General features: G+C 39.3%; 1 long non-coding RNA gene and 1 pseudogene across 2 annotated transcripts; both read right to left on the minus strand.

Annotated features, from left to right (window-relative positions):
* Positions 1-16,021: 16,021 nt before the first annotated feature.
* Positions 16,022-20,350, minus strand: LOC138405544 (tissue factor-like; annotated as a pseudogene).
* Positions 20,351-28,784: 8,434 nt separating this feature from the next.
* LOC138405545 (uncharacterized) lies at positions 28,785-57,030 on the minus strand. 2 transcript variants are annotated; one of them, XR_011239307.1, is made up of 13 exons: positions 56,863-57,030; positions 56,348-56,501; positions 52,933-53,045; positions 51,118-51,175; positions 50,786-50,844; positions 50,453-50,541; positions 48,738-48,868; positions 47,533-47,719; positions 46,004-46,190; positions 37,069-37,127; positions 35,728-35,773; positions 35,075-35,187; positions 28,785-29,413 (listed from the first exon to the last, which is right to left on the minus strand). It is a non-coding gene; the product is annotated as an uncharacterized lncRNA (long non-coding RNA). The 2 variants fall into 2 exon arrangements; XR_011239306.1 differs by lacking the exons at positions 46,004-46,190; positions 47,533-47,719 and having other exon boundaries at positions 28,948-29,413.
* Between the last annotated feature and the right edge of the window lie 15,059 nt (positions 57,031-72,089).

Consider the following 72,089-nt stretch of genomic DNA (forward strand, 5'->3'; position numbering starts at 1 on the left):
AAATAAATCCACTCAATTTACCAAAAATCTGATGAGCCATCAAATGCACTCATCAAACAGAATCAGAACAAGAGATTGATGTATACACAATGTATTTGTATCAGACAAACTGAAAGGACATTTTGTTACTTTCTAAATATTAAACTGTAAAACATTACACAGCCTTTTATCACTATACTTTGCTCTTAATTTCATATTGTTTCAAATAATTGTACATTTTATTTTCAGATATGTTGAACTGTTTTCTATTATTATTATTAACAACATTTTTTTTTTGTGCTAATTAAACTCATGGATCTTGTGAAAGATCATGCTGATTACAGATAACCCCCTTCTGATGTATGTAGCAAAGGGCCAGGAGTGATTAGGCAGCCAACTAGTGTGGGAAAAGCGGTGACTCACAGGTTATGCAACTGAAAATCACCTGAAGTAGTGGTTTGAATATGATTATATATGTTATCTAAATGAATGGGACCTTTAGTCTGAGTTATTCTTTGACCCTAAATAATAATAAACCAAGGGCATGGAAGTGCCTAATCAATGATTAACTTATTTTAATTTTACTTTTACTTTAAAATTGATCCTTGAACACAACTTTTGTTCCAGGTGAAGACTCAGGTACAGTTTAAGCTAATTAATTGATTTTTATAAGGACATAGATTTTTGTCTGTGAGCACTGGATGTGTGCTAATTGTTATCTTGGGTTTCAATGAAACCTTATTAAACAATTGGACAAATGAAGTCTTATATTTATGTAACCCAGATCTCCTAGGCCTGAGTTCGTAAACACAAAAAAAAATGAATATGATCTCAGAAGAATATTTGAAACGAATCTTATCTTTTGTTTAAATTCCTCTAATTAATATTAAAGACCACCACAACTGTATTTTAAAAGTCAAAACCTTCACAGGTGTTTATTTACAATAGGAAATAAATGAAAAGGCTGTGAATTCTTCTCAGGAAGTAAAATATTTACAAAACAAAATAAATGCACAAAATAAAATACAGGGTCTCTTTAAATTGTTTAAACTGTTCCTTTGACTTCTCAATTTACCCTTTAATTCACTGGTTAAATAAAATCTTTACCTTTCACAGGTCTCTGAATAAAAACAAACACAATTCCTATCAACTGTAAATTAACTCACAAACATCACATGTGGGCCCACTTCAGAAATGATCAACTTGAAACTTAGTTGCAGGCCTGTAGTGATGCTCGGGTGCGGTGAGGCCTGAAAACTGAGTGGCCACTTCACTCAATCAAGAGCATAAAATAAAAGCACGTGCATTGTCAATATTTCTTTTTTATTTCACAACATAAAAGCACTTAACACTACTTCAAAATTGTACTCTTGTTCATTTCAGAGAGAAATATTGTATGTTATACTGCATTGCATTTATTTGACAGCTTACTTTAAAATGAAGATTTCAAACAATATAACAAGCTGTTAAACACGTTGTTAAAGACTTTACGAGTGGTTTTGAACATTTTTTGTTTCTGAAAAATAATTCTCGTCGTTTAAAGCTTTTTTTTTTTTTTTTTTTCCATCTGAAGTTCTCAGAAGCTTAAATGATCCAGTAACTCACCACAAATCAAAGAGAAACAAGCTCCCACAATATATCTAACATTTCTGTTTATAAAACAGTTTATAATGTATTTTACTGTAGCTTCACTTGCTGCTTACTCAGCTACTTCAGTATAAATGGTCTAATGACATAATGTAGATTAATAAAATGATAGAATAATAGGTCAAACAAGTACTTTTATCTTAAACATTTAACAACAGTTAAGTAGCCTGTATCTGACTGGTACAAAAACGTTTATCATGACACCAGGCCAGTGTGAACAGGAAGTAGATTGTCTACTCCGCACTTGGTTGCTTATAATACTACGAACGACCAACAGAGATGGAGAAAAGTAGGAGGTGTTTTCACAAGACTGTCACTTAGAATGTGCAAAGACATTCCCCAGTTTGTTTTCCACATATAAACAACGTAGCAGGAGATTCTCTGCTCAGACACATTCACAAGAACAAAACGGCCTTCCCTGTAATCAGTTCATTATGGCCGGAGCCTAAGTAAGAGGGCTGTGACAGAAATGGTAATTGGTCTGTATTTATATAGAGCTTTTCTAGTCTTGATGACCATTCAGAGAGCTTTACAGTACAATTTATTGCCATTCACCCATTCACACATTCATACACTGCATCTAGGGGCAGCACTTTTTCTATGAGTGTGTAATTCTGGGTTCAGTATCTTGCCCAAGGACAGTATGGCATGCAGATAGAACCACCGACCTACTGGTTAGAGGTCCACCTCTCTACCCCTGCAGCCACAGCCGCAAATCACATATAAAATATGTATATAATAAAATGTATATAATCTGTGTATTTGTGAAAAGAGAAACTTATTCATGTGACCTAAATGTAATCATCTGTACACAAGTCTTGTGTTTTTGCTGGCAGCATGCTACAGGGCTAATGACCACCAATCATGCGTACAGATTTTCATTGATAGGAAACTGTCCATATAAAGTCATTTATTTTCTGTCATTGTCTTTGCAGCTATGGATACCCAGATCCTGATTACCTCAGCCGAGTTGAAGACGAACTGAAACTCAAGGGAATTGACTGAGTTTCTGTAGAGTTTGTTATCTATCACATGAATGGACTAGCTCATGTAATCTTTTAAGTTACACTATTATCTCTGCAAATTTATGTACAAACATCTCCCATCTTAAAACCCACATATAAAGCAAAACATAAGACTACATAGAAGGGATAATTAATGTCATTTTAATGCCATTTGATGATTCATAAATAATGACCATCTCACAGCTTCAGATTTCTATTTTCCTGTCCTGACAGCCAATGTCAATATGTTTTAGGTATTTTTTTCCCATTCTTGTCATATATGTCGAGAACGTCTTGAGAGAATTTCTACAAATTTGGCACAGATCATTCACTTGGACTTAAGTGTGACCTGATTAGATTTTGGTGGTCAACGGTCAATGTCACTGTAGCCTCACAAGCAAATTATTTTGTGAACATGACACAGTATCTCCGGAACACCTTGAGGGAATCATTTCACATTTAGTTGGACTCAAGAGTTAATTTATTTGATCCACTTTGATTCAAAGATGAATATGTTAGATTTCAGTGGCCAAAGGTCACAGTGACTGGAAAGAAAATATTTACATTTCTTTTGTCATTCCTTTATCATTCCTTAATGATTAATGATTAATGCTCTGCCTGCAGACAGATTTTGTATTACTGTTTTTTTTAATGATTTGTATGTAATCTACTATACTGTTTAATACCTTAAAATATTGTTGAAAATTAATGGCTAAAACTAATGGTCTGTTTAAGGTAAAACTTTATATATGTGTAAGCGGTGTAATGTGGTGCTATGACAAGGCTACCATTGTTTTCTTTTTATATAGTGTTTATTTTACATGGTAACTTGTGCATCTAATGTTTTTAAGTTCATAGTGTTACTTCGCAGTATGTGAAGTACTGGTTAAATGATTTGTTCCTAAGGTCAATTGGTCAATTCAAAAGAAATTGACCATTAGGCCTGTCAGCTGTATCCCACTGAAGCATATATACCTTGACTAAAACCCAGGTAAACTTGATTGGGTGAATGGCTGTGTTGCTGTGTGCAAGCAGTGCTGCCAGTAACCTTGGTGTTGGTTTCAGCTCATTTAGGTTGACAAATACACCCGGACAGAAATGAAACCACAGTACTTCAGTTGTAGGAGAGCCAATTCTAAAGGTTGAAATGTGTCTGTATATCTTAGCTTTAGCACTGTTGTTTTCAATGCTAAAACGGGCTAACGTTAAGTCAGTACGATTTAGCGTGATGATATTATGGCTCAATAGAGTTCATGTAATTAAAGGAGACGGACGTCTGTGAAGAGAGAGAGAAACTGAGATGGTTGCTGGTGGATGGACCCTGCTGTTTTATTCTTCCCTGGATTTTCGCCACTGTGTGTGCTGCCTGTGTTCGGATTGTGACTGCCATCACCCCTTTCTGTGACTGTCGTTGCCCCATTGCTCCTCGTTTTGGACCTGTGAGTATCGAACTGATATGACAATGCACATGCTTTTATTTTATGCTCTTGATTGAGTGAAGTGGCCACTCAGTTTTCAGGCCTCACCGCACCCGAGCATCACTACAGGCCTGCAACTAAGTTTCAAGTTGATCATTTCTGAAGTGGGCCCACATGTGATGTTTGTGAGTTAATTTACAGTTGATAGGAATTGTGTTTGTTTTTATTCAGAGACCTGTGAAAGGTAAAGATTTTATTTAACCAGTGAATTAAAGGGTAAATTGAGAAGTCAAAGGAACAGTTTAAACAATTTAAAGAGACCCTGTATTTTATTTTGTGCATTTATTTTGTTTTGTAAATATTTTACTTCCTGAGAGGAATTCACAGCCTTTTCATTTATTTCCTATTGTAAATAAACACCTGTGAAGGTTTTGACTTTTAAAATACAGTTGTGGTGGTCTTTAATATTAATTAGAGGAATTTAAACAAAAGATAAGATTCGTTTCAAATATTCTTCTGAGATCATATTCATTTTTTTTTGTGTTTACGAACTCAGGCCTAGGAGATCTGGGTTACATAAATATAAGACTTCATTTGTCCAATTGTTTAATAAGGTTTCATTGAAACCCAAGATAACAATTAGCACACATCCAGTGCTCACAGACAAAAATCTATGTCCTTATAAAAATCAATTAATTAGCTTAAACTGTACCTGAGTCTTCACCTGGAACAAAAGTTGTGTTCAAGGATCAATTTTAAAGTAAAAGTAAAATTAAAATAAGTTAATCATTGATTAGGCACTTCCATACCCTTGGTTTATTATTATTTAGGGTCAAAGAATAACTCAGACTAAAGGTCCCATTCATTTAGATAACATATATAATCATATTCAAACCACTACTTCAGGTGATTTTCAGTTGCATAACCTGTGAGTCACCGCTTTTCCCACACTAGTTGGCTGCCTAATCACTCCTGGCCCTTTGCTACATACATCAGAAGGGGGTTATCTGTAATCAGCATGATCTTTCACAAGATCCATGAGTTTAATTAGCACAAAAAAAAAATGTTGTTAATAATAATAATAGAAAACAGTTCAACATATCTGAAAATAAAATGTACAATTATTTGAAACAATATGAAATTAAGAGCAAAGTATAGTGATAAAAGGCTGTGTAATGTTTTACAGTTTAATATTTAGAAAGTAACAAAATGTCCTTTCAGTTTGTCTGATACAAATACATTGTGTATACATCAATCTCTTGTTCTGATTCTGTTTGATGAGTGCATTTGATGGCTCATCAGATTTTTGGTAAATTGAGTGGATTTATTTTGAGAATACTCGAAGTGCACAGTATGACACTGCACCCCACATTATCACGGACAGCTTTGGAAAAGTACTAGTTTGCAGCAACGTCACTCACATGAGAAGATACTGTAGCTCTGTGCATCAAACAGTGTCAGGTCTAGGATATGATAAGCTTTGATACCATAAAGACTGGAACTGCAAGCCTAGCTACATAGTGTAAATTTTTTTTTTTTTTTTAAACTCTAACACTGTCTGATTTACACATTACATACTGTGAGCTGGCTGGTAAACGAGCAGCCTGGAGGATTTAGTTTGTGGTAGTAGTTAGAGCTCTAGACTCTATTAAACGAACAGGACTTTTGAGCACACAGGAAGTGTTTGAGAATTTAGTTCAGTTTGTGATAGATAGATAGATAGATAGATAGATAGGGAACCTCCAGCCTTAAAATAAAAAGTCATAACATTTTTGATCTGTGATAACACACCCTGACAAGCTTGACCAAATCTGAGACAGTCAAAGCCATAGAAAGTCAACTTGGACCCTTGTTCCTGTTTTACCCATTTAGTTTTTTATTTTTCTGCATCATTTGGGCCTCTGTCTGTGAGAGAGAGGAGCCATACAATCACACCTGTTGTTATTCTTTGGATGTTTACATACTGAGTTCTCCTGCAGCTAAGTGCGCTCTCTGACCTCACCCCGTATCTGGTTTTTAATCCCCCTCACTTTTGTACATATATATATATATATATTATTTTTTTTATGACCCCCCACTTCCTAAACCCCCCTTCTCCTCCTCTTCTCTTCATCAAGGGGCAGGTGGTAGACTTTGTAAAGAACTACGGAACAAGTACCTTGGGATGATTATTAACTATGATCTCTCTGATGACTATGTCCCTGATGATGACTGTTTGCATTACAGATAGCAAGTGGCTGATCCCTTATTCAGTAGAACATGTAGTAACATGTCCATGTTCCATGCTGTTTGTTTAAAAATAATTTACTTGTCATCTTGTACAATGCTCAATGATATAGATATCCATTCCAGATTTCTGCAACATACTTTGTAATTTTATCCATAATTAATTATGTAAATAAATCCAGTTTATGATTTGTGATATATGACAATTTGATTGTGACTGATCATATTTCAAGGTCAGCTTTAATTTGCCTCAATTTGAGATACCTAAATTAAGTTTAAAGTGAGAATGTCATTGTGGAAATCCTGAACTTGAATAGTGACTAATGAAGCATTGTGTTAGTTCATGCAGGACACGGAGTCATGTGCTCAGCTACTGATAGGTTTATGGGTGCTCGTCAGTCACTCACCAATCACAGCCCATTCTCTCACCAAAGCGGTCCGTTTAAATACGACCTCATCCTCACTGATCCCTGCTCAGCTATAACACTTTTAGCACTGTAATGGAAATTTTGCATTTGTGTATGTATAATTGCATGAGCAGACATGTACTGTATGTGGAGGACTGACCAAATGGTTGACCAAATTGTTAATCTAAAAGGGCAACTTTAAGGTTTACGATGGTGGTTTAAGAGACTTGAGTTTTATGGCCTCCAGAAACCACAACTTTATGGTATCTCGTTGTATCTCTGATTGGGATCAAACAACTGGGATCTCGCAGGGGGGGGGGGGGGGGGTCATCCACAGAACATGTAAACAAAAGGACAGGACGTCTCCTCCACTGAGTGAAACTACAGAAGGGTAATATATACCAAACTATAATAGTTCAACTGAATTGTAGATATCTAATGTTATTTTAATGCTACCATTACCTGTCTTGACATGTACTGTAGATGTTTGAGAGAGTGTCTGAGCCAGGGACAGTAGACATCACTGAGGTTCCATCAATAAGGTGAGTATTGAAACACATGATATTTTACAATATACTGTGATGTAGATTCTCAGAAAGTTACAGAAATTTGTTGGGAAAAATTGTTTGCAGATGCTATGAATGTCATGTTAATTTCTGACACTCAGTTCACATTTATAGAGTTGGCTTGTTTTGTCAAGAAATCATCCATGTAAAATAAAAGAACATGGAACAAATTATTTATCATGTATTGCTATATTTATTTCTTTACCATTTTCACATTCAGTATGGCCAGAGGCATTATGTTTTCAGGTTGTCCATCCATCTGTTTTGCCCATTCATATGAATGCGATATCTCATGAACAACTACGTTATGTTAGTCAAAGGTCAAAAGGTCAAGCTCACATGACTTTGCATTGTTTTGAATACAATTTATCAGGATTGTCCAGGATATTATCACATGTGGCACAAACATTCATTTGGACTCAATGATGACTTGAATAGAATTCAGTTGTCAAAGATCAAATGGCAAGGTCACTAGGACCTCACAAAGCACACTACTTGCCTAATAAATGTGATATATCCCAAATGCCTTTCACATTCACATGAATTTGGGTTTCATTTTGGTAGCCAAATGTCACAGTGTTCTCACAAAGTATGTAAATATTTTTCCTTAAATTGATATCTAAAGATCAGCTCATGGGAATGTCGTCAAACTTGGTAAAAATATTAACTTCAATTCAAAGATGAAGGATTGTATTCCCTTTGAAGTTAAAGGTCAGAGTAACATCACTGTGAATGTGATATGTTAGGACTGTCAGTAGGGAATTTCATTATATCTGGTAACTTGGACTGCTTGAGGGAATTTCTTGAGATTATATCAAAGAATAAAGTGATTGAACAGAGTAAGGTATTGAGATGAATCGCATATGATTCAGACTTCACACCAAACACAGCAGATAGTAGATTCAGTAGATGGGACGCGGGACCAAAAATATTTTGGGAACTTTTTAAAAAGAAGACCATCAAAAGTTTTCAGGATCTAAAAAATCAGTATGGATTAAACAATCAAGATTTATACAGATATCTACAGATGCGGTATTATATGGAGAAAACTATAAAAAAGTTTAATTCAGATGAGCCTGAGTCAGGAATCATTAAGTTCTTTATCTCAGCATATGATTCAGACCAGGGAAAGAAACTAATCATAAAACTATATAAAGAAGTGGAAAGATTAAAGGGTAACAATATGACATATATAAAAGAAAAGTGGGGAAAAGAGGCTGGGTGGCAATTATCAGAGGAGGAATGGAACAAGGTAAATGAAGGACAGTGGAAAACAACATGCTCCCTCTCATGGAGAGAATATGGTTGGAAGAACATTGTAAGATACTTTATTACACCAACACAACAGAAATCTCAAGACACACGACGTTGGAGACTGTGTGGGGAAAATAAGGCCAACCATTTTCATATCTTTTGGGGATGCCCTTGTATTATACCTTTTTGGCAAGAGTTAAAGAAGAGTATGGAAACAATTCTGAAAGTGCAAATTCCACTTTCATTTGAAGTTTTATATTTGGGAAAAGAGTTGTTTACCCCAATCAGGAGACAAGGAACAATGCAGGAGAGGTGTGAAAATAAGGACAAGAGTGAAAAAGCGGTTCATTTTACTTCACATTTACTCTACTGTAACTTTACTTGAGAATTCATGTCCAATTATGTCTCTGCTCTGCGGTGGAAGTATAGGAATGTTTTATACTGTTGTAAAATTATACACATTATGTAAAATATTGATGGAATATTGATATGTGGAATCAATAAAAAAGATAATTGAAAAAAAAAAAAAAAGCTCTGGGTGTTGCAGGTCAAATTTGGGGCCTTTTGGGTTCAAATGTCTGGTTAGGGTAACTACACATGCTCTTACTGCTGCTGGTGTTAGAATAACTTTTTGAACTGTTCTCTAAGTGCTGCAACTGACAGTAAACATTACAACCATAACATGAATATGCTCTAGTATTAGAATATGAGAAATTGAATGTTACTCTGCTACTTCAGCTAATTTGCGGGAGGATGAGGTCGTATTTAAAGAGACCGCTTTGGTGAGAGAATGGGCTGTGATTGGTGGGTGACTGACGAGCACCCATGAACCTATCGGTAGCTGAGCACATGACTCTGTGTTCTGCATGAACTAACACAATGCTTCATTAGTCACAATTCAAGTTCAGGATTTCTACGATGACATTCTCACTTTAAACTTAATTTAAAGTATCTTGAATTGAGGCAAATTAAAGCTGATTTTGAATTATGATCAGTCAGAATCAAATTGTCATATATCACAAATCATAAACTGGATTTATTTTCATAATTAATTATGGATAAAATTACAAAGTATGTTGCAGAAATCTGAAATGGATATCTATATAATTGAGCATTGTACAAGTTACATTGTACAAGTACATGTTCTACTGAATAAGGGATCAGCCACTTGCTATCTGTAAACCCCCAACCCCCAAGTGAATCTCCTTATATTATGCTAGGTGTTGTTTGGGCAAAGAAAAATTAAAAGAAAAAAAGTCTAATTTTTGCATTTTAGCAGGTGCTCTTAATAAAAAGGTTCCCTTTTTAGCACCATGCATCTTATCCACTGAAATATCCACACTTACATCACTGATATAAACATATACCTATTGAGATTTAAATAAAGTAAATGGAGAATTACAGGATTACCTCCACATTTGCTATGGTTTGAGATACTGCTGCTAGTGCGACATCTAGTGGCAGTGAATATCGCTAATGAATATCATATGTACATAAACACTCTCAGAGGTGGGAAGTAGAACCTGTGGTGAACTTCAGCTGACATAAAAACTCAAAAGCTTTAGTTTGTCCAGTTTGGACGCGCTCCTGATGTAAATATAAAGTATTTAAATCTAGCAGGGCCCATTCTGTTCAATCTGTACAATTTTGACGATTGCCCACTGGTGGATTATTTTATATTCACTTCTTGCCAATAGATCACTTTCTCCTAAGTCTTATACACTGGACCTTTTAAGAAAATACTTTATTCAATACATTGTACTCATTTTCTTGTGGACAGTTTTTCATGCTCAAAAATCTTTGCTTTAACCCTCCGTTTAAGTGAATTGTTTTTTACTTTATTTGAAGTAAGAGTAGTTCAGTTAAAGAAGTCAAAGTACATTTCAGAACCTGTACTTTTATACTTTTACTTGGTTAAAGAAGCCGAAACAGTGGTTAAACTTCAGCTCAAGTTATTTTTAATACAAGTATCTGTACCTCTACTTGAGTAAAGAATGTGTGTGCTTTTATCACCTCTGCACACACATACACACACACACAGTGGATTTTTTTTAACAACAGGGAGACCACAACTTCACAATAACACAACGATACCCACAAGCAACAGTTAAATTCGAAAAAACAAGCTGCAAAGCAACCAAACTTACGCCATGCGGTAGCAAACTGCCAATAACAACTGCCTGGACACTCCAAACAATTTGTAGAGCAACACATAATGTCCTGAGCACGTAATTACATAGGCATCAGGACAAACACCAAATGTTAGCTCTCAACTTGAACCCGGTTATGATGCTGTGGCAAGACTTTAGAGTACAGCATGAATGTACAGTTCATGCTCAAAAACCTATGTGCTGGATTTTAAAAAGTCCTGCAATGGCAATGGTTCAAACATTCCTCCACAGGGATGTAAAAGACTTAAAGTTATTGCAAATAGAACAGTATTTAGGTTTTGGGGTGGATTACCTTTCAATGGGGGATTTAGATTAACTCTTTCCTTTCAATAAATCCAATGATGTACTCACATTGTCTTTACCTTATATTAAAATGTGTTTGATGGTCTGCAACATTGCTCAAAAAACATTCCTCTGTTACGTCATGCTGTCAAAAAATAACTCGATGATGTGAAGAGCTACTTGTTTCTCTTATCTGTGAAGATAGTTCTTGATAAATCTTTATAAGGCTATATGTTTGGAGTCATTGCTATGTGCATGATTGTATTATGCATGTTATTAATTATAATATTTTTGCACGGCACTAAATACAAACGATTTCTGCATCATCATGCCACTCTCAATTAACATACAGAAACAGAAGCAAATGAGACAGAACTGTGGTTGTTCTCTAAAATGTGATACAGTTACATTTTGCTCTGTTGTTGCCTTTTAACTGAAGTGCCAGTATGTATGACATGTGTCAGATCAGCCTATGTTGTGGTGGCTGGTCATTATCCTGTCTGGTCCATCGGCCATCACGGACCAACATCCTGTCTGGTCAACAGACTGAGGCCCCTGCTGAAGAAATACAGAGTCACTGTGTACTTGTCTGGCCATGACCACAATCTGCAGGTATGTAAGTGAGTGCACGCTCAATCATAAAAAATATCATGTGTACATAGATTCATCAAGAAAGTGTATCTCAGTGTGTTGTTATTTGTCTGTCTGTCTCTTTGACAGTTATTTATTCTTTTTCATATCCCACTTATCACACTGTGTTTGAGAAGAGTATGTGCAAGATTGCCCCTCTCTGTACAGGAGGTGGCATTCACTAGTGGGTGCTACAAAGACTGTACTTGTTGATAGTTCAAAGCTAGTTTGCATCATTTTCTGGCACCAAGACTGGCATGTGCCCACATTACACAATCACAGGTTTTATACATTTCCAAAAATTAGAAACCATCCAGATAGTTATTGGGTTAAATGATACTTTGTTTCAACGGATATTACTGATCAATATAATTAGTCATAAAGATGAAATCTTATTTATTTTATATGAGCACAGTGTTGACATATTGTTCCAGGAAGATGAGCATTTGTTTTTCCTGCAGTAGTATAACTTACAGTCCAACAATTGGCTTCAACTCATGTCAATGAAATAAATGATTGCACAATGTGATGGCTACTGAGTAAAGACAGCATTAAGAATGGTACACTGTAAGCCTTATCTTCACTATGCAAGTCTGTATGGCACAAAATGACCGTAAAAAAACTAAAGTCACTGCACAACAGAAGCAGAAAGGGAGGGGGGATTGAAAAGATGGAAACAATAACATAGAATGATACACTGTGATGGAATATCTGGTAACTTAATCTACCACTTGTATGATATGGTTTTATATTTAATTTTATAATTACCTCAACATTATAAAGTGATCTGTAAAACACGTTGGAGCAAGAGGAATCTACTGTGCAACGTGAGTGTTGCAGTCTAAGCATACAGATGTGTTGATTGTCAATATGTGTGTGTCAGTGTAAGAGGGAATCAATGTGCTGCATAAAGCCCTACAATGAAATAAGATTGGAAACAAGTGGTGGATATGAAAACAGTTCAATCGGGAGAGACTTTAACTTGACAGTTGAATATTTTTTTTTATTTCTATGCAATTAAGTCTTTTGGCATTTTGACCCCTATGTGATGTCATCGGCATCAGAGGGGTTGATGGAGAAATAATTATGAATGACTCTGCTGGACTGGACCATGGCTTCGGATTAAACCGGAGGAGATTGGGTTGAAGGGGAGTTACAGCGGATCACTAATGACAGCTGACTGCCGGAGAGAGGAGAAAGGATTTCAAATTTAATCACAACCGCACGACTGGCTGGATGAGATTGTGGCAATATCTGAATGGCCATTCAAAATGCCCAAAGCTGATTAATAAGAAGAAATATATATAGAGAGATAGATTTGTGAGTAATTGAATATTTCAAATTTCAAATTTATATAGCACGGTATCACAACAAGCAGTTGTCTAAGGGTGCTGCACAAAAGTCCAAGTCCAAGAAGAAACACAAAATCCAACTTGTTCCACACCAAGCAAGCATGAGCAACAGCGGGGAGGAAAAACTCCCAGGTGTAAGAAACCTCCGGCAGAACTGGGCTCTGTGTGGACGGCCTCTGCCAGGAACGGTTTATGAGAAAGTCTTCCTGAATTCCAAACATGAAAGAGTACCTGTGGCAGCCTTCACTTGTCATAAAAACTCAAGAGGCGTTTAGTTTGTCCAGTTTTTACTACTGTAAAAACATGGTGGCCTCTGTAGAGAGGACCTGCTCCCCATGTAAATATAAAGTATTTAAATATAAATGGCTCATTCTAAGAAAACAACAATCGTACAATTTAGTTAAAACACACTAGTGAAAACATCACTAGGATTACTTTGTATTCAGTTTCTGCTCCCTTTCACCTAAATCTTACACACTGAACCTTTAATGAATTTTGTCGCTGTATCTTGGTCTAATTGAGCACAACATTGATGCCTTTAATGCTGTCTGTCTCTGTATTTTTAACAGTTCATCAGAGAGGATGATGGGAGCTCATATGTAGTCAGTGGGAGTGGGGTGGTCAGCGATCCTGACACCACTCACAAGGACAGTGTTCCTCAGTCCTGGCAGCTCTACTCCAGTCCTGTCAATCACACAATAGGAGGCGTGGCTTACTTCCAGGTCACTGAGCATAAGATGACAGTCACCTTCATGCAGACTAATGGGAAATGTGTTTACCGCACAGAGCTGCCAAAACGTATAGTCAGAAGTAATGGAATGCTCTAAAACTGAAGATATGATTACTGATATCTTTGGGCGATGGCATGTTACTATTAAGTGAAATGTGTATATTCATAGTATTTTGTACTGTATGTAATGTTTTACACATGTAACAAAATATAAACTGTTTTATGTCTTTTGTTGTGCATTGTATTTCATGATGGAGGCCTCAATGTGCAGGATGAATTATAGCTTTACTTGCATACAAGTAAGTAGTAGTGCAATAGTAGAGCCAAGTAGAGCATTGTTAGGTTTGCAACCAAAACATCTGCTCTGCCATTTTCACTCAAAATTGGACCAAACTAATATTTGATTGTCATATTACTGCTTTTATTTGTTCAAGTTTTTATTTACTTTGCTTGCTTTTCAGTCAAAGCACTTCCGTTTTTTTAAAGTGCTATATGAATAAAGTGTATTACTAGTAGTAGTAGTAGTATCAATATTATTATTATTATTATAGTATTCAAGTGAGTTTACTATGAGTGAGTGACGACAACAAGTTTCTGGAATCAGTGTGGGCGCCCATCTGCCTTGACTAGAGGAGAATAATGGAGGAGAGGAGAGATGAATGGATAAGAGGGGAGAGAAGAGAGAGAGAGAGACAGAGAGAGACTGTTGTCATAAAAATATAAATATAATGAATAGTGATACATTGAGATGCAATTATATTATTAATAATAACAGTTTATCATCATCATCATAATCATAATATGGTGGTAGTATTAGTAGTGAAATTTGGAGAGAGAGGGAGAGAGATAGAGAGATGGAAGCACAAACAATGGACTTTAGTTACATGAAGTAATATGAGAAAAATATGGGGCCACAGGCACAGTTCAGTGCATGTTGGGAGTTGTAGAAGAAAATTGTTGTTGTTTTCTCTATTTCTTTTGATATTTTTTTGCACCTTTCAAGTTCCTGCTTTTCTTCATGACATCGATCTTTGTGTTTACTGTATCTACTTTCCCAGGAGGATGGCTTTTGAGACAGCTTTCCTGCTGCTTCCCCAAACCTTTTATAGTTTGTTTTGGGGACATTGAGCAAGCCCGCTGTAGACGACCTGAGGGAATGATTCGTAACATATTCCGATAAACAGTCAGAGATGTATGACGGTGCTGTACCATTAAGAGAATTAAAAACAAGTAAAATAATTTTAAAATCAATCCTCAGTGATGTTCGAAGCCAGTGTAAAGACACTAAAATAAGAGTAATATGGAATCTTTTCCTATTTCTCATTAAAACCATGGCTGCTGAATTTTGCAAAAGCTGTAGGCTAACGATGGATTTTTTTGGTAATCCTGAATATAGTGCATTACAGTAGTCCAGGCGAGAAAGTATAAAAGCATGAATGAACTTTTTGGCAGTTTCCAAAGTGAGGTACAGTCTTACTCTTGCAATGTTTCTTAAATGATAAAAGGCAATCTTTGTGACATTGTTTATGTGCGGATTAAAATCTAGTCCTGAGTAACACCCAGGTTCTTTATTTTTGATTTGTTTTGCTGCTCCAACTTTGCTGATAATCTTTTGTCCTTGAACATCAGTACCAATTACAAGATTTTCAGTTTTATTTTCACAGGCAATTTATAACTTGGTTTGGCGCATCAGAGTCATCTGGCACTAAATAAGGGAAGACACATGATGGATCAGGTTTTTCTAACAAAAAGTAATTTATAAAGAACTAAAACAAAAAAGAAATTCAACTGATAAGGCTGACAGGAACTAAATTCCAGACCAAAACATGATCAAATTAATGCTACAGAAATCAAAACTCATCTGAATGGCAGGATGAGCATGGCTATTATTATATGAGGCAGTGGCCAGCTACCTCTACTTCACTGATGGTCCCCAGCTCCAGTTAATGTAAAACTTAGAGAGTTTTAGATAAAGGACCCGTGCGTAGCAACATAACAAAAACCAGTGCCATGTTTAGATGACTAAATTACGAGTTTTGATTTGCATATGATGCTTGCATCTTTTGAAGAGAGCCATGTGGTATATCTAGACATACTCCCAGACCAGCCAACCATTTTATTTAACCCGAGAAGGGACATTGCGATTGTCTGCTTTTTTTTCAGCTACACCCACACACACACACACACAGCAATACACCCAGTGTCCTGTCAGATCCGGCTTTAACTGATTCTTTGCTTTGCCACGAATAAAACAGGGTATATAGGGATACATCCTTTTTCCATCCTTTCGCACAACTTTCATTTCAATTCCATTTAGATGCTCCAGTCTATTCATGTAGAAAATAACACTGTTGACATCAAGAAGCTATAGAGATTTTAACTGCATGCTTGGTTTTGAGCAAAAATACTTCACAATGTCTTATTTGGTGTGTAAGTTCACACAGAATACCAATGAAAAGTAAATGCCACCAAAACTTCAGTGTCAGGACTAGACTACTGCTGTGTGTGTTGCTCTCCACTGACGCATCTGGCATACAGGCAAGTCCAGATCAGTCAGTTCTATTAAATTGGTCTTAGAGATGTGGGCTTTCTGCAGAAAACACAGAATGGAAAACATGCAGTATGTAATGAGTAAAAATGTATGCCTGTTTGAGACCGATATCGTGATGTCTCCTTTTACTCACCTTTCCAGTGCTTTTGTTTTTCCGATAGGTGACTTTATAGTGCAGCTGGTCAGCAAAGATGTCCCTGATGTTCAGCTGGTGGCCATCTTTAAACAGGGCGGTGAGTGGGTCAGTCACATACAGGGTGGTTTTCTTTTGGCTTTCAATCACCTCCAGCTTGAAGTCAGGTTTGCCTATCTCAGCTATGGAGAAGGGAGGGAGACTGTCACCTGTGCATGTACACCACTGTATCTCTCATGGAAGTTACCATTTTAATTATGTTAGAGGCCAAAAAATTGTGAGCATTGACAACGCTGAAGCCATTTTTAGATATGACAGGTAAAGTGAGCAATATTGGCTACAGAGTTTACCCATAGTCTGACTTTCAAACATGCACAACACAACAGGAGGTTCTCTGCACAGACATGTTCACAACAGCAACACACACACAAACACTCTCTCTCACAGTGCTTTCACATTGAATGGAAGCGTATTGCATTCACTTGAAAAAAAAAAAAAACTCTGTTTACAATGCATGTCTAAATCAATATTTTTTTCAGTTTTTCTCACTTTTTTTTCCCCTATTTTTTGGAGTAATTTTTCTTCTGTTTTTCGGACTATTTTTTTTTTTCTGCGTTTAGAGAGCATTTGAAACAATAGACGCTTTCATTCCTTTATTGAGAGCTAGATGTAATGGAAACAAACATGACCTGCTTGTTTAGTTTAATCAAGTTTTACTTTGATCTGGGTTTAAGACACTGGGAGATAGTCCTGTCTTTAAGTCATATAGATGGTATTATCATTAGTTTGTCGAATCTACGCAGGCACCTGAGGACTTTGCGGTTGCTCAGAAGGAAAGCCCATTCAGATCTGCTGAGATGGGGCATGTATGTGCAGGCAGGAGTCACCATAGGTCCATGGGAGTCACTTGCAGGTTGGAGGTTCCGAGGGAGTTCGAAGTATCTCGATAATTCAGAAATTCAGAAAAAAAACTACTCCGAAAAACAGATAAGAATTACTGCGAAAAACAGAAAAAAAAAATTGTCAGAAAAACAGAAAAAAATATTCAAAAAACAAACCAAAAAATAAATTACTCAGAAAAAACTGTTTTTTTTTTTTTTCAAGTGAATGCAATACACTTCCGTAGAATTCTCCTGAAATTCTACGGACATTATACTAGGAGGCCAGGAGGAGAAAGTCTGCAAAAACTGGGGAGTGTCTCACTTGGACATTTGCATTCACACATGCACCTCCTCTGGCAAATATACTGAGGAACTGCTGAGTTCGGTGCATGTCAGAAAGCAGCTTGAGAAAGACAGAGCTGCGCTGCAACAAGAGGTCATTGGGAAGGACCGGAGCACTGACAGGCTCTGGGACAATTTAACAGCTGTTATTTCCAACACGTTTTGTCAATTAGAAAAAAGTCTTCACGAGTGTAGCAGAAGAACGTACTGTCTTTGTAGGGGCAGAACCGTGGTGTGCTGGTGTGAGGGGACTCAATGAGGTCAGTGGTGGCCCCCTCGGGGTTTCGGACAGGACGTCAGCTGTGTAGTAGGCGTTCAGGTCAGTCAGAGAGCTGGACAGATCACACACTGTTTCTGTGGTCTGGATACAGTGAGGAGTCCTCTGATTGTTCCCTGAAACCCTGTAAAATTTGACAAGTTTCATATGGACATGAATGATGGATGAAAATAGTCTTATTTAGTCTATAATAGACACCAGATGAGCAATAAATTAGGTCTTAAGTCTGTCTAGTCTGGGTATCATTTATAACGCATACAGTCAGAAATAAATAATTTATTATCTGTGCAAAATAACATTGATGTGAATATACTGTGGAACAATGAGCTGAAAGAGCTGTTTGCAGCTGTTGGCATTTGTTAATTCTATTTGATTGTTGACATTGCTCTTGCCTCTTTCATTTTTCTCTTATTGAATCACAAAGGTCAATTGTCTTTTAGTTATCTTACTATTTAAAGAGCTCTGGCCTAAAATATACATTCCAGTAAAAGCTTTTACTGAATCAATAATGGAAAGACTCATTCCTGCAAGGTCACATAGCGGGAAAGTGTGAGGGCATTTGCTTTCCGTGGACACACTGACAAGATGAATGTTTCTGGGAATTAAATGCCATTTGTTAAAAGAGTTAAAGGGTGAGGGTTCGGATGCAGGTACTTACGTAGAGTACTCCACAGTGTAGCTGTAAGTGGCTGATGGTTTTGGTTCCCAGGACAAAATGGTTTTAAAGTTGGTTGATTTCCAATTTTGTGCTTGGGGATAGGAGCCTAGAAAATGAGACAATTTGTGTAAGATACTATACTAACATGATTTAAATGAAGGTTATAGTGACACACAAATGTTGACTCCTGTCATTATGAAAGAAAACAATACACCAAAGGTGTTTTATATACTTTATTAACTTATACAAGTAATTTCCATAGGTGAGCTGTACAGGGGACTGTCACACAGTGATAGGGCCTTAGTGCCATAAGTTTTAAACTATTAAAGGCCCAGTGTGTAAGATTTAAGTGAAAGGGAACTATTATTTAATGTAGAATAATTCTCATAATGTTTTCACTAGTTTATTTCATCTAAATTGTATGAATTGTAGTTTCCTTACCCCAGAAAAGGCCCTTTAAATTTAAATACTTCGAGGGGACCCTCTCTACAGAGGCCACTATGTTTTTTACATTAGTCCAGACTGAACAAACTAAACACCTTTTGAGTTTTCATGACAATTAAAGGCTGCTTCAGTTTCTTTTTCATGTTTGGAAGGAGAGCGTGAGGTGAGGGGTAATCAGTTGCAAAATGCAATTTCAACACTAGATATCACAAAATTCTACACACTGAACACTATTTAACACTAAACGACACTTTTAAGTAATAAACACTTAACACCTTAATTGAGGCCCGTCACAATATGTAGGACTACACACATTCATTAGAGAGAAAAAAGCTTGGACCAGAAATAATTAAAAAAGCCACAAGTTCAGATACAGCACTTTGTCAGTGAGATAAGATAATGTTGTGAATAGAGCACATTGCGATTGTCAGTGTAAAATATCCTTGGTCCTATATTTTATTGGACTGACTGTTCTGTCACAACCACAAATGTGTGGTTTTTATGACTACAAAGCAGCAGTAGAAAGTGTGGCGCCCAAAGAACATAAGAGAAGGGCTGTTTTTATATCAGCAGTCTGTTACCTTACCTTACCTGAGTTGTTTAAGTCAGATCAGTCATTTCTTATTAACAACAGCTATACACTGTGGTAAGTCATTGCTGTTTCTTCGCAGTGTGAGCAAATACTGAGAAGAAACAGCAGTCCCCCCCCCCCCCCCCTCATGTTACATAATGTTTTAGGTACTAACAAATGCCTCAACATTAAATTGTTACAGGTAATCTTAAATTCTTAAATGTGATTTACAGCCTATTAAGCACGAGTGTCCACTGGTGTTCAAACATTTTTTTTCAAATATTAATCCTGCAAAGTGTGTAGTGACTTGTACTGAAAACTCTATAAGACATGTAAAGAGTATTTCTATGTGTGCCGGAAATCTAAACATAAACACTAAACGAATGACTGAATGCTGCTCCTCCAGTGACCTGTTCATGTAGATCTGTTCATGTGAATCCAACTTTACATTTGCTATACATTTACATTTTCACACTCACAATACTACAAAACAAACTGCTCCACACAGAGAATCATAGTATTTGATATTGTATGTACATATCATATGTCGCGCTACTACAATTGACTTTAAGGTCATTTGAGAGAACGCGTGGAATGAAGGGCGAGCAGCGTGGACTCACCTGAGGCGGAGCGTGTGGAGAGAAAGAAGAGTGTAGAGACGAGAGCTGCTGTGACTGACATCATCTCCTCTGATGTATTCCTAAAGGTTCTGTTCTGTGTCTGTGCTGCTACTGAGCGAGTACCCTGTGCAGTCTGTCGATCGTCTGACTCTCTTGCTGGAAACCAGTGGTTTTAGCAACAAGCGGGGCATAGCCAAATATGGAGCGTCCGGCCGTGGCGTCACCAGACTGACACAGCCACAGTATTGCAAATTACTATACAGCATGCTGTCCTGCTGAGGTCATCCGCCACGCAATCAACCTTACTGATGTATTATTAGTTATTATTGTTATTCATATTATTGTTATTATTATTATTATTGTTGTTGTTATTGTTATTATTATTTCGACGTTTTGGTCAGTGTGGTGGCAATTTCTGTGAAACAAGCACAAAGTCAAACACTTCTTTCTGAAAGTTTAATTCAGCATCTGCAGATGGACTCATCAGTACACATCACCTGAATGACATGCACAAATGAGCAAAGAACATAGGAGAATCTGTGTTCTTATAACTCTCTGCCCCCTCCCACTAAGCATTCAAAGGTATATTACCCTCCTGTAGTTTCACTCAGTGGAGGAGACGTCCTGTCCATTTGTTTACATGTTCTGTGGATGACCCCCCTGTGAGACCCCAGGTGTGAGATCCCAATCAGAGATACCATGAGACACCATAAAGTTTTGGTTTCTCGGGGCCATACAACTCAAGTCTCTTAAGCCACCATCGTAAACCTTAAGGTTGCCCTTTCAGATAAACAATTTGGTGAACCATTTGGTCAGTCATCCACATGCATGTCTGCTCATGCAATTACACATTCACAATACCAAGATGGCGCCACGAACGGTCGCCTCGGTGTGTTGGTGTGCACTTTTGTGTTTGTTTTTAGTATTTAATTCTGTTTACTGCGACCCTACTCGGATTACTTTCACGATGGACGAGCTTCTTTCCATCAGGGACACAACACCATCCGATTTATGTCCCAACTTTATCGCCTCTTCCGTGGATTTAGTGGACTTACTCATCAAAGGTGCGGTGGTCCTCGGACACGCAGTGAGACTCCGGCGGAGACGACGAGGGAAGCGCGCTGGGGCCCTGGTGCGCTTCAGGGAGCGGGGATTACGCTCACCTCTCCCGAGCATCCTCCTCTCCAATGTCCGCTCGCTGTGCAATAAGATGGACGAACTGCGCCTCCTCATCCGGACAAATAGAGACTTTTCCCTTACTTCTGTCTTGTGTTTCACGGAATCGTGGTTGACTGAAGCCACACCGGACTCCGCCGCACAGATGACCGGCTTCCAGCTGTTACGCGCGGACCGCGACCCGATCCTCTCACACAAGGCAAAAGGCGGAGGGATTTGTTTTTATATAAACCAGGGCTGGTGCAGCGATGTGAAAGTCATTTTACAGTCCTGTTCTCCGGACCTGGAAACTTTTTTCATTACCTGCCGACCGTTCTACTCTCCCCGTGAGTTCACCTCTTTCACCCTGGCCGGCGTGTACATCTCCCCGCAAGCTGACGTGCGCGAAGCACAAAGACAACTCGCCGAGCAGGTACTGGGGGTGGAGAGGAGGAGAGAGAACACTTATTCCCCTGTTATTGTCCTCGGGGACTTTAATAAGGGGAACTTATCTCAGGAACTCCCGAAATATAAACAGTTGATCAAATGCCCGACCAGGGGGGAGAACACTCTTGATCACTGCTACAGCATCATCACCAAGGCGTATCATGCAGTTACCCGCGCTGCTCTGGGCCTGTCCGACCACGCTCTTATTCACCTGATCCCAGCTTACAGGCAGAAACTCAAACTTTCTAAACCTGCTGTGCTGAGATCCAAGAACTGGAGCAACAGAGAAGCTGTGGAGGAGCTGCGTGATTGCCTGGATAACACTGACTGGGACATTTTTAGAACTGCTTCCAACAGCCTCGATGAATACACAGATGCAGTGACGTCATACATCAGCTTCTGTGAAGACAGATGTATCCCAACACGCACCAGGGTGAGCTATAACAACGACAAGCCCTGGTTCACTGCAAAACTCAAACAGCTTTGTTTGGAGAAGGAGGCGGCCTTCAAGAGTGGGGACATGGATAGTTTCAGACTGGCAAAATACTCGTTTGGCAAGGAGATTAAGGAGGCCAAACGACAGTACTCAAAGAAGCTGGAACAACAGTTTGCAGCCAACGACTCCTCGTCAGTCTGGAAGGGGCTGCGAGTGATCACCGGCTGCAAAACCAAATCCCCCCACTCTGTGGAAGACCTGAAACTTGCAAATGAACTGAATGACTTTTACTGTAGATTTGAAAGACAATGGACCAGTTCTAACCCAGACTCCCAGCCCCCCCACACAGCTATTACACCTCTTCACCCCAGCCTGGACAAAGACTCAACCCCCCTCCCCCCCATCACACCTCTCTCTATTCAGGAGAGAGATGTAAACAAGCTTCTGAAGAAGTTGAACCCCCGCAAGGCACCTGGACCCGACGCTGTCTCCCCCTCCACACTGAGGCACTGTGCAGACCAGCTTTCGCCAGTGTTCACGAACATTTTTAACACCTCACTGGCTGAATGTGCTGTACCCGCCTGTCTCAAAACATCCACCATCATCCCCGTTCCCAAGAAGCAGAGGATCACAGGCCTTAATGACTACAGACCGGTCGCCCTGACCTCTGTAGTAATGAAGACCTTTGAGCGCCTCGTGCTGACCCACCTCAAGACAATAACCAACCACCTCCTCGACCCACTGCAGTTTGCCTACAGAGCCAACAGGTCCGTAGACGACGCAGTCAACATGGGACTCCACTTCATCCTCCAGCACCTCGACTCCCCCAGCACCTACGCCAGGATCCTGTTTGTGGACTTCAGCTCCGCATTCAACACCATCGCCCCAGCTCTTCTCCGGGACAAGCTGACACAGCTGAGCGTGCCTGAGCCCACCTGTAGGTGGATCTCTAACTTCCTGACTGACAGGAAGCAGCGCGTGAGGCTGGGCAAGCTTGTCTCGGAGTCACGGACCATCAGCACTGGAGCCCCACAAGGTTGTGTGCTCTCCCCTCTACTGTTCTCCCTCTACACCAACAACTGCACCTCCAGCCATCCCTCTGTCAAACTCCTGAAGTTTGCAGACGACACGACCCTCATCGGATTAATCACCAATGGGGACGAAGCCGCCTACAGAGAGGAAGTTAACAGCCTGGCTTCCTGGTGCAGCCAGAACCACCTGGAGCTGAACGCTTTGAAAACTGTAGAGATGGTGGCAGACTTCAGGAGGAGCCCAGCCCAAACTGCCCCCCTCAGCCTGTGCAACTCCCCAGTTAAAACAGTGGAGTCCTTCAGATTCCTGGGGACCATCATTGCACAGGACTTGAGGTGGGCGGAGAACATCACCTCCGTCACCAAGAAGGCCCAGCAGAGGATGTTCTTCCTGCGGCAACTGAGGAAATTCAACATGCCGCAGAAAGTGATGGTTGAATTCTACACAGCCATCATTGAGTCCATCCTCACCTCATCAATCACCGTCTGGTTCGCTGCCTCCACTGCCAAGGACAAGGGCAGACTGCAGCGGATCATAAGGTCAGCTGAGAAGGTCATCGGCTGTGACCTGCCGGCCCTCCTAGACCTGTTCCACTCCAGGACCAGTAGGAGAGCAGGCAAGATCATTGCTGATCCTTCACATCCCGGTCACCACCTGTTCCAGAGACTTCCCTCCGGAAAAAGGTTTCGGGCCATCAGGACTAAAACCTCTCGCCATCTGAACAGTTTTTTCCCCGTAGCAGTGGGGAAACAAACAAGCCCCCTGCATCCCACTGACTCTGCACCACACTGACTCTACCCCACCACACCCCACCCCCTGCACATAATTTATAATTTATTACTTATATACCACTGGCATTATCACCAATCTCTGCACCTTCGCACAGCACGTGCCCATAACCCTGTTAATCTGTTAATGTATATATGTATATTCTTTATTTTATTTTATTTTATTTTATTTTATTTTATTTTATTTTATTCTATTTTATTTTATTCAATTTCTTACATATTGTTGTTTTTTTATATTGTTGTTTATGTACATAAGTAGTGCACCAATGACACCAAGGCAATTTCCTGTATGTGCAAACATACTTGGCAAATAAAAGAATTCTGATTCTGATTCTGACAAATGTAAAATTTCCATTACATTTCCCCCCTTTGAGCATTTCATGCTCACTAAACAACAATCATTTTTAGACAAACGCATCATCTTGAAATTGAGAATTTCATTCTAGATGAGGGCCCGGAAATTTAACATATCCAATTGCATTCTTGATTAAAGTACACAAATAGTACACAATCAATACACCAGACCAACAACACTTAAATACAAACAAAAATCTGAATCGATGTCAAAAATTCCAATGACACATTTTTTCACATTTAAAATTCACTATGACCACCAATTCCATGCTTCAGGAATCTGTGTGTCCTTGTTCTTTTCCTCAAACAATAGGCAATTTAAATGAAAAACAGTATGCATCAAATTGTCAGATGTATGTATGTATGTATGTGCAGCAATCAGATCAGATTATGTGACCAACACCTCCTTGGCTGGTGAGCATAATGTCCAAAGCCATCCTATTTCGCAGAGCCACATTTCTGAGGCCCTGAATATTGGGAGAAACAAAAATGAAAACCCAACCCCCACTAAGTACACTCCCATCTATTCTGTGTGTGTTGTTCGCACATTTCCCCACCATGGGAAGAGTCCCCCAAATCCTTTGGAGACACTTTCAATGTGGAACACTCAAATCTTCATAATAGTGAGTGCAATCTGTATGGAAGTAAGTGAGGTTAGGTCTCTCATTGATGATCTTTCCTCGCAGTTGTCTTCATGGCTGCATACCATGAATTGACTTCAGGCTTTGTCAGTTCAAACAAGAGTTTCCATTTTTTGTTTTTGCTTATGATGCTCAGTTTAGTTTGGTGTTGTTCTTCCTGCCAAGGTTTCACCTGCCATAGCAATGTTGGCAGGACGATGATGACTGTGAGCAAGGACAGGGAACACATCTTTTCCCTCGAACTGCATCCCAGTCGTCCCATCAGGTGTCACTTTTTGTCTGTCGGCGTCATCGTTTATCAGCAGCGTCACCCTAGCCAACCCCCTAATCAATGTGCCGCCTCTTCGTGAGATTGGAGACGTGTGGACCTAGAGATTTCCACCCCCTCCTTGCTCGCGGACACAAAGCAGTTGAAGGCTGAGGTGCACTCACTGACATCAATGCACGCTGTGTTCTGAAGAATCCACTCCTTGCTCAGGAACCTCCCTGCAATGGCTTGCAAACATCCAAGTTGATCTTTCAGCAGCCTTCACTGCCATCTATGGATTTTGGTAGGGCTTCCTTCACCTATCTGTGGATCTCAAAAAGCATAGGGGACAGGTTGCACAATAAAACATTTCCCTGAGCAGTGCCTTCGCAACTGCTGAAGAGTCCTGTTTAAATGTGGAGAAACACACATGTCAATAAAACCAAGACAGTATTGCTTTCCCTCACTTTGTTCTTCCATAAAATCCCTCAAACAGTTCACTTTATATAATCTGGATTCCTCTTTGTATATTATTATAGTACCAATTATATAACTCTAATGAAAATTTTAAAATAATTTGTGAGTAATTTGTGAGTTTGACAATTCTTTTGTAAACCAATATATCTGTATCTCTTCCTACATTTGGCATCCCCCCTTTGACACTTGGTTCTGACCATGTGTCAACTATGAGGAAACAGATATCTTTCTAAACAGGATTTCCTATTTGTTCCAGACCAAAATGTATAGCCACCAAACAATCCACTTTCCTTCAAACTGTTTTTTTGTTTGTTTTTAACTGAGCTGCCCTTATCTGCAGCTCCTGTAAATCTGTATTTAAATGTTAATGACCCATCAAATACATTAGGTGTTAATGACCTATCAGATTCAGAAACGCCTCGGACAAGCAGACTGTGCTTTGCTGCAGCTTTTGCAGCAGCTTCTGCTCTCACATTCCCCTGTGAAACTGAAAAGTCTTTAAAAAAATAATGCTTCACATTTGCAGAACGCAATTAGTTTGAATAACAACACAGCATCAATCAGAACAGCAACCAATGTATGGTAGGTAATGGGTTTGAGAATTTCCCTTTAGCCAAAAATCTGCCAAATCATATACCACTCCCAATGCATACCTGCTACCAGTGTATATGTTGACACCTGTCACTTACATATTTGCATTTCTCAATCAATGCAACCAATTCTGCAGCTTCTGCAGAATAATGTAATGAGTGATTCAGCCAAATTTGTCATACAAAGTTGTAACGTCAAAACCCACTTGGCTTCTACCAGTTGCTGGATCTTTTAATGCTGAGTTGTCCACAAACAGCTTCATATCTGCATTTATCAGCTGTACTGTATCTGAGTCACTTAGCTTTTGAAAAGTGTTCAGTCTGACAATAATAAATTCCACAGTCCTAATTGCATTTATCACTGCAGAAATCTTTTGTGATTTACCTCTAAACCTCTGATTAAGTTATTTTTATTATTGGGATCTGATGTTTTTTCCCTTCCCATAACCCCTTTTGGTCCAAAGTTCCAAAACTTTCAATACCAATTGTTTTTGTTCTCCTTTGCTTAATAGAACATGGAGATCAGAATTTGATACCTTAAACAATTTGTCCAGTGAGTCAATCTAAGCTACTGAGACAACACAGTGATTACTGTTCTAGTATAACCAACCTAACCTATCGTTAATCTTTAATCTAACTTTCTCTATCACATTCTTTAACTACTTACTCTAACCTTCTCTACCATCCTTTGTGTTAGCATAACATCTGTAATTACATCTGGGTGAGTACCTCAGCATCTCACAAGAAAGTGTTACTTACAGAGGTGAGGGAAGAGTTCAGAATCTTCAATTGATATGCATATATCAAATCCTCTAGTTACATCTACGCCTTGTGATGTTAAAATTAGCATATTACTCAATGAACACATCAAATCTCTACCAATAATATCTATCAGCCAGCGTGGTGACAACAAAAATTAATGTTTAAAATTTCCTTAACCTCATTTTTTTTTTTTTAAAACAATGGTACAGTGTATCTCTCTAGCACTGTCGTACCTGTTGCTTCAATTGTTTTAAAACATCTCTAACATTCATTTTTGGAGTTATATTAAACTCTTCACATTAAATGACTGATTCTGTTTCACCTGAATCTACCAAAAATGTGGTGTCTTTACCATTTACTTTGATTGTGTGTTTTTGCATATATGCATAAGTTCTAACAGTAATTCACATGGTGTGCGTGTTACAGTGCTCTTACGAATTTGGTGAGTAGGTTGAAACTTTCTCTCTGTCTCCGCGTCTGCACCAGATGAATCCTTCACTGTCCCCAGCTCCACCGCTACTCAATCGCACTATGTGTATTGGTTCTCAGGGCAATCCCTGATCCAATGTCCAATTTTGCCACATTTGAAACAAGCGTCAGTTCTTCCACGTCCCCTTCCTCTCCCTCCATGACCTTTCTTGTGCCCGCAGACTTGGTTTCGATATGCTGTCAGCTGTGCCACTGCAGTCCCTCTGTCAACTGCGTTGCCTTTTTCTTTTTCTTGCTGTTCAAGAGTTTTTCTGCATGATCAGCATGACCCCATGCTGGATTCACCATTCTCCGCTCCTGTGCAGAGACGGATCTTGCCACTTTCGAATACTGAGTCCCCATCTCAGTCATCAGCAGTCTCTGCTGTTCAGTGCTGGTTCCAGTTGCACTGCATACCGCTCCCCCACTTAACACTTGTGGGAGAGATGAAATGGTAGGTTCTTTCATATTGGTGAATGTCCATGGTCTATAGATCAGCTGAGTGTTTCCATCTCCTGCAGCCACCTCCACCATCGGTGCTTGCGGGGTTGCATTCAAATCATAAATTGCCTCCTTCCCGGTGCGCCGTGGAGTATGTGCTGCCACATATGGAGTGGTGCATGATGGAGGCCTGTCCACCTCCTCTGCTGCAACAAGGTCGAGGTCTGGATGGAGGTTAGGGACGGCTGGAGCTGCCGCCTGCGCCCTCTGCACCGGTAGCAGCTGAGTGTCCTGCTGGTCATCACACTGCACCGCTGCTGGCTGTGGTTGTCCTCTCGGTGGAGCTGAGTCCAGATCAGGGTCTAGTCGGACACACTGAGACTTGGAGATTAGTTCAATCCCTACCTTTTGCAAACTGTCCCTGATATTCACTTCAGTTAACCAAAATTCACACGCTCCAGTACAAATATCCCTACATTTCTTTTTTCCTTCTAATTTGTCCCCACTAACTCATTCCTCTCTAACTCTTTCCTCTCTAACTCTACGCTTACCATCACTTATTAACATATACTGAACATTAAGAAAAGAAAGCTGAAGTGGATTAGCATTTTCCTTATCTTTCTTTCCTTTACAGATGTTTAAACCCATTTCTCTAGTAGGTTGTCTCAGCAGTTTTAACACAACTCTTATTTATCAATTTAAACTCCCAATTTGTTCAACAAAATACAAAATTTGGAAGACCAAAGTTATGCTGATATGGGAAAAGACATTTAGAAATTCCCTAATTTATTTTAATCCGTTCTTTCTTTTTAATTTCCTTTTGTTAAAAATTTGTTTTTAGGATTTTAATTTTAGGATTTAAGTCTTTCTTAATAACCTCAAAAAACCAATTATACCCCTAATATACTTAAGTTTACTTAAATTTACTTACCTTTACTTACCTTTGGCGGTTGAGAACTTCTCTCACTCTCTCTTTTTTTTTTTCTCTTATTAAAGCAGATTCATTGCAGTGTCGAGATTATCCTGGCTCAGGTCTCAGTCCTTCAGTCCCAGTCACATCTCCAGTGCAAAACTCTATTTACTATATTATATCATAGTTTGTTAAATCATGAGCTCGACGTCAGAACCCAATATAACAAGTGTATTAAAATCAACAAACACTACTCCTTAACTCTGTGACCTCCTCTCAGATCACCAACCTGTTTACTCTAATAACTACGTGATCTCCAAGATCATCAACAGGCTTATTCTATATTAACTCTGTGGTCTCCAAGACCACCCGTGACCTCCAAGATCACCCGAAGCTTCCTTGATTCTACATCGGTTCCAAACCTTGCCATGCAGACACGTCTGTCACACACGTCTGTCAGATCCAGAGTGTCCTCTCACACGAGTGATCCTGCCGACAACGCCAAAATTGTGGTGGCAATTTCTGTGAAACAAGCACAAAGTCAAACACTTCTTTCTGAAAGTTTAATTCAGCATCTGCAGATGGACTCATCAGTACACATCACCTGAATGACATGCACAAATGAGCAAAGAACATAGGAGAATCTGTGTTCTTATAACTCTCTGCCCCCTTCCACTAAGCATTCAAAGGTATTTATTACCCTCCTGTAGTTTCACTCAGTGGAGGAGACGTCCTGTCCATTTGTTTACATGTTCTGTGGATGACCCCCCTGTGAGACCCCAGGTGTGAGATCCCAATCAGAGATACCATGAGACACCATAAAGTTTTGGTTTCTCGGGGCCATACAACTCAAGTCTCTTAAGCCACCATCGTAAACCTTAAGGTTGCCCTTTCAGATAAACAATTTGGTGAACCATTTGGTCAGTCATCCACATACATGTCTGCTCATGCAATTACACATTCACAAATGTAAAATTTCCATTACAGTCAGTCAGCATATAATTATTGGACACCAACCAATCACAGCTATGAAATCAGCTCTATTCATTCATTCATTCTCTCACTTCACCTGGCAGATTCTTTGAAATCAAGTGAAAGAAAGAAACATGGAACATCTGTAACAAATTCCAAGTAAGTAACTGAGGCTGATTTCAGAAAAACCATTGTTGCAACAAAGTCCTCAAATTACAATGCATGCTCCAAATTAAGGGCTTCTATTACCTCAACACAAAAGGCCTGATATAACAAGTTTTCTTGTTCTGTGAAGGTGAGAGACAGTTTATAGGCCAACGTTAAACAATAGTCCACCTGAGTCGCAGTGGTTTCTGTGAATATTTCTGCTACCAACACCTGAACTCTTCTTCAGTATTCAACAGTTCAACATTCATTCCACGCTGCTCTACAACCCTCACAGACAAAAGAGATCAAATAATCAGGCACATGCAAAAACTTACATATTGCAACCTTGTAATGGTTGACTTGTTATTTTTAGTGACACTGTTGCGGTGTAATGTTCAATAACATGATTCAATCTTGTGATTGAATTAAGTTTCCAAGTGTTAATAATTCAATCATATGTATTTTCCAAGTTGACGAAACTATTACACTTGAGTTCGACCAGGAACATATCAGATGCTATTATATTCCACTGTTTAAAAAAACAAATCCAGGTTTTTTTTTAAAAAAGGTGGTTTGTGATAAACAACACAATAGTTTCCCCCCAGTATTTATTGTATGCAAAATAATTCATTAGACTTATTTATCTCAAAATGAGTTTTTCATTTGGCTCAATATTCATATATTTGCTTATTATTTTAATTACCACAAGAAGTTTTAAAAAGATGTAACAGGTGGTGAATATGTTTCATGACAGATTTATAAAAATTTTAATTTGGTTGGTCAATGTTCAACAGACACAAAGATGTTGGTAATGTGACTCAAACCGAGAGGTATAGTAGGTTCAGTGTCGTCATAGTGGGAATGGAATGGATGACATGCTTCCCGATGGTATGTTGACCATACAACCCTTACTACAGCGTGAGAGAACCTAAATATTCTAGAAGCTTACAAGCTCTGACCAGGTCGATGGCATCATCATGTCTCTGCAGAGGACATTAGTCAGGACTTCCACTAAGAGCTCAAGTGGGTGATCTGGAGGTCTATTCATAGACTGAGTGGTTTAGAGTTATGCTTCCAGACATACAGAGACACTGAGAGTGAGTTTGGACTGTGGTATGTTAATAGAGAGGTTTATACTGTGTTAACCACAGTTAATATTCCACGTTACTGAAAGGGAAGCCCTCTGTTGTTTGTCTTTGCTCTCATATGTACAGGGTGGCCAGCCTTTTCAAATCAGTCTTACTACTACATTACTTCACCACACACGGTAACCTGTTCAACAATGTAACTGTAATAAAATCTCTGCAAATTCAGTTTCACATGCAGATTAAATCAAGTGAAACTAGCAGCAGGAAGGTTGGAATGCATGTACAACACTATAGCTTTGTGAGATGATTAGGAAGGACTGTCAATGATTTGTAGCAAATTTCAAAGCAGAGACAGTGGTTGTTTAATGTAGACGGCAGTTTTTCTTCCCATGGAGTTGGCACATGTGGCACTTTGCCAGAGCTCCTCCCCCTGCCCCATTATCCTTCTAGTCCGACAAGCCCCCCCACCCCTGGCAGTGAGGGGCCTGGCTGTATTACACTTCACCGTGGCTTGAATACCAAGGAACACTCCGAAGGGAAGGACTGAATCCAAATGACTAAATGAGTCCACCAACTGTTTACACAGGATAAAGCTTCAGGAACACATGCACACATACCTGCACACGCACACATGTCAAGAAAAGCAACAACAGCAGAGTTTAGTGATCTGTGTTGATGGGTGAGATTAAATTTAAATACCAGAGAAAAGCTTAATGCTCCCAGACCCTGGTGAATTATGTAATTCTATTTCAATTTCTCCCCCCAAAAAATCTTACCTTTATAGTACTGACTTCAGTGCAGCAATCAAGCATTCACTTGGCTCTGTGGTCCATTGCTTCTTTAGTCTTACTCTCAGTGAACTTTATTGTCAACCAAACAATGCAACAGGTCACAGAGGATTCAAATTGCGTTTCCCCATACTCCAAATGTGCAAGTAATATATAACACACAACTTATAACAAACAACAAATAGTGCAAACAAACAACAACAAGTCAAACAGACAATGGACCTATAAGTTGTATAAGAAAAAATAAATGAATAAATAAAATAAAATGAAAATAAAATGAAATTCACAGTGTGACAGAGTGTATTCATGACAATAAAAGTAATTCTTCTTTTTCTTCTTCTATTCAAATTTTGAGGTATGTTATCAAGGGGCTATAATGAAGATGCAACACGGAAAAGTGCAAAGTGTAAAAAGTGGTAAGGGGGAGGTGCAGCCATACAGTATATCTGGGTGTCAAACACTGTTGGATCCACCTGAGATTTATTTTCCTTTTATTTTCAGTGTATAATCTTCAGCAGTCCTTTTCAACTGCAGCCCATTGGGCCAAAGTGTGTTTGGGTTCTGCTTCCCCCCCCAACACAATAGAGGTATTTATCTCAATATACAGTACAGACAAATCCAACAACAACTCTTTCTGGGACACTTTACATCCCTTAAGTCCCTGTTACTATAATCAACCAATTGCAGACTACTTTTATTTTCTGAATCTGAATAATGCTTTAGAAAGTTTCTCCAAATGGTCTTTAGAGTGAATATCCTTTCACAGCCAATGTGTCTCATCCATCTATCAGTTTATCAAATGAGTAAAACCAGAGGTGGGAAGTAACAAAGTACAAATATTTCATTACTGTACTTAAGTAGATTTTTCAGGTATCTACTCCTTAAATTCTCAAAACTGGCTCGTTACTTGTTTCAACCTCCACGGATGACAACACGACATAAGAAAACACATCAACACAGAGAGGACCTCACTAAACCATCCAATCTATGGTAGTGACAGGTGGTGTGTACAAAGGGCAGGGACTTAATCAACCCGAACACATTCCACATCCATTTATTCCCTGTAGTCTTTATTATTCTGTCTGAAATTTGGCAGCAAAACTAGATGTGTGTCCAGTGATTTTTTTTCTCAGTACCAGTTCTGTGTAGGTTGATACCAAAAGAGGAAAACTATCCTATATCCTAGAAAAAGCATTGTGTATCATTGAAGTTAAAAATTCATTTTTACTTTTTACTCATATACTTGAGAACATTTCAGAGCCTGTACTTGAGTTAAGGAGTTGTATCAGTACTTTTACTTTTACCAGAGTCTTTTTTTACTCAAGTATCTGTATTTCTACTTTAGTAAAGAATGTGAGTACCTTTGCCACCTCTGAGTAACACAGTGTAATGTGTAAATATGCAGTGACAACCTGAGCTACTGTCCCGAGATGAGAAGTTCAGTGAAAGGTTTCATAATGAACTACACTGGCCATGCTCTTTCTGCAGATTTATTGCAGAGTTTAAACAGCAACATGGATTTGTTATTATGTTCAGTTAATAATGAAATTGCCTTTACACCACAGTGATGGACATGAATTGGAAAGAGAGAGAGAGCTGAGGGAGAGTTCAAGACAATAAGAAAACAATTACTCTTTCTTAAGTAATTATTCACTGACAAAAATGATCACCTCCGATAAAATGTGAAGATCGATACCTAACACCATAATTCTCACAAAGTCATCAGGATTAATTGTTCTCTTTAAATTTACCAGCTGGGGGCAGATGTTTATTTAACACTGTGCCATCCTCTTTTTATGTTGTTGAAAGATAAAAGGATATTCAAATTTCTTCTGTTATTCTATTGAGGAAATGTCAAAGACAAAGGCCTGTGAGGCTGGGCGTCATCCAGCACTTCCTGTTTTGCAAACTTGTTACTTATGGCATATTTACCAGGAGCATAAGCCTGCATCCTCTAAGAGAGGATGTGGTCATCTTAGTATTTCATGTAAATGAATTGGCAAGTCACGGGTCCTTAAATATCTATTGACAGCATTAAACAACTTTACAATAAACCTTTGAATAATATTGACAAGCTGCGGGAATGGGGATTGTCTGTCTAATGGAAGGAGACAGTGTGTAAACTGAGGTCTGCTGGGAGTCAGTCAGTAAGCCACCATCGTAAACCTTAAAGTTGCCCTTTTCGATTAACAATTTGGTCAACCATTTGGTCAGTCCTCCACATATATCTTTGCTCATGCAATTATACATACACAAATGTAACATTTCCATTACAGTGCTAAAAGTGTTCGAGCTGAGCAGGGATCAGTGAGGATGAGGTCGTATTTAAAGAGACCACTTTGGTGAGAGAATGGGCTGTGATTGGTTCGTGACTGACGAGCACCCATAAACCTATCGGTAGCTGAGCATATGACTCTGTGTTCTGCATGAACTAACACAATGCTTCATTAGTCACAATTCAAGTTCAGGATTTCTACGATGACATTCTCACTTTAAACTTAATGTCCCTTGATGATAGTATTCTAAGAGTTTGAGGACTGATGCCTAAAATTTATGTCCTTGGTTTTTGTCACATTTAGTAGTAAAAATGCACAGTCACACCAATACAGATTCACAATCCACAATGGGACCATGGTTGTTCTCATCTGCATGGAGGAGACTGACTGTCACAGAGTCATCAGCAAATTTGAAAAGTAATCTGTTGTCATGCCAGCTGCGGCAGTCATCAGTATACACATTATAGAGGGGAGGTGAAAGGACACAGGAGGAGACCCTGTGGATGATGACAATATGTCTTACATGCATTACTTTCTGTGTCAGTTGTCAGTTGCAGCTCGAGGCATGTATCCAAAATTATCTTTTCCAGGCACTATACTGATACTGTAGTCACTACAAGTTACGCATGTTGCCTGGGGGGACATTTAAAACAAACCAGTCTACAACACAATAAAAATCACATGAAAATCAACCTCCCTCCTCATCTTTTCATATTTTTTTACTCCTCCATTTTTTAATGTGGATTTAGAATTTAATACTGAGCATAGCCGTGAAATTGCCCCCCCAAATAGAAATGGTACAAGTTGTCAAATAAATGTTATCTACATAAATCCCCACAGATTTCAAAAACCTTCTCAGAACAAAGTTAACATCACAGTATATTGTAAGGTATCACATTTTTTATTACTCACCTTATTGATGGAACCTCAACCATATTTACTGTCCCTGGCTCAGACTCTCTCTCAAGCATCTACAGTGGGTGTTTTCATTCCCAAAACACAGGCTCTCTTGTGGTTCCAAGAGTCTGTAAGAGTAGAACAGGAGGTAGAGCATTCAGCTACCAGGCAGACAACTTCTGTGCATTTACGGTTAAACTTAAAACATTCCTTTTTGATAAAGCCTTGCTGGATCAGGTGAGTCCTGAACCATCCCTTAGCTGCTATAGGTCTAGACTGCAGGGGAAACTCCCATCATCCACAGAGCTCCTTGAGATAATGTATATTATGATTTGGCGCTATACAAATAAAATTGAATTGAATTGAATAGGTGTTGGGATGATAATAACAATAATTAATTGAACTGCTGCAACTGACAGTAAACATTATGACCATAACATGAATATGCTCAAGTATTAGAATATGAGAAATTTAATGTTACTCTGCTACTTCAGCTAACTTGCTGGTGAAGCACAATATTCCTTGTGTCACAAAAGCAACACGTGTCAGAACCTGTCTGACTGCCTAATTCAACCAGTTACAACTTTTTTTCTTTCGCGCCTGAGGACACCAGGCCGAAATAGGTGGATGGGCTTTCTGTAAAGAAGGCTCCTGTTGTGGTTTCAAACCTCTCCGTGCTTTCTGGCATTTGCTGGAGGCCCGTCAAATTGCAATCTATAATGAAAGGGGAATCAGAAGTTAGTGTAAATCCCATTATCAATGCCTAGTATATGCTGGCCCCTCATTTCAGCCAAATAAGCCTCAAACTGTTTGAAAGTTACACCTTTGCGATCACGTAGGCCCCCCGATCAACATTCTTCCCTCTCATACCCATATGTACTCTGTACGGCTATGAAAATGGAGCCCTTAGAAATGGGCTTAATTGATACCAAAGGTCACAAAGGTCACCTGGGACCTTCTGCGGTTTTGGTGAAAATCGGTAATGCAGGCTCAAAGAGCCCCTCATGACCAGTGGGTCAAATTTGGGGCTCCTAGGCCCTTGGGAAGGCCCCGAAAGGGATCGTAATTTTCCCAAAAATCTCCAGAACCAAGAGGCTGCGAACCCTGTTTAGGCCCCTGACCAGCTAGAGGGCTGAAATCCAAGTGACAACTCATGTAGCGTTGATAAGAAATTCCCTCAAGCAGTCCAAGTTACCAGATATAATGAAATTCCCTACTGACAGTCCTAACATATCACATTCACAGTGACGTTACGCTGACCTTTAACTTCGAAGGGAATAAAATCCTTCATCTTTGAATTGAAGTTAATATTTTTACCAAGTTTGACGACATTCCCATAGGCTGATCTTAATATATCATTTTAAGGAAAAATATTAACATACTTTGTGAGAACACTGTGACATTTGGCTACCAAAATGAAATCCAAATTCATGTGAATGTTTGTGCCAAATATGAAAGAATTCCCTGAAGGCATTTTGGATATATATCGCATATACAAGGCAAGAAGTGTGCTTTGTGAGGTGCTAGTGACCTTGCCATTTGATCTTTGACAACTTGATTGAGTCCAAATGAATGTTTGTGCCACATGTAATGATATTTCCTTTGGACAATCTTGATAAATTGTATTCAAAACAATGCAAAGTTATGTGAGCTTGACCTTTTGACCTTTGACTAATATAACGTAGTTGTTCATGAGATATCGCATTCACATGAATGGGACAGACAGATGGATGGACAACTTGAAAACATAATGCCTCTGGCCATACTGAATGTGAAAATGGTAAAGAAATAAATATAGCAATACATGATAAATAATTTGTTCCATGTTCTTTTATTTTACATGGATGATTTCTTGACAAAACAAGCCAACTCTATAAATGTGAACTGAGTGTCAGAAATTAACATGACATTCATAGCATATGCAAACAATTTTCCCCCACAAATTTCTGTAACTTTCTGAGAATCTACATCACAGTATATTGTAAAATATCATGTGTTTCAATACTCACCTTATTGATGGAACCTCAGTGATGTCTACTGTCCCTGGCTCAGACACTCTCTCACGCATCTACAGTACATGTCAAGACAGGTAATGGTAGCATTAAAATAACATTAGATATCTACAATTCAGTTGAACTATTATAGTTTCAGATATTAACCATTTAATTCCGAGTTCAGTCAGGAACCCTTTGTTATGATTTACCCATTTGTTGCAAATGGGGACACAGTTATGATTGGCGCTGAAGGCTCCATTCTTTGGATGTTCCCTGGTTAGCCGAGCAGCGTGCTAAGATAAAACAGGGAACATATGCAGAACCCCCCAGTGGGCGTAGCAGGCAAGGTACTTTGGTTAAGATGATTTACCACAACCGTGTTTGTACTCTGAGCTGTGGTGGCAATTTCTGTGAAACAAGCAAATGTCAAACACTTCTTTATGTAAGTTTAATTCAGAATCTGCAGATGGACTCATTAGTACACGTCACCTGATTGACATGCACAAATGAGCAAAGAACATAGGAGAATCTGTGTTCTTATAACTCACAGCCCCCTCCCACTAAGAATGCAAAGGTATATATTACCCTTCTGTAGTTTCACTCAGTGGAGGACACATCCTGTCCTTTTGTTTACATGTTCTGTGGATGACCCCCCCCCCCCGTGAGATCCCAGTTGTTTGATCCCAATCAGAGATACAACGAGATACCATAAAGCTGTGGTTTCTCGAGGCCATAAAACTCAAGTCTCTTAAGCCACCATCGTAAACCTTAAAGTTGCACTTTTAGATTAACAATTTGTTGGTCCTCGACATACAGTACATGTCTGCTCATGCAATTATACATACACAAATGTAACATTTCCATTACAGTGCTAAAAGTGTTATAGCTGAGCAGGGATCAGTGAGGATGAGGTCGTATTTAAAGGGACCGCTTTGGTGAGAGAATGGGCTGTGATTGGTGAGTGACTGACGAGCACCCATGAACCTATCGGTAGCTGAGCACATGACTCCGTGTCCTGCATGAACTAACACAATGCTTCATTAGTCACTATTTAAGTTCAGGATTTCCACAATGACATTCTCACTTTAAACTTAATTGAAGGTATCTCGAACTGAGGCAAATTAAAGCTGACCTTGAATTGTGATCAATCACAATCAAATTGTCATATATCACAAATCATAAACTGGATTTATTTTCATAATTAATTATGGATAAAATTACAAGGTATGTTGCAGAAATCTGGAATGGATATCTATATCATTGAGCATTGTACAAGTTACATTGTACAAGTACATGTTCTACTGAATAAGGGATCAGCCACTTGCTATCTGTAAACCCCCAACCCCCAAGTGAATCTCCTAATATTATGCTAGGTGTTGTTTGGGCAAAGAAAAACTTAAAAGAAAAAAAGTCTAATTTCTGCATTTCAGCAGGTGCTCTATAAAAAATGTTCCCTTTTTAGCACCATGCATCTTATCCACTGAAATATCCACACTTACATCACTGATATAAACATATACCTATTGAGATTTAAATAAAGTAAATGGAGAATTACAGGATTACCTCCACATTTGCTATGGTTTGAGATACTGCTGCTAGTGCGACATCTAGTGGCAGTGAATATCGCTAATGAATATCATATGTACATAAACACTCTCAGAGGTGGGTAGTAGAACCTGTGGTGAACTTCAGCTGACATAAAAACTCAAAAGCTTTAGTTTGTCCAGTTTGGACGCGCTCCTGATGTAAATATAAAGTATTTAAATCTAGCAGGGCCCATTCTGTTCAATCTGTACAATTTTGACGATTGCCCACTGGTGGATTATTTTATATTCAATTCTTGCCAATAGATCACTTTCTCCTAAGTCTTATACACTGGACCTTTTAAGAAAATACTTCATTCAATACATTGTACTCATTTTCTTGTGGACAGTTTTTCATGCTCAAAAATCTTTGCTTTAACCCTCCGTTTAAGTGAATTGTTCTTTACTTTATTTGAAGTAAGAGTAGTTCAGTTAAAGAAGTCAAAGTACATTTCAGAACCTGTACTTTTATACTTTTACTTGGTTAAAGAAGCCGAAAAAGTGGTTAAACTTCTTTATTTTTAATACAAGTATCTGTACCTCTACTTGAGTAAAGAATGTGTGTGCTTTTATCACCTCTGCACACACATACACACACACAGTGGATTTTTTTTAACAACAGGGAGACCACAACTTCACAATAACACAACGATACCCACAAGCAACAGTTAAATTCGAAAAAACAAGCTGCAAAGCAACCAAACTCACGCCATGCAGTAGCAAACTGTCAATAACAACTGCCTGGACACTCCAAACAATTTGTAGAGCAACACATAATGTCCTGAGCACGTACTTACATAGGCATCAGGACAAACACCAAATGTTAGCTCTCAACTTGAACCCGGTTATGATGCTGTGGCAAGACTTTAGAGTACAGCATGAATGTACAGTTCATGCTCAAAAACCTATGTGCTGGATTTTAAAAAGTCCTGCAATGGCAATGGTTCAAAAATTCCTCCACAGGGATGTAAAAGACTTAAAGTTATTGCAAATAGAACAGTATTTAGGTTTTGGGGTGGATTACCTTTTAATGGGGGATTTAGATTAACTCTTTCCTTTCAATAAATCCAATGATATACTCACATTGTCTTTACCTTATATTAAAATGTGTTTGATGATCTGCAACATTGCTCGAAAAACATTCCTCTGTTACGTCATGCTGTCAAAAAATAACTTGATGATGTGAAGAGCTATTTGTTTCTCTTATCTGTGAAGATAGTTCTTGATAAATCTTTATAAGGCTATATGTTTGGAGTCATTGCTATGTGCATGATTGTATTATGCATGTTATTAATTATAATATTTTTGCACGGCACTAAATACAAACGATTTCTGCATCATCATGCCACTTTCAATTAACATACAGAAACAGAAGCAAATGAGACAGAGCTGTGGTTGTTCTCTAAGATGTGATACAGTTACATTTTGTTCTGTTGTTGCCTTTTAACTGAAGTGCCAGTATGTATGACATGTGTCAGATCAGCCTATGTTGTGGTGGCTGGTCATTATCCTGTCTGGTCCATCGGCCATCACGGACCAACATCCTGTCTGGTCAACAGACTGAGGCCCCTGCTGAAGAAATACAGAGTCACTGTGTACTTGTCTGGCCATGACCACAATCTGCAGGTATGTAAGTGAGTGCACGCTCAATCATAAAAAATATCATGTGTAAATGATACACATCAAGGAAGTGTATCTCAGTGTGTTGTTATTTGTCTGTCTGTCTCTTTGACAGTTATTTATTCTTTTTCATATCCCACTTATCACACTGTGTTTGAGAAGAGCATGTGCAAGATTGCCCCTCTCTGTACAGGAGGTGGCATTCACTAGTGGGTGCTACAAAGACTGTACTTGTTGATAGTTCAAAGCTAGTTTGCATCATTTTCTGGCACCAAGACTGGCATGTCACAGGTTTTATACATTTCCAAAAATTAGAAACCATCCAGATAGTTATTGGGTTAAATGATACTTTGTTTCAACGGATATTACTGGTCAATATAATTAGTCATAAAGATGAAATCTTATTTATTTTATATGAGCACAGTGTTGACATATTGTTCCAGGAAGATGAGCATTTGTTTTTCCTGCAGTAGTATAACTTACAGTCCAACAATTGGCTTCAACTTATCTCAATGAAGTAAATGATTGCACAATGTGATGGCTACTGAGTAAAGACAGCCTTAAGAATGGTACACTGTAAGCCTTATCTTCACTATGCAAGTCTGTATGGCACAAAATGACCGTAAAAAAACTAAAGTCACTGCACAACAGAAGCAGAAAGGGAGGGGGGATTGAAAAGATGGAAACAATACCATAGAATGATACACTGTGATGGAATATCTGGTAACTTCATCTACCACTTGTATGATATGGTTTTATATTTAATTTTATAATTACCACAACATTATGAAGTTATCTGTGTCTCTGTAAAACACGTTGGAGCAAGCGGAATCTACTGTGCAATGTGAGTGTTGCAGTCTAAGCATACAGATGTGTTGATTGTCAATATGTGTGTGTCAGTGTAAGAGGGAATCAATGTGCTGCATAAAGCCCTACAATGAAATAAGATTGGAAACAAGTGGTTGATATGAGAACAGTTAAATCAGGAGAGACTTTAACTTGACAGTTGAATATTTTTTTTTATTTCTATGCAATTAAGACTTTTGGCATTTTGACCCCTATGTGATGTCATTGGCATCAGAGGGGTTGATGGAGAAATAATTATGAATGACTCTGCTGGACTGGACCATGGCTTCGGATTAAACCGGAGGAGATTGGGTTGAAGGGGAGTTACAGCGGATCACTAATGACAGCTGACTGCCGGAGAGAGGAGAAAGGATTTCAAATTTGATCACAACCGCACGACTGGCTGGATGAGATTGCGGCAATATCTGAATGGGCATTCAAAATGCCCACAATCAGCTGATTAATAAGAAAAAATATATATAGAGAGATAGATTTGTGAGTAATTGAATATTTCAAATTTCAAATTTATATAGCACGGTATCACAACAAGCAGTTGTCTAAGGGTGCTGCACAAAAGTCCAAGTCCAAGAAGAAACACAAAATCCAACTTGTTCCACACCGAGCAAGCATGAGCAACAGCGGGGAGGAAAAACTCCCAGGTGTAAGAAACCTCCGGCAGAACTGGGCTCTTTGTGGACGGCCTCTGCCAGGAACGGTTTATGAGAAAGTTTTCCTGAATTATACTTCCTACTTATACTGTGCAGCTTCATGTTGCAGCTGAATACCCCTCATCTTACCCTCCTCTTCCAAACATGAAAGAGAACCTGTGGCAGCCTTCACTTGTCATAAAAACTCAAGAGGCGTTTAGTTTGTCCAGTTTTTACTACTGTAAAAACATGGCGGCCTCTGTAGAGAGGACCTGCTCCCCATGTAAATATAAAGTATTTAAATATAGATGGCTCATTCTAAGAAAACAACAATCATACAATTTAGATAAAACACACTAGTGAAAACATCACTAGGATTGCTTTGTATTCACTTTCTGCTCCCTTTCACCTAAATCTTACACACTGAACCTTTAATGAATTTTGTCGCTGTATCTTGGTCTAATTGAGCACAACATTGATGCCTTTAATGCTGTCTGTCTCTGTACTTTTAACAGTTCATCAGAGAGGATGATGGGAGCTCATATGTAGTCAGTGGGAGTGGGGTGGTCAGCGATCCTGACACCACTCACAAGGACAGTGTTCCTCAGTCCTGGCAGCTCTACTCCAGTCCTGTCAATCACACAATAGGAGGCGTGGCTTACTTCCAGGTCACTGAGCATAAGATGACAGTCACCTTCATGCAGACTAACGGGAAATGTGTTTACTGCACAGAGCTGCCAATACGTATAGTCAGAAGTAATGGCATGCTCTAAAACTGAAGATATGATTACTGATATCTTTGGGCGATGGCATGTTACTATTAAGTGAAATGTGTATATATTAAGATATATTCATAGTATTTTGTACTGTATGTAATGTTTGACACATGTAACAAAATACAAACTGTTTTATGTCTTTTGTTGTGCATTGTATTTCATGATGGAGGCCTCAATGTGCAGGATAAAATATAGCTCTACTTGCATACAAGTAAGTAGTAGTGCAATAGTAGAGCCAAGTAGAGCATTGTTAGGTTTGCAACCAAAACATCTGCTCTGCCATTTTCACTCAAAATTGGACCAAATTAATATTTGATTGTCATATTACTGCTTTTATTTGTTCAAGTTTGTATTTACTTTGCTTGCTTTTCAGTCAAAGCACTTCCGTTTTTTAAAGTGCTATATGAATAAAGTGTATTAGTAGTATCAATATTATTATTATTATTATAGTATTCAAGTGAGTTTACTATGAGTGAGTGACTACAACAAGTTTCTGGAATCAGTGTGGGCGCCCATCTGCCTTGACTAGAGGAGAATAATGGAGGAGAGGAGAGATGAGTGGATAAGAGGGGAGAGAAGAGAGAGACAGAGAGAGACTGTTGTTGTCATAAAAATATAAATATAATGAATAGTGATACATTGAGATGCAATTATATTATTAATAATAACAGTTTATCATCATCATCATAATCATAATATGGTGGTAGTATTAGTAGTGAAATTTGGAGAGAGAGGGAGAGAGATAGATAGATGGAAGCACAAACAATGGACTTTAATTACATGAAGTAATATGATAAAAATATGGGGCCACAGGCACAGTTCAGTGCATGTTGGGAGTTGTAGAAGAAAATTGTTGTTGTTTTCTCTATTTCTTTTGATATTTTTATGCACCTTTCAAGTTCCTGCTTTTCTTCATGACATCGATCTTTGTGTTTACTGTATCTACTTTCCCAGGAGGATGGCTTTTGAGACAGCTTTCCTGATTACATGTTGTTATGGCCTGGCTGGCTGAGACCATAACAATAATAATAATAAATGTATTTATACATAAAATGCAGCTAAAATGTATTATCATAGCAACAAGTCTTGAGTTGTTTCTTAAAACTATCAACAGAAGAAGCATGTCTGATGTGTGGTGGGAGTTTGTTCCAAACCTTTGGATAGCATAGCATAGGAAAGAGAAGCAAGAGAAAGCTGCTTCCCCAAACCTTTTATAGTTTGTTTTGGGGACATTGAGCAAGCCCGCTGTAGACGACCTGAGGGAATGATTCGTAACATATTCCCATAAACAGTCAGAGATGTATGACGGTGCTGTACCATTAAGAGAATTAAAAACAAGCAAAATAATTTTAAAATCAATCCTCAGTGATGCTAGAATCCAGTGTAAAGACACTAAAATAAGAGTAATATGGAATCTTTTCCTATTTCTCATTAAAACCATGGCTGCTGAATTTTGCAAAAACTGTAGGCGATCGATGGATTTTTTCGGTAATCCTGAATATAGTGCATTACAGTAGTCCAGGCGAGAAAGTATAAAAGCATGAATCAACTTTTTGGCAGTTTCCAAAGTGAGGTACAGTCTTACTCTTGCAATGTTTCTTAAATGATAAAAGGCAATCTTTGTGACATTGTTTATGTGTGGATTAAAATCTAGTCCTGAGTAACACCCAGGTTCTTTATTTTTGATTTGTTTTGCTGCTCCAACTTTGCCGATAATCATTTGTCCTTGAACATTACAAGATTTTCAGTTTTATTTTCACAGGCAATTTATAACTTGGTTTGGCGCATCAGAGTCATCTGGCACTAAATAAGGGAAGACACATGATGGATCAGATTTTTCTAACAAAAAGTAATTTTCAAAGAACTAAAACAAAAAAGAAATTCAACTGATAAGGCTGACAGGAACTGAATTCCAGACCAAAACAAGATCAAATTAATGCTACAGAAATCAAAACTCATCTGAATGGCAGGATGAGCATGGCTATTATTATATGAGGCAGTGGCCAGCTACCTCTACTTCACTGATGGCCCCCAGCTCCAGCCAAAGCAGGATCTTGCAACACAAGACACACAAGCAAGTAAACCTAGGCAAGATGCTGAACCCCAAATTGCCCTTCATTGAAAAAAAAACTGTATGAATATGTGTGTGAATGGGTGAATTGCAAACTGTATTGTAAAGTGCTTTGAGTGATCATCAAGACTAGAAAGGTGCTATATAAATACAAACCATTCACAAGCTCTCACATCACAGTGTGAATTCAATTTACTTGAACCCCCAATGCATACAGATATGCCACATCAGCAGGGGTGCTGAAGGTGTTTATCACATGACTTAGTGAATGATTGGAGCATAATTGTATAATAAATTAGCCTGTCCAGGACTTCCTGGAGTTGTATTCACATTTGTTTTCACAGAGACCCCTCCATCGGCAAAGAGATGAGTAGATAATGAGTGAATTTTCTTTTTGCGTTGAACTATCCATTTAAGTGATGATACAAAAACCTAAACTCTGAATGTTGTCCATTAGAAAGAATTGTACCGCCTTGTGTGATGTCTCTCCCCACTCTGCAGTGAGTAAAACACATCTGAACAAGCCACAACATTTTTATTCTTTCACAGAATTCCCCAAGCGGTCGACAGGTAACAAATGCATGGACTACTTTTTCAGCATTCTTTGAGACGAGATGTTTCTCATTTTCATATTTTGTAGGTGGAAGAAGGCTGTCCCAGAGGCTTGTTTTCATGTAACTCCAAGGTTCCCCACAGTAAAGCTGGGGGCCAGGCTTAAGCCATGCAAGATAACTGGGTTCAGACCTCTTTATATACAGTCTATGGTTCAGACAATGTTTCTCTGAGACATTTAAGTACTTCTCTTTTGTTTGCCGTAAACCATATTATATTGTATGGCATCAAGATGTAATTATCTGTAGAAATGTCAGTCTGTGAATGTAACAAATGGTTTCATTTGAGGTTTAATTGATGGGTGCAGAATGGCCCTGAAACACGATATTTCCTTTGATTACTATCCTACCTCATTACCTCTACCTTCACTGTGGCTCTTCATATTGTAGGCATGGACAAGGCTATTCTTAATTCTTGGTTATTTACCCAAATTTGTAAAAGACTATGGTTTATCTTTTCTACTTTGTATTTGTATTTTGGTTTTCTTACATGATGCCCATGGGTGATCATGACCATCTCATTGCTGAATATTAGTTGTGAAAACTTATTGTTGTTTCTATCTTGGCATAGAAATTGTGTTATCTCCCTGCTAAAATTTGTAGAATCAACAAAATGCATTCTGTCCACTTTACTGTTTGGATTGACTAAATGAAAATAATGAAGTTAATCTGGGTAACTTTACAGCTTTAACTGTAACTGGTGAGATAGTAGTAATATGTGTCAGTTGTGCTGCTGCTGCTGCTTCAATCATTTCAGCTTTAAATACCTCGAGGTCCACTTCAGTGACGACCTCACCTGGACATTAAACGCCACACAGCTAGTCATGAAGGCTCAACAGCGGCTGTACTTCCTGAGGAGGCTGAGGAAGTTTGGGATGACTCCTAAGATCCTCAGCAACTTCTACAGCTGCATCATAGAGAGCATATTGACCAGCTGCATCACCGTGTGGTACGACAGCACATTTACTATGGACCGCAAACGCCTGCAGAGAGTGGTGAAGACAGCAGAAAAAATCATCAAGAACTCACTCACATTTACCACCGCAGGCAGGGTTCACAGGAGAGCTGCCTCCATTATTAAACTATCTCCACTTGCACAGTTTACATTTACATTGCATACATTTGCACTGCTCAGTTTTGCAAAATCCTCACCCTATTCACCTCATTACCCTTGTTTTCACCTTACTCTTAAACATGTTTCATATTCTTACTGTATTTGATGTCAATATTGTATTTGAATGTCAATTTTGGTCGGCTGGTTTTCCAGAAAGGACAGCACAAGAATTTCAATTCACAGGGGAACGTGTGTTCTCGTGTGTATTGGACAGTAAAAATTGTTGAATCTTGAATTGGCAAGAAAACATTCAGCCACTCAGCCCTTTATGGAATAGTTTGGACATGGCTACAGACAAATAACAAAGGCCGTGTCCAAGATGAAACACTAAAACACTTGACTTCTGCTAACGATAGTCTTTGGTTTCCACTGACTGCATTTCCATTGGATTTGCACTCAAAATCATTGATTTTTAATGGTTTGTGAGTGTAGGAATAATGGGGATTGTGACTTGATTAGGTGGGTGCAATGGTTTTTTCCGTCCACTAGATGGAGGTCATTGACCACGGATCACAACAGTTTTTCCAAGATTCAACATCTTGAATCAACTTTATCAGTGTTCAAGTCAAGTCAACTTTATGATCAATAATGCCATATGTGCAGGAAGTACAGAGAATTGAAATAGCTTTTCCCTCTTATCCCCAGTGCAAACAGCATTCAACATGAAATATAAAATATCAAAAATTGAAGTCATTCAAAGATATAAACAGGCAGTGGCAAATCTAGACCATATCAAGAGTATAAATATGGCAGATATGGCGGGATGAACAGAATGAATGGTATAAATATAAACAGAATTATCAGTGGAATATAAATATGGCAGTATGTACAGAATTACAGTACTAATATAAATGTGATGCTCTCCCAAAAAAGTCCAGCACTACAAACCACCACCACCACGACTACAAATAACCTGAAACGTGCTCCTAACACTATTCTGGAGGAACGATTTGGGCCTCCACACTTGGTGAAACTTTCACTACTGACCATCCCATTCGCTTTTAATGGGGAGTGTTTTTCCCTGAATATCTCAGGGACCGAAGGTCATAGCTGCCGGGCACTGCCACCGACAGAAAGAGCACCCCTGAAAATGGGGGGGGTTTGCCAAACTAATAATAATATAGTAGTAATATGTGTCAGTTGTGCTGCTGCTGCTGCTTCAATCATTTCAGCTTTAAATACCTCGGGGTCCACTTCAGTGACAACCTCACCTGGACATTAAACGCCACACAGCTAGTCATGAAGGCTCAACAGCGGCTGTACTTCCTGAGGAGGCTGAGGAAGTTTGGGATGACTCCTAAGATCCTCAGCAACTTCTACAGCTGGATCATTGAGAGCATATTGACCAGCTGCATCACCGTGTGGTACGACAGCACATTTACTATGGACCGCAAACGCCTGCAGAGAGTGGTGAAGACAGCAGAAAAAATCATCAAGAACTCACTGCCCTCTCTGCAGAGCATTTACCACCGCAGGCAGGGTTCACAGGAGAGCTGCCTCCATTATTAAACTATGTCCATTTGTACTGTTTACATTTACATTGCATACATTTGCACTGCTCAGTTTTGCAAAATCCTCACCCTATTCACCTCATTACCCTTGTTTTCACCTTACTCTTAAACATGTTTCATATTCTTATTGTATTTGATGTCAATATTGTATTTGAATGTCAATTTTGGTCAGCTGGTTTTCCAGAAAGGACAGCACAAGAATTTCAATTCACAGGGGAACGTGTGTTCTGCTGTGTATTTGACAGTAAAAATTGTTGCATCTTGAATTGGCAAGAAAACATTCAGCCACTCGGCCCTTTATGGAATAGTTTGGACATGGCTACAGACAAATAACAAAGGCAGTGTCCAAGATGAAACACTAAAACACTTGACTTCTGCTAACAATAGTCTTTGGTTTCCACTGACTGCATTTCCATTGGATTTGCACTCAAAATCATTGATTTTTAATGGTTTGTGAGTGTAGGAATAATGGGGATTGTGACTTGATTAGGTGGGTGCAATGGTTTTTTCCGTCCACTAGATGGAGGTCATTGAACACGAATCACAACAGTTCTTCCAAGATTCAACATCTTGAATCAACTTTATCAGTGTTCAAGTCAAGTCAACTTTATGATCAATAATTACATATGTGCAGGACATATAGAGAATTGAAATAGTGTTTCCCTCTTATCCCCGGTGCAAACAGCATTCAACTTGAAATATAAAATATCAAAAATAGAAGTCATTCAAAGATATAAACAGGCAGTGGCAAATCTAGATGATATCAAAGATTCGCAGTTTGGACCCCTGACCAGCTAGAGCTCTGACATTTTGCACACTGGATCTCCTCTCACCCCAGAAGGCTCCATATGTGTTATTAAAGCTCTGGGTGTTGCAGGTCAAGAGATCTAATTTTTTCCACCTACCTCCTACCTCAGTTCGAGCCCAAAACCACCCAGGGGCCCCAAGTTTTCAGTAGAGGTTCCCCCAGGGACCCAGGAAGCACAACTACATTCGGGTCGCCGTAGCCGGAAGTTGTTTTTATAGTGTAAAATACCTGAAAAAGGGAGTATTTGAGTGAACGATAAATGGACACATACCTTTCTCAGATCATGTGTATTATGACTCATTATCAGGGTAACCACCTACCGTAAATACAAATGCCACAATGTGTACAATTACTGCTGAATATCTACCGAACTGAAATATTACATACGTCAATAGACTATACTGAAATATTACTATAGACAATGTACATCCAGACAGACATTTAACATGTCTTATCTGTCACCTAGCACTTGCATTCATCAAACAACTTTGGATACCAGTAATAACGTAAACATAAGCATGTAAGATAAACAAATACAGCATTTCACAAAATATTCTTTAACTCGGCTTACTTCTAATATACTGATAATATATTGCAACTCACAATTTAGAACAGTACACTCACTCAGTAACGCAAATATTTCTGAAAAAATAAATTTAAAATACCCTGCTTGCAACAACACTAGTCATATAGTTTTTCCACAGCCACGGTGTACTACTATTCCACAGACGGCGCACAGTTAGCATTGCAGGAGATTAATGTGCCTTATGTTGACTTAATCGTCGTCATGTAATTATCAATATTACTTCACGCTACACGAACAGACCGTATTACAAATAGTTTCCTGAGCACATATACACATTCACCTAACACACTGGTAAATATTAACCATTACTTTGAGGTACTGCTGTCAAAATGGAACTTCAAAAATTGGCTTAATTGATACCAAAGGTCACAAAGGTCACCTGGGCCCCTCTGCGGTTTTGGTGAAAATGGGTAATGCAGGCTCAAAGAGCCTCTCGTGACCAGTGGGTCAAATATGGGGCTCCTAGGCCCTTGGGAAGGCCCCGAAAGGGATCCTAATTTTCCCAAAAGCTCCAGAACCAAGAGGCTGCCAACCCAGTCACACTACCCAAGTTGGAAGCACCTTGTGAGGCATGCCTGCTGGACAATTGGTGGCACTTTTCCTAGATGTAAAATGCCTACAAGTTTCTGAGTCGTGTCTTTTTGGCCCCTGTTTAGGCCCCTGACCAGGTAGAGGGCTAAAATCCAAGAGACAACTCATGTAACATTGATAAGAAATTCACTCAAGCAGTGACTCCAAGTTACCAGATATAATGAAATTCCCTACTGACAGTCCTAACATATCACATTTACAGTGACTTGAGGTTACTCTGACCTTTAACTTCGAAGGGAATAAAATCGTTCATCTTTGAGTTGAAGTTACTGTTTTTACCAAGTTTGACGAGATTCCCATGAGCTGATCTTTAGATGTCATTTTCAGGAAAAATATTAACATACTTTGTGAGAACACTGTGACATTTGGCCACCAAAATTGAATCCAATGTCATGCGAATGTTGGTGCCAAATGTGAAAGAATTCCCTCAAGGCATTTCGGATATATCGCATTTACAAGGCAAGAAGTGTGTTTTGTGAGGTCCTAGTGACCTTGCCATTTGATCTTTGACAACTGAATTCTATTCAAGTTATCATTGAGTCCAAGTGAATGTTTGTGCCACATGTAATGATATTTCCTTTGTATTCAAAACAATGCAAAGTCAAGTGAGCTTGACCTTTCGACCTTTGACTTACATAATGTAGTTGTTCATGAGATATCGCTTTCACATGAATGGGACAGACAGATGGATGGACAAGCTGAAAACATAATGCCTCTGGCCACACTGAAAGTGAAAATGGTAAAGAAATAAATATAGCAATACATGATGAATAATTTGTTCCCTGTTCTTTTAATTTACATGGATGATTTCTTGACAAAACAAGCCAACTCTATAAATGTGAACTGAGTGTCAGAAATTAACACGACATTCATAGCATCTGCAAACAATTTTCCCCCACAAATTTCTGTAACTTTCTGAGAATCTACTTCACAGTATATTGTAAAATATCATGCGTTTCAATACTCACATTATTGATGGAACCTCAGTGATGTCTACTGTCCCTGGCTCAGACACTCTCTCAAGCATCTACAGTACATGTCAAGACAGGTAATGGTAGAATTAAAATAACATTAGATATCTACAATTCATTTGAACTATTGTAGTTTCAGAAATTCATTTTATTCCGAGTTCAGTCAGGAACTCTTTGTCATGATTTACCCATTTGTTGCAAATGGGGACACAGTTATGATTGGCGCTGAAGTCTCCATTCTATGGATGTTCCCTGGTTAGCCGAGCAGCGTGCTGAGATAAAACAGGGAACATATGCAGAGCCCCCAGTGGGCGTAGCAGGCAAGGTACCTTTGTTTAAGATGATTTACCACAACCGTGTTTGGACTCGGTGCTGTGGTGGCAGTTTCTGTGAAACAAGCACAAAGTCAAACACTTCTTTCTTTAAGTTTAATTCAGCATCTGCAGATGGACTCATTGGTACACATCACCTTAATGACATGCACAAATAAGCAAAGAACATAGGAGAATCTGTGTTCTTATAAATCACCGCCCCCTCCCACTAAGCATGCAAAGGTATATATTACCCTTCTGTATTTTCACTCAGTGGAGGAGACATCCTGTCCTTTTGTTTACATGTTCTGTGGATGACCCCCCCCCCCCCTGTGAGATCCCAGTTGTTTGATCCCAATCAGAGATACGAGATACCATAAAGTTGTGGTTTCTCAAGGCCATAAAACTCAAGTTTCTTAAGCCATCACCGTAAACCTTAAAGTTGCCCTTTTAGATGAACAATTTGGTCAACCATTTGGTCAGTCCTCCACATACATGTCTGTTTATGCATTTATACACACACAAATGTAAAATTTCCATTACAGTGCTAAAAGTGTTATAGCTTAGCAGGGATCAGTGAGGATGAGGTTGTATTTAAAGGGACCGCTTTGGTGAGAGAATGGGCTGTGATTGGTGGGTGACTGACGAGCACCCATAAACCTATCGGTATAGCTGAGCACATGACTCCGTGTCCTGCATGAACTAACACAATGCTTCATTAATCACAATTCTAGTTTAGGATTTCCACAATGACATTCTAACTTTAAACTTCATTTAAGGTATCTTGAATTGAGGCAAATTAAAGCTGACCTTGAATTATGATCAGTCAGAATCAAATTGTCATATATCACAAATCATAAACTGGATTTATTTTCATAATTAATTATGGATACAATTCCAAGGTATGTTGCAGAAATCTGGAATGGATATCTATATCATTGAGCATTGTACAAGAAGACAAGTAAATTATTTTTAAATAAACAGCATGGAACATGGACATGTTACTACATGTTCTACTGAATAAGGGATCAGCCACATGCTATCCGTAATACAAACAGCCATCATCAGGGACATAGTCATCAGAGAGATCATAGTTAATGTTCATCCCAAGGTACTTGTAGTTCTTTACAAAGTCTATCACCTGCCCCTTGATGATAGTACTCAGAGTTTGAGGGCTGATGCCTAAAACTCATGTCCTTGGTTTTTGTCACATTTAGTAGTAAAAATGCAGTCACAGCAATACAGATTCACAATCCACAATGGGACCATGGCTGTTCTCATCCGCATGGAGGAGACTGACTGTCACAGAGTCATCAGCAAGTTTGAAAAGTAATCTGTTGTCATGCCAGCTGCGGCAGTCATCAGTATACACATTACAGAGTGAAAAGACACAGGAGAAGACCCTGTGGATGATGACAATGCCTCTTACGTGCATTTGTTTACCCTCACTTTCTGTGTTACTTGTCAGTTGCAGCTCGAGGCATCATGCATGTATCCAATATTATCTTTTCCAGGCACTATACTGGTACTGTAGTACCTACAAGTTATGCACGTTCCATTTTGCATGGGGACATTTAAAACAAACCAGTCTACAACATAGTAAAAATCACATGAAAATCAACTGCCCTCCTCATCTTTTCATATGTTTTTACTCCCCAATTTTTTAATGTGGATTTAGAATTTGATACTGAGCATAGCCGTGAAATTGGCTCCCCAATAGAAATGGTACAAGTTGTCAAATTAATGTTACCTACATAAATCCCCACAGATTTACAAAACATTCTCAGAACACAGTTTACATCAGAGTAAGGTATCACATTTTTTATTACTCACCTTATTGATGGAACCTCAACCATATTTACTGTCCCTGGCTCAGACTCTCTCTCAAGCATCTACAGTAGGTGTTTTCGTTCCCAAAACACAGTCTCTCTTGTGGTTTCAAGAGTCTGTAAGAGTAGAACATGAGGTAGAGCATTCAGCTACCAGGCAGACACCTTCTGTGCATTTAAGGTTAAACTTAAAACATTCCTTTTTGATAAAGCCTGGCTGGATCAGGTGAGTCCTGAACCCCCACACACACTCATTTATTTATTTTAATAAATGTCAATAACTATGTTATTGACGTGTCTTTTTTCTCCCATGTCCCTCTCTCTGTTTCTCTCTCATTGCAGGTATCTCTGACTCCAGAACTGAAGGAGAACAACTATTATTATTATCATTATTATTATTAACAACAATACTTAATTAATTATTATATTAATTGTTGCTGCTATCATTAATAATCAATAACTTCTTTACACTGTTATCGTTTACATTTTAACTAGTCAGAGCTGCTACCTGATGTTGCTCAAGTGTTCTGGTCTTTCGCCTCCCCCTCCCCACTGTTTCTCTTCTCTCCCCATTTTTCTCTGCTCACCCCAACCAGTAGAGGCAGATGACCGTCCACATTGAACCTGGTTCTGCTAGAGGTTTCTCCCTGTATATGAGGGAGTTTTTACTCTTCACAGTCACCAAAGTGCTTGCTCATTGTGGGAACTGTTAGGTTTCTCTATATTAAACAATATTTTAATGTCTTGACCTTCTATGTAAAGCTCCTTGAGATAATGTATATTATCATTTGGTGCTATACAAATAAAATTTAATTGAATTTGTAGCACCGGTATCACACCACTTACTGCGCCACTGGACCAGTTCTAGGTTCTAAGGCAGGGGTGGGGAACGTCCGGCCTCCGGGCCGTATACGGCCCGCGAGGCCATTTCAACTGGCCCGCAATGCAATACAATTTTTATATTTTATATCTTCATATATGCATACATGAATAAAAAAAAAAATCAGGAAAAAAAATATATCGCCCGTCATTAGTTTTCCGAGAGAGAGTCCTATGTCCGAGTCAACGTCAGGGTCAGTGAACACAGCATGTGATGTACGTACCACTGCATTGGGTCGGAGTGACTGACACATGACAAGTACCGACACAAACAAGTGATGCATCATGGCGACTGTCAAGAAAAGGAAGGTGGACGGAGAATGCCGCGTATTTCAGGAAAAATGGACAAATGACTTTTTCTTTGTTGAAGTGAAAGGCAAGCCAGTGTGCCTAGTTTGTGGCGAGGCGCTTGCGGTGATGAAAAAGGCCAATGTCGAGCGCCATTACAGCTCGAAACATGCTAAACTCGACGAGTTGAAAGGACAAATGCGTTTGGATAAAATTAACGCTCTTCGTCGGAGTTTGGGTGCTCAACAGGCAGCTATCACACGGCCACAGACTGACAGAGAGAATATTACGCGTGCAAGTTTTGTGGTGAGTGAACTGATAGCCACGAAGCTGAAACCTCACGCTGAAGGAGAGTTCGTGAAGGAGTGCCTCGTAGCCGCCGCGGAGCTGCTAGCCCCCGACAAAGTGAAATCATTTCAAAGCGTCAGTTTGTCCCGGAGAACCGTTTCAGAAAGGATTACTGATATGGCGCAAGATATTGAAAAAACACTCAAGAACACTGCAAGAGACTTCGAGTATTTTTCTCTGGCCTGTGACGAGACAACAGACATCACACACACAGCGCAGCTTGCAATTTTTCTGCGTGGGATTACGTCTGAGTTTGAAACAAAGGAGGAGTTGCTGTCTTTGCAAGCCATGCATGGCACTACTAAAGGTGAGGATTTGTTCAATCAAGTTATTGTGGCCATGAACAATTTTGAACTGCCATTTGAGAAGTTGAGCGGCATCGCCACTGACGGAGCTCCCGCAATGGTTGGCGCGCAAAAAGGATTGACTGCTTTAGTCAAAAAAGAAATGAGCCGACTGAGTCTGGATCCAAGTGATTTAGTTGTATGCCACTGTATCATACATCAAGAGAGTTTGTGTGCACATTCCCTGAAGCTTAACAATGTGATGACAACAGTTGTGTCCACCATAAACTTCATTAAAAGCAGAGGGCTGAACAACCGCCAGTTCAAGGAGTTACTCAGCGAGCTTGAGTCAGAGTATGGTGATCTGGTTTATCATTGTGAAGTGTGATGGCTGAGTCGTGCAAATATGCTCGCACGGTTTTATACACTGCGGGAAGAAGTCAGACGCTTCATGGAGATGAAGGGTGGACCTGTCATGGAGCTCAGTGATGGCAAGTTCCTCCGTGATCTGGCCTTCATGGTGGACATCAGCAAGCACCTGTCAGAGCTAAAAATCAAGCTGCAAGGTCCCAACCAGCTCATCAGCTCTCTGCTTTCAAATGTGAAATCATTTGAAGTGAAGTTAAGGCTGTGGCAAGGACAGCTGGAAAGGGGAAACACTGTGAACTTTCCCACCCTACAAGAACAAAAGCCTGATGTTACGACTGAATATGCTGGTGAGTGTGCAAAACTCATCCAGGCACTTGATGAGAGGTTTCATGATGTGAAAAATATACAAAAGGAACTCGACGTGTTTGCGACACCATTTAATGTGCAACCGTCTGATGTGCCAGACAACCTCCAAATGGAAATAATTGATCTGCAAAACAACAACGAGCTCAAAGCCAAGTACCACAACCTTTCTCTGCTGGACTTTTACAAACTGTATGTTCGTGCTGAGGATTTTCCCATCCTGAGGAGACATGCCCTGAAGTTTGCATCTCTGTTTGGGACAACGTATCGCTGTGAACAGTTCTTTTCAAAACTGACTCTTGCAAAGACTCGCTTCCGCTCAAGACTGACTGACTCAAACTTGGAAAACCAGCTTCGAGTAGCATCATCATCACTGCCAGCTAATATCAGACGCCTTGCTAGAGAAAAACAGTTCCAGCCATCACATTAGGTGAGTCTAGACATGCAGCAAACATGAGGCTTAGTAACGCAGCAGTTATAGACTTTTTTTGTCTTTTTTTTCATCTTTAGTTATGTGTTCATAATGGTATGGCCCTCTGAGGACTTTGGAAAAATTGAAATGGCCCTTGATGTGAAAAAGATTCCCCACCCCTGTTCTAAGGAGTGGGAAGCAAGACTAATCACACCAGAGACCGTTGCTCTAAGTACAAAAGGCCGGCAATTTACTGAATGCAAAACACACATATAAAATACAGTACACAAAACAAAACAAATACCCTGCAGGTTCCTAATACTAAGGCAAGTATAATTGAAAAGAGTATTTCACTTTTTCCTTTCGTAGCTAATCTAAGTTAAGTTAGACCAGTCTTTTTTCTCCTCAGTTCAATTTAGTCCGAAAAAAATAACAAATCAATCAGTTCAGTTCAAACTAGTTCCTGATACTCCTACCACTGAGTCACCATACGCCGAAGATTTCCTCACTGGCGCGAAGGAGTAGATGAGTTGAAGGTGAAGGTCTGGGTCTGGCTCGCCATCTTGAATCCCGTCTGTGTGTGCACAGTCCTTGCTCCGACCCAGCTTCAAACCGAGCAAAAACCCTGACCTGTGTAACATGTCATAAACACAAATAATCTCTTTTTAAATCCTCAAATCACACAATTAAATGTTTCACAGTTTCTGAGTTGTAACGTTACTGCTGCGGTGTTTTTTCGTCTCAAAATGGCAGCGGAGCGGTCTCTTTCAACTCACGGCTCCGTCTCCCACACAAACTACAGCGCATACCTTTCATTTATACAGCTTACACACACTTTTGTAACATTTACAGTCTTCATAAACCCAAAAAAATAACTGATAAACAGGTTATGACGGAGCATTTCCTTGTGAATAGCTACGTTTTTAGCATTAGCTTTCCGCTAAAAAGGTACAACGCAGCAAAATTGCAAGAAAATAAACACAAAACTCACCAAAACCGGTGTGACTTAGTTCTCATAAAATCCCCGTCAGTTCCCGACCAGGTAAGTTATATTTTTCAACTGCTAAATCAACTTTTTTCACTCTTTTTCTGCTTATTAATCGCAGCTCGTTTTTCTCCGTTTTCTCCTCTGCTCTCTCCCTATGGTCTCTGCTGCAGCATCACGCAGGCGCTGCGTTGAGTGTCACTAGTCCCTTAAAGGGGCAGGCATGAAATTTCTGTCAGCATACTTTTAATCTTAAATAGACATTAAATTATTGTTGTATGAACATTTCTAATTAACATTGATGAATTGACTTACATAAAATGGATCACTAATTTTAAACTTATTTATGCAGCCTTTAAGCTATTTATTCTTATTTATATCATATCTTGACATGGGTTACAAATTGAATAGGTGATGGGATAATAATAGTAATTAATTGAGCAGTAGTATCGCAATATATTCAGTAAACTGTACAAAAATTGATATTTATTAAAATAAATAAATGAGTGTGTGTGTGTGTGTGTGGGGGGGGGGGGGGGGGGGGGGGGGGGGTAGGGTTAGGATTAGGGGTTAGGGGTTAGGGTTAGGGTTGGGTAGGGGGATAATAGCCAAGCGTGTCCGCGTCCGGCTCGGTGGACACGTAATTTCCCGGGGTGCCAGAGACTCAGGACTTTGGCTATCTCCCCATTTTCAGGGGTGCTCTTTCCGTTGGTGGCAGTGGCCGGCAGCTACGACCTTCCGTCCCTGAGATATTCAGGGAAAAACACTCTCCGTTATAAGCGAATGGGACGGTCAGTAATGAATGATGCAGCAGTAGCAGCAGCACAACAGACCCATATTACTACTATATTGTTATAAATATGATTATTATATAGTGTTATTATTATTACATACACACAGAGAGATCCAAAGTGTGTTGTTATTATTACATTATTACATACTAGATATTTTATATTTCATGTTGAATGTTGTTTGCACCGGGGATAAGAGGGAAACACTATTTCAATTCTCTGTATGTCCTGCACACATGGCATTATTGATAAGTGACAAGTTGACTTGACTTGAACACTGATAAAGTTGATTCAAGATGTTGAAGCTTGAAAAAACTGTTGTGCTCAGTGGTCAATGACCTCCATCTGGTGGACAAAAAAAACAATTGCACCCACCTGATCAAGTCACAATCCCCATGATTCCCACACTCACAAAGCATTAAAAAGCAGTGATTTTGAGTGCAAATCCAATGGAAATGCAGTCAGTGGAAGCCAAAGACTATTGTTAGCCGAAGTCAAGTGTTTTAGTGTTTCATCATGGACAGGGCCGAGTGGCTGAATGTTTTTTTTTTCCAATGAAGCAGCAGCAGAAGCACAACACATATTTCTAATATATTATGATAAATATTATCATTATATAGTATTATTGTTACATACTGTTGTTAACAATCACAATAGCATCATGTCATCAGTATACTCACCATAAGTAGTAGTAGTAGTAGAACAAGTATTTCATTTTATTGTTGTATTTCATTCTATTGTGTTTTGTAATGTATTTTGGGGGGAAGTCTTGCTCACACGTGTTCCTATTTATCGTGGTTAAAACAAAACATCTGAGAATCTCAGTGTATTTACCATTTTTTGGTTAATTAGTGGATAAAATATATTTGTAAAGTTTAATTCTTATTGTTTGAGAGTGGGATGTGTATTTTAAGGAGAAAAAATGATTTTAAAGTTGTAAAAAATTCATAAGTAATTGAAATTTCTGAGTATGTTTTAAAATATTTTTTTAAATTTTAGGGAAATCCTTATTGGGATAGTAATTTGTTTATGATTCCAACTTTTTTTTAGGATTGGTGGTTGATATAAGGGAAATGAATGGAGAAAAATTCATTATTTAATCAACTCCCTTGATCCTTTGGGAGTAGTAGAGCCAATCAGAGGAAAACGTTATTTTTATCAAGTTTAAAACTTGTTGTTGTATGTAAAATATTGTTTACAATCTAGTTTGAGTTGTGAAATAGAATCAGGAATAAAATTTAAAATATCTCCTTATTAATTAATTCGTATATAAAAAAAAAAAAATATTCATAAAAGTGATTTGGTTTGGAATCCTCCTTTTCATATTTTTTTATACCATGATTTAAATTAGATTGGATAAATAATATTAATAGTAATAGTAATAGTAATAATAATAATGATAATGATAATGATAATAATAATAATGATAATGATAATGATAATGATAATAATAATAAAAAATAATAATGTATGCGTACATGTATACACACATACAACTATATATGTACATATATACACACACACACATACATAAAATAATATGTTTATTTATTCCATCTTGTTTCATAACTATTTTTGTTTTATTTGTTTAAAGGGGAGAATCTGCTCCAGGTTTGTTCTGGCCACAGTCATGAACAGAACTTGTTGGTTCCATTCTTTGGCTTACGGCCTTGAGCATTAGTCCTGTGTTTGTCATCATTTTCATCCCCTTTTTAAAAATTTAAAAAATTTAAATTTAAAATGTCAATCATTAGGGTTAGGGAAAAGGGGGATTTGGTTAGGGTTAGGAAAAGGGGAAGTGGTTAGGATTAGAGAAGGGGAAGTGGTTAGGGTTAGGATATAGGGCTAGGTTAATGGTTAGGTTTAGGCATGGGGCCACTGGTTAGGGTTAGGGTAAGGGTTAGAGGTTAGGGGTTAGGGTTAGGGGGTTAGGGTTAGGGTTAAGGGGATAATAGCCGAGCGTGTCCGCGTCCGGCTCTGCGGACACGCTATTTCCAGGGGTGCCAGAGACTCGGGACTTTGGCTACCCCCCCATTTTCAGGGGTGCTCTTTCCGTTGGTGGCAGTGGCCGGCAGCTACGACCTACGGTTGCGGAGATATGGGCGAAAAACAACTCCCCGTGATAAGCGAATGGGACGGTCGGGAGTGAAACAGTGTGGAGGCCCAAATCGCTCCTCCAGAATAGTGTTAGGAGCACGTTTCAGGTCATAAGGGTTAGGGGGTCAGGGTATAGGGGCGAGAGTGGGTAAGAAGACGGCACAAACACTGAGATAAGCCATCCATCATGTGACCTTTGACCTTTGCGGAGGTCGCACGGGTCTGAAACTCGGCACAGCGGTCAGACCCCGTCCCCTGACAAGCATACTCATTTTTCAGATCCCCTGCCTGAAGCCTGCATGAGTTGTCAGAGATAAGGCCTTAAAGTAAAGATAAATGGCGCCGTACTAACGGGAGCCTGTCGTAGCAGCTCCGTGTATTACTGTCGGTCTTTTGTGTTTTTATTACGTTTGCTGTTTGTTTTCTATATTTATTTTTGCACTGCTCTGTGCATCTTCGTACCGCACAATGACGAGATGCTTTTGCAACTGATTTGACACTTTTTATTAACCGCACTTCGGTCTCTTCGGATCACTGGAAGCATGCCTGCAACACACGCCGGCATTGTTTACACCCGCGACCAGCTGATGGCCCTGAGGCACACCACCCTCTTGGCCGGAGAGAGACCCACCATCCCGGAGGAGCTAAAGAAGAGACGGCGGGGCTGTAGAGTGAGGCTTAAACGGAGGATGGTGAAGAGGAAGTTTAAGCCCTTCATCCCTGCAGTCATCACTTGAAACGTGAGGTCGCTGGCAAATAAAGTGGACGAACTGGAAGCGCTCATCAGAACACAGAGGGAGTACAGGGAGTCCAGTATTGTGTGTCTCACGGAAACGTGGCTGCACGAGCAGATACTCCAACGTCACCATTCCCGGCTTCCAGACGGTTCGAGCCGACAGAGACACCACCGCGACCGGCAAGAAGAAAGGAGGGGGTCTCGCCTTGCTCGTGAACAACAGGTGGTGTCACCCCGGGTACGTCACAGTTAAACAGCGTGTATGCAACCCGGACATCGAGCTCGTCGCAGTCGGACTTCGTCCATATTATTTGCCGAGGGAGTTTACCAGTGTTTTCGCCATCACTGTTTATACTCCTCCATCTGGGAACACAGAAGCAGCGTGTGACGTCATCCACACTGTGACTGCAGGATTACAGACACAACACCCCGGGGCCTTCATTGTCATCACAGGTGACTTTAACCATGCTTCCCTCTCATCCACACTCCCAACATTCTTCCAGTTTGTAAAATGTGCCACCCGTGACAATAAGACTTTGGACCTGCTGTATGCAAATGTTAAGGATGCATACAGCTCCACTGCCCTGCCACCACTGGGCAGATCAGACCACAACCTAGTCCTGCTCTCACCATCATACAAGCCTGTGGTTCAGCGGCACCCAGTCAAAGTGAGGACAGTGAGGAAATGGACTCCTGAGGCCATGGAAACACTGCGTGGAGCGCTGGAGGCCACAGACTGGGATGCTCTGTATGAGCCACATGGTGAGGACATGGATGGCATGACTGACTGTGTCTCTGAGTACATTGGGTTCTGCATAGACAACACCATACCCACTAAAGAGGTCCGCTGTTACCCAAATAACAAACCGTTGGTAACAAGCGACCTGAAGGCCCTTCTCAACGAGAAGAAGAGGGCCTTTAGATCACGGGACAGAGCAGAACTCAAACGGGTACAAAGGGAGCTAAAGAGCAGCATCAGGGAGAGCAAGGACAACTTCAGAAGAAAACTGGAGCACAAACTGGAGGACAACAATAGCAGAGACGTCTGGAGTGGGATGAAGGAGATCACCGGCTTTCAGAGGAGAGGTGAGGGAGCAGCTGGGAATGAACGACGTGCGAACGAGCTGAACACGTACTTCAATAGGTTCATCAACAACCCCCCCACCCCCAGTGGACCCTCCACTGCCCCTACGACTGCCTCTACTGCTTCTCAGAGCACCAACCCCTCACCTCCCCCCATCACCCTCTGCCCCACACCACACCCGTCACTATCTCCCCCCACCCCTCCGCTGGCTTTCACCACAGACTTTTTCACACCTCCCACCCCCAGGACATCCTCACATCACCCACAGTCCCCCACCACCACCACCTCCTGCAACACACACCTCTTTGCACCACCCTCAAACCCACCACTGACATCCCCTACCCTCCAGTCTGGACTACACATCACAGCCAGCCAGGTGAGGAGAGAGCTGGAGAGGCTCAAACAGAGGAAAGCTGCTGGACCGGACCGCGTCAGCCCTCGTGTGCTGAAGGCATGTTCCAGCCAGCTCTGTGGAGTTCTCCAGCACCTCTTCAACCTGAGCCTACACCTTCAGAGAGTGCCAGTGCTCTGGAAAACATCCTGCCTGGTCCCAGTGCCCAAAAAAGGACGTCCTGCTGCACTGGAGGACTACAGGCCGGTGGCACTGACCTCTCATATCATGAAGGTCATGGAGAGACTGGTATTGGCACACCTCAGACCGCTGGTGTGCCCATCACAAGACCCCCTGCAGTTTGCATATCAGCCCCATGTTGGGGTTGATGATGCAATCATCTACCTGCTGCAGAAGGCCTACTCCTCCCTGGACACACCCAACACCTCAGTCCGGATCATGTTTCTTGATTTCTCCAGCGCCTTCAACACCATCCAGCCCAGACTGCTGAAGGCCAAACTGGAGGGCACGCGGGTGAGTGCTCCCCTCATTACTTGGGTCGATGACTATCTGACGGGCAGACCACAGTTTGTGAGATTACAGAACTGTGTGTCTGATCGTCTGATCAGTAACATCAGGGCCCCCCAGGGAACTGTACTGTCCCCCTTCCTCTTCACCACATACACTGCTGATTTTAAGCACTGCACTGGATGTGTCATCTGCAGAAGTTCTCTGATGACACGGCGATTGTGGGGTGTATTGAGGGCGGGGGGAGGCTGAGTACAGGGACCTGGTCGACCGCTTTGTGAAGTAGTGTGGGGAGAACTGCCTGCAGCTCAACGTGGAGAAGACAAAGGAGATGGTGGTGGATTTCAGGAGGAACAAGCCCCTCTCCTGTCTGCATCGGTGGGACGGATGTGGAGGTGGTACCTGCATACAAGTACCTCGGTATCACATTGGACAATAAACTGGACTGGTCCACCCACACAGAGGCCGTCTACAAGAAGGGCCTGAGCCGGCTTTACTTCCTGAGGAGGCTCGGGTCCTTCAATGTCTGCAACAAGATGCTGCAGATGTTCTATCAGTCTGTTGTGGCGAGCACCATCTTCTTTGCTGTGGTGTCCTGGGGTGCGGGCATCAAGACAAAGGATGCCAACAGACTGAACAAAATCATAAGGAAACCAGAGTCTGTGGTTGGCTCTAAGCTTGTCACAATGGAGGAGGTGGTGGAGAACAGGATGCTGGCAAAACTGCTGGCAATCATGGACAATCCCTCTCACCCCCTCCACAAAACACTGGACAAGCTAAAGAGCAGCTTCAGCCACAGGCTCATCCAACCCCGCTGCTCTAAGGAGCGATACAGGAAATCGTTCATTCCAACCGCAATAAGACTATATAACTCATCGACCTCTGTCAGAACCACCATCACAGAACTGCACTAATATACCTGTCACCCTTGCACCATGTAGCCTGTACTACACTACGCCCCATATACTGGAACATTTACTTCTGTGATATGTGTTAATTTAAACCATTTTATACAATAATATTGTCTTTTGCACACCCAGTCTACATATTCTCACACTGATAGTATATTGTATAGTCAAGTACTTATATTTATACCCTACTATATACTATATATCATATCATATTATATCATACTCTGTATGTTCTCTGTATATTCTTCGTATATATAAGTCTATATACACATATTTATACATGTGTACATGTTATTATTATTATATTATTACTACTACTATTACTATTATTATTATATATACTGTTGCTGCCATTATTACTATATACTGCTATTATATTGGTATAATTACTATCTATATAAATATATATTATGTTATATTGTATACTATATATATATATATATATATATATACTGTACTACTATTCTTATATACTGTCTAACAATAACATTACCATCATATCATCATTACTATTACCATCATATTGCCACTGCACTACTTGTCTGCCTATTCATCTTGTGTTTCTGTTTTTGTTCTTTTTACCTCAATGTTTTGTTTTGTTCTATTGTATTGTGTTTTGTTGTGTTCTGATACGTGAGCTGCTATGATGACTTAATTTCCCTCCGGGCATGAATGAAGTAATCTATCTATCTATCTATCTATCTATCTAAAGGGCTTGAGAGGCTTGATTTTAAAAAAAAAGCTCGGGTGTGGGTCTCTGAGCGGCCACCGGAGGGTGGGCACGGCCCTCCCTGAGCACGAGCATCACATGTGCTGCAGACTCTAGCGGCTTTGCACAGACAGATCCAAAGTGTGTCTGGTGCGGGTCCCTGAGCGGCCACCGGAGGGTGGGCACGGCCCTCCCTGAGGCCGAGCATCACATGTGGTGCAGACTGTAGCGGCTTTGCACAGAGAGATCCAAAGTGAACCGCTTTTGATTGGAAGCTCGTAGAAAGATGAAACCCACGTTCCCAGCAGCACAACAGACACATATTACTACTATATTATTATAAATGTGATCATTATATAGTGTTATTATTATTACATACACACAGACAGATCCAAAGTGTGTTACTATTATTACATTATTACATACTGTTGTTAACAATCACACAACCATCATGTCATCAGTACGGTTGCCATTAGTAGTAGTAGTACAAGTATTTCATTCTATGGTAGTATTTCATTCTATGGTTGTATTTCATTCTATGGTTGTATTTCATTCTATTGTTGTATTTCATTCTATTGTATTATGTATTGTATTTTAATGCAATAAAATCAATGTATTCAAGTCATTGTCCTTTGTAGCAAAATAAAACATGGATTAAAAAACATCACACCAAACAGCAGCAGCAACAACAACAACAACAAACTAAGAGAACAATAAATGATCATGATAATGAATGCGACGGTCAGGAGTGAAAAAAGTGTGGAGGCCCAAATCGTTCCTCCAGAATAGTGTTAGGAGCACGTTTGAAGTCATTTGTAGTCGTGGTGGTGGTGGTGGATTTTTTTGGAGAGCATCCCATTTCTATTTCTACTGTAATTCTGTTCATATTTCCATATTTCTATTGATATTCCACTGATAATTCTGTTTATATTTATACCGTTCATTCTGTTCATCCCGCCATATCTGCAATATTTATACTCTTGATATCATCTAGATTTGCCACTGCCTGTTTCTATCTTTGAATGACTTGTATTTTTGATATTTGATATTTCATGTTGAATGTTGTTTGCACCGGGGATAAGAGGGAAACACTATTTCAATTCTCTGTATGTTCTGCACACATGGCATTATTGATAAGTGACAAGTTGACTTGACTTGAAGACTGATAAAGTTGATTCAAGATGTTGAAGCTTGAAAAAACTGTTGTGATCAGTTGTCAATGACCTCCATCTGGTGGACGAAAAAAACCATTGCACCCACCTGATCAAGTCACAATCCCCATGATTCCCACACTCACAAAGCATTAAAAAGCAGTGATTTTGAGTGCAAATCCAATGGAAATGCAGTCAGTGGAAGCCAAAGACTATTGTTAGCCGAAGCCAAGTGTTTTAGTGTTTCATCTTGGACAGGGCCGAGTGGCTGAATGTTTTTTTTTCCAATGAAGCAGCAGCAGAAGCACAACACATATTTCTAATATATTATTATAAATATTATCATTATATAGGATTATTGTTACATACTGTTGTTAACAATCACAATAGCATCATGTCATCAGTATACTCACCATAAGTAGTAGTAGTAGTAGTAGTAGAACAAGTATTTCATTTTATTGTTGTATTTCATTCTATTGTGTTTTGTAATGTATTTTGGGGGGAAGTCTTGCGTGTTCCTATTTATTGTGGTTAAAACAAAACGTCTGAGAATCTCAGTGTATTTACCATTTTTTGGTTAATTAGTGGATAAAATATATTTGTAAAGTTTAATTCTTATTGTTTGAGAGTGGGATGTGTATTTTAAGGAGAAAAAAATATTTTAAAGTTGTAAAAAATTCATGAGTAATTGAAATTTCTGAGTATGTTTTAAAATATTTTTTTTAATTTTAGGGAAATCCTTATTGGGATAGTTATTTGTTTATGATTCCAACCTTTTTTTGGGATTGGTGGTTGATATAAGGGAAATGAATGGAGACAAATTCATTATTGAATCAACTCCCATGATCCTTTGGGAGTAGTGGAGCCAATCAGAGGAAAACATTATTTTTATCAAGTTTAAAACTTGTTGTTGTATATAAAATATTGTTTATAATCTAGTTTGAGTAGTAAAATAGAATTAGGAATACAATTCAAAATATCTCCTTATTAATTAATTCGTATATTTAAAAAAAAAAAAAAATTCATGAAAGTGATTTGGTTTAGAATCCTCCTTTTCATATTTTTTTATACCATTCATATAATAAGGGTAGCAGAGTCAGGGAGAGAAGCCTGTCCGGGCTAAGCCCTCCCCCGCCTGTTCGGGCTGTGAACTCTGCCTCCCCCTACTCCCTCACTTTCATGAGGGAAGAGAGGTGAGGAAAGTGATTTTGTTTAAAAAAATGTCTAACTTTTTTAGGAATTGTTTCAATTGATTTAAATTAAATTGGATAAATAATATTAATATTAATAGTAATAATAATAATGATAATGATAATGATAATGATAATGATAATAATCATAAAAGATAATAATGTATGCGTACATGTATACACGCATACAACTATATACGTACATATATACACACACACACATACATAAAATAATATGTTTATTTATTCCATCTTGTTTCATAACTATTTTTGTTTTATTTGTTTAAAAGGGAGAATCTGCTCCAAGTTTGTTCTGGCCACGGTCATGAACAGAACCTGTTGGTTCCATTCTTTGGCTTACGGCCTTGAGCATTAGTCCTGTGTTTGTCATCATTTTCATCCCCTTTTTTAAAATTTAAATTTAAAATGTCAATCATTAGGGTTAGGGAAAAGGGGGATTTGGTTAGAGTTAGGAAAAAGCGAAGTAGTTAGGATTAGAGAAGGGGAAGTGGTTAGGGTCAGGATCTAGGGCTAGGTTAATGGTTAGGTTTAGGCATGGGGCCACTGGTTAGGGTTAGAGTGTTAGGGTTAGGTAAGGGGATAATAGCCGAGCGCGTCCGGCTCTGCGGACACGCTATTTTCCGGGGAGCCAGAGACTCGGGACTTTGGCTATCCCCCCATTTCCAGGGGTGCTCTTTCCATTGCTGGCAGTGGCCGGCAGCTACGACCTACGGTTGCGGAGATATGGGCGAAAAATGACTCCCCGTGATAAGCGAATGGGACGGTCGGGAGTGAAACAGTGTGGAGGCCCAAATCGCTCCTCCAGAATAGTGTTAGGAGCATGTTTCAGGTCATAAGGGTTAGGGGGTCAGGGTATAGGGGCGAGAGGGGGTAAGAAGATGGCACAAACACTGAGATAAGCCATCCATCATGTGACCTTTGACCTTTGCGGAAGTCGCATGGGTCTGAAACTCGGCACAGCGGTCAGACCCCGTCCTCTGACAAGCATATGGAGATTTCAGATCCCCGGTCCAAAGCCTCGATGAGTTATCAGAGATAAGTTCTTAAAGGGCCTGAGAGGCTGTATAGAACAAAAAGAGGGGTGTGTCTGACCTTTGCGGAGGTCACACGGGTCTGAAACTTGGCACAGCGGTCAGACCCGGTCCCCTGACAAGCATACAGAGATTTCAGATCCCGGGCCCAAAGCCTCGATGAGTTATCAGAGATAAGGCCTTAAAGGGCCTGAGAGGCTTTATAGAACAAAAAGAGGGGTGTGTCTGACCTTTGCGGAGGTCGCACGGGTCTGAAACTCGGCACAGCGGTCAGACCCCGTCCCCTGACAAGCATGCTCATTTTTCAGATCCCCTGCCCGAAGCCTCCATGAGTTATCAGAGATAAGGCCTTAAAGGGCTTGAGAGGCTTGATTTAAAAAAATAGCTCGGGTGTGGGTCTCTGAGCGGCCACCGGAGGGCGGGCACGGCCCTCCCTGAGCCCGAGCATCACATGTGCTGCAGACTGTAGCGGCTCTGCACAGACAGATCCAAAGTGTGCCTGGTGCGGGTCCCTGAGCGGCCACCGGAGGGAGGGCACGGCCCTCCCTGAGACCGAGCATCACATGTGGTGCAGACTGTAGCGGCTTTGCACAGAGAGATCCAAAGTGAACCGCTTTTGATAGGAAGCTCGTAGAAAGATGAAACCCACGTTCCCAGCAGCACAACAGACACATATTACTACTATATTATTATAAATGTGATCATTATATAGTGTTATTATTATTACATACACACAGACAGATTCAAAGTGTGTTACTATTATTACATTATTACATACTGTTGTTAACAATCACACGACCATCATGTCATCAGTACGGTTGCCATTAGTAGTAGTAGTAGTAGTACAAGTATTTCATTCTATGGTTGTATTTCATTCTATGGTTGTATTTCATTCTATTGTTGTATTTCATTCTATTGTTGTATTTCATTCTATTGTATTATGTATTGTATTTTAATGCAATAAAATCAATGTATTCAAGGCATTGTCCTTTGTAGCACAATAAAACATGGATTTAAAACATCACACTAAACAGCAGCAACAGCAGCAGCAACAACAACAACAACAAACTAAGTGAACAATAAATGATCATGATAATGAATGCGACGGTCAGGAGTGAAAAAAGTGTGGAGGCCCAAATCGTTCCTCCAGAATAGTGTTAGGAGCACGTTTCAGGTCATTTGTAGTCGTGGTGGATTTTATTTGGAGAGCATCCCATTTCTATTTCTACTGTAATTCTGTTCATATTTCCATATTTCTATTGATATTCCACTGATAATTCTGTTTCTATTTATACCGTTCATTCTGTTCATCCCGCCATATCTGCAATATTTATACTCTTGATATCATCTAGATTTGCCACTGCCTGTTTCTATCTTTGAATGACTTGTATTTTTGATATTTGATATTTCATGTTGAATGTTGTTTGCACCGGGGATAAGAGGGAAACACTATTTAAATTCTCTGTATGTCCTGCACACATGGCATTATTGATAAGTGACAAGTTGACTTGACTTGAACACTGATAAAGTTGATTCAAGATGTTGAAGCTTGAAAAAACTGTTGTGCTCAGTGGTCAATGACCTCCATCTGGTGGACGAAAAAAACCATTGCACCCACTTGATCAAGTCACAATCCCCATGATTCCCACACTCACAGAGCATTAAAAAGCAGTGATTTTGAGTGCAAATCCAATGGAAATGCAGTCAGTGGAAGCCAAAGACTATGGTTAGCTGAAGTCAAGTGTTTTAGTGTTTCATCTTGGACAGGGCCAAGTGGCTGAATGTTTTTTTTTTCCAATGAAGCAGCAGCACAACACATATTTCTAATATATTATTATAAATATTATCATTATATAGTATTATTGTTACATACTGTTGTTAACAATCACAATAGCAGCATGTCATCAGTATACTCACCATAAGTAGTAGTAGTAGTAGTAGTAGTAGTAAAACAAGTATTTCATTTTATTGTTGTATTTCATTCTATTGTGTTTTGTAATGTATTTTGGGGGGAAGTCTTGCTCACACGTGTTCCTATTTATCGTGGTTAAAACAAAATGTCTGAGAATCTCAGTGTATTTACCATTTTTTGGTTAATTAGTGGATAAAATATATTTGTAAAGTTTAATTCTCATTGTTTGAGAGTGGGATGTGTATTCTATGGAGAAAAAAATATTTTAAAGTTGTAAAAAATTCATAAGTAATTGAAATTTCTGAGTATGTTTTAAAACTTTTTTTTAATTTTAGGGAAATCCTTATTGGGATAGTAATTTGTTTATGATTCCAACTTTTTTTTTAGGATTGGTGGTTGATATAAGGGAAATGAATGGAGACAAATTCATTATTGAATCAACTCCCATGATCCTTTGGGAGTAGTGGAGCCAATCAGAGGAAAACATTATTTTTATCAAGTTTAAAACTTGTTGTTGTATATAAAATATTGTTTATAATCTAGTTTGAGTTGTAAAATAGAATTAGGAATAAAATTTAAAATATCTCCTTATTAATTAATTCGTATATTTAAAAAAAAAAAAAAATCAGAATCCTCCTTTTCATATTTTTTCATACCATTCATATAATAAGGGTAGCAGAGTCAGGGAGAGAAGCCTGTCCGGGCTAAGCCCTCCCCCGCCTGTTCGGGCTGTGAACTCTGCCTCCCCCTACTCCCTCACTTTCATGAGGGAAGAGAGGTGAGGAAAGTGATTTTGTTTAAAAAATGTCTAACTTTTTTAGGAATTGTTTCAATTGATTTACATAAAATTTGATAAATAATAGTAATAATAATAATAATAATAATAATAATAATGATAATAATAATTTAAAAAATAACGTATGCGTACATGTATATACACATACAACTATAAATGTACATATATACACACACACCCACATATATAAAATAATATGTTTATTTATTTATTACATCTTGTTTCATAACTATTTTTGTTTTATTTGTTTAAAGGGGAGAATCTGCTCCAGGTTTGTTCTGGCCACAGTCATGAACAGAACCTGTTGGTTCCATTCTTTGGCTTACGGCCTTGAGCATTAGTCCTGTTTTTGTCATCGTTTTCATCTCCTTTTTAAAAAAAATTTAAATACATTTTTTATAATTTTTTTTTATTTTTATATATTTTTTTATATTTATATATATTTTTTAATTATTATTATTATTATTTTTAGTGAAAAGGCAATTAGTTTTTAAACATGGAACTTATACAGGAGATTACAATCAAGGTTTTAAAGTAAGGCAAAAACAAGGCGAATGAGGTGAATAAGGTGAGGATTGTGCAAAACTGAGCAGTGCAAATTGAACAAATCCAAGTGAAAAATTCATTCAAACTATCCCTACACTCACAAACCATTAAAAAATTTTTTGAAGAGTATCACATTTAATCAACTTTAAGGTTTACGATGGTGGCTTAAGAGACTTGAGTTTTATAGCCTAGAGAAACCACAACTTTATGGTATCTTTTTATATCTCTGATTGGGATCAAACAACTGGGATCTCACAGCGGGGTCATCCACAGAACATGTAAACAAAAGGACAGGATGTCTCCTCCACTGAGTGAGACTACAGGAGGGTAATAAATACCTTTGCATGCTTAGTGGGAGGGGGCTGTGAGTTATAAGAACACAGATTCTCCTGTTCTTTGCTCATTTGTGCATGTCAATCAGGTGATGTGTACTAATGAGTCCATCTGCAGATGCTGAATTAAACTTACAGAAAGAAGTGTTTGACTTTGTGCTTGTTTCACAGAAATTGCCACCACAGCACCGAGTCCAAACACCGTTGTGGTAATTCATCTTAAATAAAAGTACCTTGCCTGCTACGCCCACTGGGGGCTCTGCATATGTTCCCTGTTTTATCTTAGCATGCTGCTCGGCTAACCAGGGAACATCCAAAGAATGGAGCCTTCAGCGCCAATCATAACTATGTCCCCATTTGCAACAAATGGGTAAATCATAACAAAGGGTTCCTGACTGAACTCGGAATTAAATGGTTAATATCTGAAACTATAATAGTTCAACTGAATTGTAGATATCTAATGTTATTTTAATGCTACCATTACCTGTCTTGACATGTACTGTAGATGCTTGAGAGAGTGTCTGAGCCAGGGACAGTAGACGTCACTGAGGTTCCATCAATAATGTGAGTATTGAAACACATGATATTTTACAATATACTGTGATGTAGATTCTCAGAAAGTTAAAAATTTGTGGGGAAAAATTGTTTGCAGATGCTATGAATGTCGTGTTAATTTCTGACACTCAGTTCACATTTATAGAGTTGGCTTGTTTTGTCAAGAAATCATCCATGTAAATTAAAAGAACATGGAACAAATTATTTATCATGTATTGCTATATTTATTTCTTTACCATTTTCACTTTCAGTGTGGCCAGAGACATTATGTTTTCAGCTTGTCCATCCATCTGTCTGTCCCATTCATGTGAATGTGATATCTCATGAACAACAACGTCATGTTAGTCAAAGGTCGAAAGGTCAAGCTCACTTGACTTTGCATTGTTTTGAATACAAAGGAAATATCATTACATGTGGCACAAACATTCACTTGGACTCAATGATGACTTGAATAGAATTCAGTTGTCAAAGATCAAATGGCAAGGTCACTAGGACATCACAAAGCACACTTC

Source organism: Paralichthys olivaceus, chromosome 19 (genome assembly GCF_024713975.1).
Source record: "Paralichthys olivaceus isolate ysfri-2021 chromosome 19, ASM2471397v2, whole genome shotgun sequence".
Taxonomy (NCBI): Eukaryota; Metazoa; Chordata; class Actinopteri; order Pleuronectiformes; family Paralichthyidae; genus Paralichthys; species Paralichthys olivaceus.